Source organism: Corythoichthys intestinalis, chromosome 4, assembly GCF_030265065.1.
Source record: "Corythoichthys intestinalis isolate RoL2023-P3 chromosome 4, ASM3026506v1, whole genome shotgun sequence".
In the NCBI taxonomy this organism is placed as follows: Eukaryota; Metazoa; Chordata; class Actinopteri; order Syngnathiformes; family Syngnathidae; genus Corythoichthys; species Corythoichthys intestinalis.
The window spans coordinates 51,008,010-51,080,098 of record NC_080398.1 but is presented as its reverse complement, the minus strand read 5'-3'; the positions used below and the strand labels follow the sequence as shown (position 1 = coordinate 51,080,098).

General features: G+C 40.4%; 1 protein-coding gene across 3 annotated transcripts; it reads left to right on the top strand.

The window, feature by feature from the left end:
* Nucleotides 1-21,645: 21,645 nt before the first annotated feature.
* macf1b (microtubule actin crosslinking factor 1b) lies at nt 21,646-71,854 on the top strand. Of its 3 annotated transcripts, XM_057834660.1 has the most exons (40): nt 21,646-22,464; nt 26,799-27,490; nt 27,657-27,713; nt 27,848-28,018; nt 28,194-28,360; nt 28,436-28,595; nt 28,684-28,768; nt 30,042-30,286; nt 34,281-34,400; nt 34,516-34,623; nt 34,729-34,947; nt 47,488-47,691; nt 48,211-48,442; nt 48,592-48,818; nt 48,901-49,023; nt 49,125-49,226; nt 49,324-49,425; nt 49,565-49,729; nt 49,848-50,003; nt 51,237-51,434; nt 54,286-54,414; nt 54,497-54,667; nt 54,747-54,902; nt 56,567-56,773; nt 57,003-57,122; nt 57,204-57,373; nt 57,463-57,622; nt 57,946-58,140; nt 59,242-59,367; nt 60,532-60,675; nt 60,765-60,953; nt 61,063-61,177; nt 61,262-61,428; nt 61,575-61,737; nt 63,977-64,131; nt 64,233-64,307; nt 64,417-64,534; nt 65,225-65,370; nt 65,481-65,595; nt 70,237-71,854. In XM_057834660.1, exons 2-40 carry the CDS (start codon nt 26,879-26,881, stop codon nt 70,263-70,265), a joined length of 6,303 nt encoding a protein of 2,100 aa, XP_057690643.1. In that variant the 5' UTR covers nt 21,646-22,464; nt 26,799-26,878; the 3' UTR covers nt 70,266-71,854. The 3 variants fall into 3 exon arrangements, with proteins under 3 accessions (XP_057690643.1, XP_057690645.1, XP_057690644.1); XM_057834662.1 differs by lacking the exon at nt 26,799-27,490; XM_057834661.1 differs by lacking the exon at nt 21,646-22,464 and having other exon boundaries at nt 26,711-27,490.
* The last annotated feature ends 235 nt before the right edge of the window (nt 71,855-72,089 follow it).

Sequence of the window (72,089 nt, the reverse complement as noted above, 5' to 3'; positions counted from 1 at the left end):
TTTTTTTAAAGGATTATTATTTTTTTTATTTTATTTTTTTTGTTTGTTTTTTATCTTGAAAATAGTTAGTTCGAGGTGAAACAGTGGTGTTTATTAATACCCAAATGGGTTGAACGTATTTATTCAGCAGTATATTGACAAACAGTAAGTTTATAGCTTATGCATACCAGGCAGAATGTGCAGAAAATGCCACTTTTTTCGGCCTTTTTTTTTTTTTTTTTTTTCTTTCATTTTCAAGAAGTGTGGGGAGGTATTTACAAGATCCACAGTTACTTTTGGTTTCAAAGTTCTTGTATTGATAGCGTTAATCAAGTCCCAAATGAGTGCGTTGAAATTTTACACTGAAGCCTATTTGACACACATTTCCTGGGATTTTTGGACCCTGCTCTGACCATGCCGATAATTGGAGTTCCCCTCCCCCCATTGAGTGGAGACACTGAGGCCTATATGACACACCTTTCCTGAGCTTTTTGGACCCCGCCCTGACCATGAATATAACTGGACTTTCCCTCCCCCACTCACAAGCATTGCCAATTAATGAGAGGAGGTAACTCATAACAGAGAGGAGCAAAGAAAAGGATGGAAAAGACTGAAAACTCGGTAAGCATATCAATTTTAGCGCTGTATACTGTAGTTAGGTTGGACATGAAACAGAATTACTTCTATAGAGTGACATGTCTCTTGTAATATGCTTTATGCACCACATAGTCAGGTGTCACCAAGCTAGGTTGCTACTGTGAATTTAACAAAGTTGCAGTCCTGCAGACCCTACTTACATTCAGTGCATTGTTTTTTGGTATTACTACTTTTGTTGCATGGCTTTACACATATATATTTATACACTCAAGCAGCTGTGAAGATATATGTTTAGACATTGAGTGAAATGAAACACACTTTCCCTGATATTTTTTGTCCCCATCCAGACTATCCAAAACACCTTTTGACTTCCCCTCCCCCACTCACAATGAGAGGAAGACGGACAAAAAAAGTTTTAAAAGGATTGAAAACTCGGTAAGTATACAATATTGCAGGTAATACTCCAAAAACTACAATATCCTAGAAAGTTAGTTGTAGTTCTGCAATTCAAATATACAGGTGAATTTGACATATTAAATGAATGAATAAAATGCAAATGAATATATTTATACTACATATGCATATATATATGTTTTGGTATTTTTCTGATCAGGTCTTATCGCTTAAAAAAATAACTTGATTTCAAATTTTTTGGGTGGTACCTGTAGTTAGGTTGGACAGAGACTTTCTTGATACTCATACTGTTGTTGTTGTTGTTGCATAAATTAGGCTTTACCTTTACTAGCTCCAATGAAGAAACATTTTAGTTTAGTGGAATGAAAATCACAAGTGAATGATTACACATTAGAATGTTCTATCATTTAATTGGTTTTATTTCATCAACACCTTAGTATGTACAATAAAAGATCAAGGGGGGTCTATGCTTAAAGCATTCCTGATTTAAAAAAATTAAATTAAATTAAAAATAATAATAAAATACCAGTCAGGAATTTGATTTGGCACACACACAAAGTTGGTCTGCAGTGAAATGCTGTGCATAGAAATAGGACAGGTTTAACCATCAGTAGTGGTGTATCATGGTGAGAATAATGCAAATAATATGTATCATCCATATGCATATACTCCACGTGGAATTTAATTTTAAACAAAAAAATCAATGACTGTAAAATAAAAATGTATTTAATAGTAATATATTTATTTTTATGTTGCAGACGGAACTCACAAAATGCTAGCTGCATTGAGGGTCACAAAAGGCAGGTGGATGTTTTGAAGGACCAAACACAGGTATGGTTGGACCACAGTAATTTCTTGCTTTAGTAAGTTGTAACATTCTGATACAATTTGCTACTTAAAAAGGGTAAAAATAAAACACAAAATTTGCTTCTATGCACTAGGGACATCTTTCCTCAATCTTCGACACAATCCCTTCACCGCTCACATATTCAGACACAAACAAGTTGTCAGAGATAGGAACATAATGAGAAAGTACAGTGCCTTGCAAAAGTATTCGGCCCCCTTGAACCTTCCAACCTTTCGCCACATTTCAGGCTTCAAACATAAAGATATAAAATTTTAATTTTTTGTCAAGAATCAACAACAAGTGGGACACAATCGTGAAGTGGAACAAAATTTATTGGATAATTTAAACTTTTTTAACAAATAAAAAACTGAAAAGTGGGGCGTGCAATATTATTCGGCCCCCTTGCGTTAATACTTTGTAGCGCCACCTTTTGTTCCAATTACAGCTGCAAGTCGCTTGGGGTATGTTTCTATCAGTTTTGCACATCGAGAGACTGACATTCTTGCCCATTCTTCCTTGCAAAACAGCTCGAGCTCAGTGAGGTTGGATGGAGAGTGTTTGTGAACAGTAGTCTTCAGCTCTTTCCACAAATTCTCGATTGGATTCAGGTCTGGACTTTGACTTGGCCATTCTAACACCTGGATACGTTTATTTTTGAACCATTCCATTGTAGATTTGGCTTTATGTTTTGGATCATTGTCCTGTTGGAAGATAAATCTCCGTCCCAGTCTCAGGTCTTGTGCAGATACCAACAGGTTTTCTTCCAGAATGTTCCTGTATTTGGCTGCATCCATCTTCCCGTCAGTTTGAACCATCTTCCCTGTCCCTGCTGAAGAAAAGCAGGCCCAAACAATGATGCTGCCACCACCATGTTTGACAGTGGGGATGGTGTGTTCAGGGTGATGAGCTGTGTTGCTTTTAGGCCAAACATATCGTTTTGCATTGTGGCCAAAAAGTTCGATTTTGGTTTCATCTGACCAGAGCACCTTCTTCCACATGTTTGGTGTGTCTCCCAGGTGGCTTGTGGCAAACTTTAAACGAGACTTTTTATGGATATCTTTGAGAAATGGCTTTCTTCTTGCCACTCTTCCATAAAGGCCAGATTTGTGCAGTGTACGACTGATTGTTGTCCTATGGACAGACTCTCCCACCTCAGCTGTAGATCTCTGCAGTTCATCCAGAGTGATCATGGGCCTCTTGGCTGCATCTCTGATCAGTTTTCTCCTTGTTTGAGAAGAAAGTTTGGAAGGACGGCCGGGTCTTGGTAGATTTGCAGTGGTCTGATGTTCCTTCCATTTCAATATGATGGCTTGCACAGTGCTCCTTGAGATGTTTAAAGCTTGGGAAATCTTTTGGTATCCAAATCCAGCTTTAAACTTCTCCACAACAGTATCTTGGACCTGCCTGGTGTGTTCCTTGGTTTTCATAATGCTCTCTGCACTTTAAACAGAACCCTGAGACTATCACAGAGCAGGTGCATTTATACGGAGACTTGATTACACACAGGTGGATTCTATTTATCATCATCGGTCATTTAGGACAACATTGGATCATTCAGAGATCCTCACTGAACTTCTGGAGTGAGTTTGCTGCACTGAAAGTAAAGGGGCCGAATAATATTGCAAGCCCCACTTTTCAGTTTTTTATTTGTTAAAAAAGTTTAAATTATCCAATAAATGTTGTTCCACTTCACGATTGTGTCCCACTTGTTGTTGATTCTTGACAAAAAAATTAAATTTCATATCTTTATGTTTGAAGCCTGAAATGTGGCGAAAGGTTGCAAGATTCAAGGGGGCCGAATACTTTTGCAAGGCACTGTATATCTGGCAAACCAGTTTTGTTTAACTTTTAATTTATATGATCAACGAATTGGAGCTCATTGTAATTTTTTTTGCTTAGAACAGATAGTCTGGGAGGAGGGTCCGTTGGGAAGTCGAATCTCGGATTCAGGAGGAGCAGTGTGGTTTTCGTCCCGGCCGTGGAACAGTGGACCAGCTCTACACCCTCGGCAGGGTCCTCGAGGGTGCATGGGAGTTCGCCCAACCAGTCCACATGTGTTTTGTGGATTTGGAGAAGGCGTTCGACCGTGTGTCTAGGGGAGTCCTGTGGAGGGTGCTCCGGGAGTACGGGGTACCGAGCACCTTGGTAAGGGCTGTTCGGTCCCTGTATGACCGGTGTCAGAGTCTGGTCCGCATTGCCGGCAGTAAGTCGAATTCGTTCCCAGTGAAGATTGGACTCCGCCAAGGATGCCCTTTGTCACCGATTCTGTTCATAATTTTTATGGACAGAATTTCTCGGCGCAGCCGAAGCGTTGAGGGTGTACGGTTTGGTTGCCTCAGCATTGCATCTCTGCTTTTTGCAGATGATGTGGTGCTGTTGGCGTCATCAAGCTGTGACCTCCAACTCTCACTGGGGCGGTTCGCAGCCGAGTGTGAAGCGGTTGGGATGAAGATCAGCACCTCCAAATCCAAGACCATGGTCCTCAGCTGGAAAAGGGTGGCATGCCCTCTCCGGGTCGGTGATGAGATCCTGCCCCAAGTGGAGGAGTTCAAGTATCTTGGGGTCTTGTTCACGAGTGAGGGTAGGAGGGAGCGGGAGATTGACAGGTGGATCGGTGCAGTGTCTGCAGTGATGCGGACTCTGCACCGGTTCGTTGTGGTGAAGAAGGAGCTGAGCCAAAAGGCGAAGCTCTCGATTTACCGGTCGATCTACGTTCCTACCTTCACCTATGGTCACGAGCTGTGGGTCGTGACCGAAAGAACAAGATCCCAGATACAAGCGGCCAAAATGTTTCCTCCGCAGGGTGTCCGGGCTCTCCCTTAGAGATAGGGTGAGAAGCTCGGTCATCCGGGAGGGGCTTGGTGTCGAGCCGCTACTCCTCCGCGTTGAGAGGAGCCAGTTGAGGTGGCTCGGGCATCTGGTTCGGATGCCTCCTGGACGCCTCCCTGGAGAGTTATTCCGGGCATGTCCCACCGGCCGAAGGCCCCGGGGTCGACCCAGGACACGCTGGAGAGACTATGTCGCTCGGCTGGCCTGGGAACGCCTTGGAATCCTGCCAGAGGAGCTGGCTGAAGTGGCTGGGGAGAGGGAAGTCTGGGCTTCCCTGCTAAAGCTGCTGCCCCCGCGACCCGACCCCGGACTAAGCGGAAGATAATGGATGGATGGATGGAGATAGTCTGCATTAAAAATGAACTGTGCAACAACTTAAATCAGACGTAGGGGTTTTTGGATCAACAGGTTTGGTAAATGGACTTACACTTCTATCGCGCTTTTCTAGCTTCAAGGTACTCAAAGCGCTTTTAACATTATACCCTGATTTACTGACATTCATTCCAGTCTCGGTGGTGGTAAGCTACGTTTATAGCCATAGCTACCCTGGGGTTTGCTGACGGAAGCGAGGCTGCCAATCTGCGCCATTGGCCTCTCCGACCACCACCACCAACCACTCGCTTTCAAACTTCTCGCCAGGATTCATGGTGATCCCCTATTCAAATACTGACCAGGTCCAAAACTAATTAGCTTCTGGGGTCTTACGGGAGCAGGCCACATATAAGTGGGAGGTTTCAGGTAGAGATATGTTTTTGGGAGGGACACAGTGATAGCAAATGAATAGAAATTAAGTTAGTTTTTCCCCAATACTTAACATATAGTAAATCAAGATTTATGTAGGTATCTTTTGTTTTTTTTCCCACACAGAACATCATGGAGTCTGTGGGAATTACTGAAGGAGGCACTGGAAACATCACTCTAGCAACCCAGCCTGATGTTGCTGTGACACCTTTCGATATTCCCGACAGTGTTTATGTAAGTTGGCATAATTCTACCAAGTCGCATAACACTACACTCATTCACTAAATCGCAAGGCAATCTTTTTGTAAACATGGCTAAAAGAACTAGGGCTGTCTGAAATGATTATTTGTCTCCCGATTAATCTATCGACTATTGTAATGATTAGACCAGGGGTCTGCAACCTTAGATACTGAAAGAGCCTTGGATTGTCGGCGAGCAGAATAGTCCCCGGTTTGAGTTAATGCTGGCTTGAGTGAGTGCCGCTGCTTCCCTGATATCTAATGGAATTTCTAACTCAAATATAGACTTTCGTGACGATCATTCTGCCCAATTGTTGCTGCTCTCTGGGTATTTTACACTGGCAGCACATCATCGCGTTTTCCACATTTGTCTGGCTTTTTATTTTTTTTATTTTTATTTTATTTTATTTTTTTTGCCGACCTGTGATGCTGCCGCTTTCGTGCCACGACCTGGCTGACTGTTCTTTGGAACCCATTTCCTAGCCGGTATGTGAATCAAGTGGTTGGCTGTGTGGTCACTATTCTTCTGGGTTGTCCTGCTCTTTCAAACCAACTTCTCAACATCCCTGCTCCAATAATTGGCTGCTGAACTCTTGAAACTTTGCCTCAACTCGGCAGCCCCATTAATTGTTTGGCAGCTCTGCCCTGATGGACAATACTAATAACGGCTTCATACCTTGCCTGTAGAGTTTTGGATTACAGAAGTTTATCAACTTTCCCACCCACTAAAATGGGGATATCCTGGATTACATCTGTTGTTCTGTTCATCATTTTCAAATTTATAATTACATTTGAAAAACTTTACAGTCTAAATTCAAATAAAATACAAGTTAACTCATTTGTTGCCATTGATGGCGATAGACGTCCACTCGATTTGAAGTGGGAGGTGTAACAGCAAATGAACATGCCGCCCTCCCACTTCACATCGATTGGACATTTACTTGTGATAAACTAATTTCAATTCACTGCAGAAGGATGATTGGACGATACACGATTGGACCTATTGCATCATCAATGGCACTGAAAGAGTCTACTTCCAAAGTCACAAAGAGCCACAGCAGAAGGATGAAAGAGCCTCATGCGGCTCTGGAGCCGCAGGTTGCAGACCCCTGGATTAGACAATTTGTCTAATGAGGATTTTTGTTACAAATATAGCCATTATGTTTTTGGTTAATGGTTATTAATTCACAAAAACATTTCTGAACACTCAATTTTTTGTTCATTAAAGTAAATTAAAAACAAATTTGAAATTCAATTAACAGTCAAATCTTTTTTAGGCAAGCACAATGACATGTAAACATGATTAGGTATTTTTCTGTCTCTATACATTAAAGTAAAACAATGTGTGATCATTCAATCGCTTCCAGCCCATCCCAGCTCAAATAGATTGGATGTTTATCATTGTCAATAGCAGCCAATGAGTTAGGAGTTGCAAAAAATGAGTAGACAATTTTTTTTGGTCAACATCGTCTCGATTAATCGAATAACAAAACAGTAGATTAATTTGGTAGTTAATTAGTCGTCAATCAATCGCAGCAGCTTTAAATAAAATGGTATATCATTGAGTTACTACACAGTACCTAGATAATTAACCGAATGGTTACATTTTTTTCCCAGCCTACTGAAGAAAACTTTGAAGAAAGCTACTCTGAACCTAGTGGCGATGAGTACATACCATCGAAGCTCTCAGCGCAAGAAAGCAGTTCGGAGGAATGGGACTCTGATACTACAAAAGTACCAATAAAGAGAAAAAGGAAGAAATCAAAAAACTGTGGTAGGAAAAACACATGCTCCAACACCTCAATGGCGTACCGCACGCATGCTATTTTTAGACCATGACGTCGCATCGTTAGCGGAAGTAAAGCCGAAGTGGGACTTTATAGACCCGCCCTCGCATAGAAACAGCGTAATTTGTGCTACTTTTCGACGGTAATCTTTCAAAAACGAACATGCCGATCACGCATTGCTTTTTTGGAACTTGTAGAAACTACTCTAGACATTACGACACATGAAGGATGTTTTCTTCATACGTTTCCGGAAACCAAAAACTCGGGAGGAAAAAATGTGAAGACCGAATCAACTTGCGCGGACTTTAACACAGCTTGGTGAATCCATTCACATTTCATATGCAGTAAACAGTATATTGGGTTGGCATGGTCTTTCAGAGGACAAAGAGGTAAGCCATTTTTATATTTTTAACTTATTTTTTTAGCGTAACGTTGTGCCGTACTGCTTCTGTCTGACAATGAATGACCTGAAAAGAAATACAATGGTATCTGACTGCCACTGTTATTGTTTCTGTTATATATATATATATATAAACAACTTTAGTAAGGGGGAAGTGTAAATAAATTATAGAATTAAGATTTGTTATTAATGAAAAACAGAAAAGTGTTCGTTGGCTGTCACTGAGTAGCATTTGCGATTGCTACACAAAGCTAACTAAATTACCCCCAAGAATGGTCAGAGACGTAGGACAACCAGAGGATATATAAGAAAGACAGGGCTGATGGTAAAGGATAGCTTGTTGAAACAGGAGAATGTCCTTTGTCAGTCGCGTTGATAAAAAAGCTAAGGCTATGCTTAGGTCGGCTTGTTTTTTTTACGTCTTTTTCAGCCTTTGACACTCAAGCCATCTCTTTAACTGATCATTTTTATGTTCTTCCACATCTTTGCCAGTCAATTTGGATCCAGGCACATCATTTTCGGAGAGAATTGGTAGGTTTAGCTCTGTAAACATCTTCGTACAAGATTTCCATTCATTTCCTATTAGGGACAAACGGTAGCTTGTCCCAACTTAGCAAAAGTAGCTAATGTCATGAATATCAATGAGCGGAAGTGACGTGTTGCCGTACGCCATTAGGTATATTGGTTTTGTGAACTAATATTTTCCTGAAATATTTAATAATTATTTTTAAAGGATTTTTGCGTGTTTGTTTTATTAAAAAAATCTTGCGTACACCTTGGAGTTCCTTCAGGTACCCTCAGGGGTATGTGTACCCCCATTTAAAAACCACTGTCAGCTGCCAAATTCATTTAAAAAAAAATTTTTTCCCCAGAATCATCCATTAAAAGAAGGAAAGTGCAGACTCAACAGTCACGGAAAAGAGGTATTTCAATTGATTCAACTGTCAAAATATACTGTGACTGAGATTGAGCATTATCTGGACTGTGGGAACATCTACAATTTCATTAAACTTTTTTTTTTCTTCTTTCTTCAGAAACCACAAAAAAAAGGCCGTGGACTGTCACTGAAGTTCGTGCAGTGGAAAAAACGTTAACGGACTTCATAGAAACAGGGAGAGTACCTGGTAAGACTGCCTGTGAAGCCTGCATTTCTGCGTCACCGGAGGCCCTGAAGACTCGGGGTTGGACCGCAGTTAAGTTTTATGTTAAAAATCGAATAACTGCCATTCAGCGGGAGAGTAGGAAGAGATAAGTTAAGAGTTAAGATTCCTTAGTGTTTGTTCTTATTAATGCCAGTATGCATTATTTTTTTTTGTTGGTGTACAATCTTAAAAGTTCTAATAGTTTATAATTGGCACTCATAGTACTTTTTTTTTTTTTTTTTTTTTTTTAATCATCTTTGTCACAATATTTTCAGCCAAAGTACCTAATATTGGGCTGTATAGAAAATGTTTAAAATAAATGTTTCATGGAAAATAATAATTAAGTCTACAGACTTTTATTTTTTCCTCACTAACAGCAGTATTGTATAAATATACCTAATCTGGTTTTTGAAATCTCTGTTGCCTTGTGGTTTAGATCATTACATCTGGTAAAAGGTCAAGGTAAAAACATTATTTATATATTTATACAAGTTATATATATAAAACTGTGTTTTCGAAGCGATTTGAGCTGTTGAGTCCATAGTTGGTCAGCACACTTAAAGACTCGACTGGTATTTTTAATAGTGAGCCTGTCCCGCTGCTCAATTCACTGCCATTTGCGCTGGGATAACTATCACAACATCAACTGTATCAATACGGTGGTACCTCACTCGTGTAAATGTTTGCAAATACAAGTACTATATTGACTCGTAGACGCAATCGTCTTCCTCGTCTGCTCTTTTTATTTTTTACAGTGAAACATTTTTTCTTATACAGTATTCCTGGTTTTGACGTGATTAAGGTGTGCTGTGAATATTCCACAAAGATCAACTATTCCTGTTTGCATTGTTCTCTTTATTATAATATACAAGTTAAATTGTTTTTGTGTTGCTGAAACCAATGAAATCAAAACTCAAGAAAAGAAACCTGCCACCAAACTACCACTGAACAGGTGTCTGCAGAAGGTGTATGACAACCATCCTGCTGAACAAAGTATACTGTAATGTGGTGGGCTGACATCTCTTATTCAGGTAGACCCAGATTTTCTAATATATACTGTATATGTTAAATGAGTTTACTGTATATACAAATATACTGAATATGAAGTTGCTGTCTGTTGAACACCAATTTGCCCTGTGAATGATTTAATGCTTATGTAAGTAGATGTTACTATCTCATGCATGGAAAAACGGTTGTAAAAGTGTTGTTACATAGTGTAATAGACTTTCTGTAGCCGGTCCCCATGGTGATCAAAATTTCAGGAAAAAGTGTTTATGTCGAAAGTGTTATTACAAAGTGTAATAGACTTTCTGTGGCCGGTCCCCACGGTGACGGTCCCCATTGTGATCCAAATTTCAGGAAAAAATAATTATGTTGAGTGTATTCATATTTTGAAGTGATTTTTACCTGGAGAAAACAATCTTATGAATTTAGCAATTAAAACCAGATTTTTAAACCACTCAGAAAGGGTGGGTCCCACCAGGACTCTTCATGTCAGGAAAAAATAATGGACCCCACCAAGTAATAAAAACCCGTATGCGTGTGTGTGTGTGTGTGTGTGTGTATACATATATATATATATATACTGTATGTTTTTTTTCCGTTTCTTGATCTGTGTTCTTTTCCCCTTTTAAAGGGAAACAACTATATTAATAATACATTGCTTTTCGAGGATATGTGCCGTAGGTATTAGGTGGGTGAGGGGTTTTTATTTATTTATTTTTTCATTATGAAAAAAAAAAAAAAAGAATACTCAAATGTTGTTACCTCATTTGCTTGTACTATATTGGTTCAATAAACAAAGTTTACAACAACAACAACAAAAAAGTAGGTCAAATCAGGTGAGGGAAAAATAGACATTTTTGAGACCGTTGAATTTTTCTTTCTGCTACATAATAAATAACGAACACTTCAAGATGATCCCCTTTTTCTACTCAAGTCTTTGATCATCAATATGCATTCACTAAGAAATGTAGGTGGATGTATAATTATAAAGGAAATTGGTGTGTGAGTAAATGTAGATTTAATTTAGTCCTGTTTTATTTTGTAAATAAACATGGCTAAATGGGGAGTTAGCTGTATAGTTAATGATAACTTTACTGCATACAGTTTTTGATTTGGCTTGGTTTTAATCGGTGCAAAGAAAAAGCATTTCCAGGGGAATTTTAGGTGTTAAATTCCAATACCATAATATTTAAATTTTTGCAGTGGCCCTTTAAAATATTTTTTCAATAATGATTAAAGAATATGAATGCGAGATACTGAGAATAAAAGGCTCCATGTGCATAAAGGGAACATATAAATGTGAATACATAACAGTATTTATTGTGTTTAGCCTTAAAGTCTAGGACATACTAGGCTTTATGATTTAAGCATCTGATGTATCTAATACATTGATATCATCCTATAATAAGCAATCCAAATGGCAACAAGGGTCGAAAAGATAATTGACAGCACGCTAATTAGTTAGCCTGCTGTGTCCATAATTCTCGCGCTAGCGTTCGACTGCAATGTATGTCTTTTTGTGGCTTTTTCGGTAACTCGAGGTGAGAGCATGAGAGAGCATAATTAAAGCCACCATGATTTTGATGAGATATTATCGCGTACTTACTTTGTTTCGATCAAAATACTCCATGTAGCATGTATCACTGAGTGTCAAGACACTTTGTGGGGATTTTATGGGTGAAACACGGTAATATAACATAAAATATAATCTAAGTGTCGCAATGCAGAAGTCACAGACAACAAGGTGTGGTCCAGATTTTCTTCTTCAAATATTTACCCTTTTAAACTTTTTTTTTTGTTTGTTTTTGTTTTTTTTTCTTTGTTTGGCTAGAGTATGTATCATCTAAAATATAGGGGAAAATGCGACAGTAACAAAAAAAAAAAAGCGATAGGCATGTGATGACCTATTTACAGACACTATATTTTTCATTGACATAATTTGTTGAAAAGTTTAAAATATGCGAGTGAATAATTTTACAAAGTTTTTTTTTTTTTTTTTTTTTTTTTTTTAACTAAATATTAGACATCAATGATTACAAGTTAAAAATGAAAGACATTTCGAATAATTACTATAGTTACTTACCTTCTTTGAATGGCTAGATTGAAAATAAAGCGTCAGAGGTGTCAAGGGTAAAACGGACAAATTTGAAATAGTCTGGGGCATAATGCACCATGAAACTGCTATGGCAGCATATAGAAATATTGTTCTATCAAACACAACAGTTCTTTTGGCTTAAAATACAGCAGCTTGTTTTAAAGAGGGGTGCAAGAGCAGAAACTGCTTTTTCAGTCTTGTCTGTGTTTTCCACCATATATGTATACATTTACACCATGCACATACAAATAACGAACAACATATATATCGTAAAGCGCCTCTGAAAATATACAGACAGCTGAAAATTCAAAAGAGGTTTTTTAATCAACTTACCTCCAAATATATTTTACATTCAAATGAATGGGATCCGCCTCGTCGAAGCAATGTTTGGAACTATTCGAGGCTCCGTTATCCGTAAGTAAAACTGTCCCTATGGGAATGTCACAACTCTCTTTCTGCATTGCTCTAGTTGTCAGGCTATTGCAGAGCTTGCTGATGAGCTGATCATTTGATACAGGTGTGTTAAAGGAGGGAGACATGGAAAACAAGATATATAGACATACTGCACACTCAGAAAAAGGAGAAGCTATAGTTCCAATTTATTTGTATTTGGTTCTAGAGCCTTATGTCTTGTCAGCGTGACACAATAACTGCATATGAAATGGTCTATGAAGTTGATCTGTATCGTAATCACTCTTGCCACAACACACTCTACAAATAATGTGTATTGTTCTTGTGTTCACTGAAGTACTTTTTAATTCATCTTTATTTTTATTTTTTTTTTCTATTCTATTTTATATTGGAACCATTTGTATACAAAATAGACTTAGTGCACTCTGCTTGCTTAGGTTTTTCACAACTAAAACTTGTTGGTTACTTTAGGTTAATTAAATTATCCACATTTCAATGATGTAAATGTAAGTGTGGATGACTGCCTCTCTCACTGACTTTAGCCCAAAATCCGTGAACATGGTAAGAAAATGGATGACTAGCCCCCACCTACTCAGACATACTGAGATGGAAACCTTCACTTCAACTCCTGCAGGGAAACTTCTTTAGACCACAGTGGGGCAGATGTGTGGGGGAATCAGGCTTTTTGTTGCTTGTCTGGGCAGCCAGGCTACACAAGTGTTTGGTACTGGAGGCCCTCTGCACACATGAATGAACCCACTGAAAAGACATTAAATTCTGTGGGGATGACAAGGAAAGGGCATGGCAAAAAAAGGAGGATCCTTGCAGTAAATGCACTCATAGCCAACAGTTTTATGGATCAAAACTGTCACGTGAATGTTTCTATCAAGTACATTACATACCATATAATGTCTACATGAAAAGACGGGCACAATAGAAGAAAAGGAAGTGTCAAGAGACATTCAGAGATTGAAGCCATTCTTTCTCCATTTTCTAGAAGCTGTGTATTATCAAGCGAGAATCAAATAATAATCAGAAACCTTTGGGGTGATTACATCATATCCTGTTATATCACATTTGCATGTTAGAATACAGCCACCAAAACATTACGGCTAGAGAAATAAATAGTAAATAAACAAATCTCTAATCCGAGTGTGAGAAATATGCAACAGGCTCATTTATTCCTTTATCATACTACATCCGGTTACAGACCTTTGTCATAGTAATCATGTTAGTCTGCTGTTCTGCAGATTTTTTCCTCCTTACTTGAGACCTTCGGAACTTGTCATGAGCATGAATGAGGACATCCCTGAGACCTAGATTCAGACCTTTCTCCAGTACATAAGAGAGGGTCTCACATCTGCTCCTGTACACAAGACTTTTTAATGACGTATCCTAATCATTATACTTATGAACAATGCCATCATTATCCATTTGAAAGAGAATACAAGCTTGTTCTTAAATAATGTCATGTTAGTTGTTCTTAGATGTTAATTGTTATACAGTGCGTACTGTAAACATACAGTATGATAATATTGAATAATAAATTTATTCATCCGTTTGGGATCCCTGATACACAGACTGTTCTCTCAGCAGACAACAGCAACATAAATTGTGCTTACTACTGCATATTTTGAGAAGATCTTTAACATCATACTGTATACTATATATGGGAACATTGCCATGTGCTGGCATGAGCGAACCTTGCTGAAAACACGGAAGTGATAGACTGTGCATAAACACGTAGGAAATTCCATTATTTACCTCGTTTTCTTTTTTTTTTTTTTTGTTACAAAGAAGTGGTTCTAAGAATATACTAGATGTTTAAAAATGGAAAAGACTAAACATGACTGATAATCTACTTCAAACAGGGGATCCATGTAAAATCTTTCCTCGTTGGGCATCACTCATGATAAGAAAAGTGAAGGCTCAGCCTAGAACTACATGGGAGGAGCTGGTCAATGATCCGAAGAGAGCTGGATGCGCAGTTTCAAAGGCTACTGTCAGTAGAACACTATGGCGCATTGCTCAGAAGGTTCCCCTGTTGAAGCCTGTACACGTGAAGGCCAGTCTGAAGATTGCCAGGGCCCATCTGAATGATGCAGAGGGGTCATGGGTGAAAGTCATGTGGTCAGATGAGACCAAAGTAAAACTTTTTGGTGCAAACTCATCGTGTGTGGAGGAAAAAAAGGATGAGTACAATCCCAAGAACACCATCTCCACTGTGAAGTATGGGGGTGGAAACCTCATGCTTGGGGCTGCTTTCCACCAAAGGGGACAGAACGACTGTATTGTATAAAGCAGAGGATGAATGGTGAAATGCATCGTCAGATTTTCAGCCATAACCTCCTTCCCTCAGTCAGAGACTTGAAGATGAGTCGTGGCTGGAGCTTCCATCATGACAATGATCCGAAGCACACAGCCAAGCTGACCAAAGATTGGATCAAGGATCTGGTGTGGCCTAGCCAGTCTCCAGACCTCAAGCCAATAAAAAATATTTGAATGGAGCTGAAACTTTGTGTTTTCCAAATACAGCCCCGGCACCTGACAGGTCTAGAGAAGATTTGTGTGGAGGAATGGGCCAAAATCCCTTTTTCCATATGTGAAAACCTAGTGAACAACTACAGAAAGCGTCTGGCCTCTGTAATTACAACCAAAGACTTCTGCACTAAATATTAGCACTGATTTTCTCAGGGGTTCAAATACTTCTGAACCGCAGTAAATTACAAATAAATTATTGAAAAATCATGTGAGTTTGGGATTGTTTTATATAAATTATGTCTCTATAAGTGGAAATGCATCTATGATTTAAATTTCAGACCTCAACCTATTTTCTAAGTGGGTGAACTTGCAAAATCAGAATGGGTGCAAATACTTCTGCTCCTCACTGTAAACATATCATTTATATCATAATCATTACATTTGCCGGGCTAAAAAAAACATTTATAAAATAATACACAAACATATGTTTTTTTTTTTTTTTTTGGTTATATTTTGTTTTTGTTTTTTTAATTAATATTTTTGGGGAAAAACATGTCTTATATGCATCTCTTTCCAATGCGGTTAAATCTGAATAAATACATTGAATATATATTTTTTTTCATGTAAATAAGCTCCACCTCTACTTCCAGATTTTCAATTTTCACAGGGGGGTTGGTCCGCGAACCACGAAAAACAAGGGATCACTGTACTTATCATAGAATAACGATCTTGGTATTTTTGGAATCATGCTTTCATGCAGATTCTAATTATACCTGGTTTACATTCTGTACATTTTTTGTTGTTGTTTTTTTGTTACATACCTACGTACTGCATCCTAGACTGTAAAAAAAGAACTTGACAAACCCTCGGTGATGTCATTCATTATATTAACCGGCCTCTATTTGCTCCCTACTACTCACTGTTCAGGGCATCGCCATAACAACTGGGCTATGGTCATGAGTGTTTCCAAAGTCATTTGTGCTACCTTCGGCAATTTTTGGGGTGTTGTCCATTAGCTAATCGACAGTACCTGAAACTTAGTTCTAAATAGTGGTATACCAATACAAATACTAGTATTGGAAGGGGCACTTAAATGTGAGCATCAGTATCAGCGGTTACTAACAAACACCATGCCCTTCCCATTTACTGACACTTAGAATTGTGAATGTAGCATTTCCTCTCACCCTGCAGTTTGTGTGAGTCATTGTCGTGCCAAGCAGCTATCGCTATTTGACTGTTCCGGGCCAATGGGTGCACGTCCTGACACAAAACTCAGCATTTATCTTCAAAAAATTTCAACAAAATGTTGTTTACTGTATAAATCAATCCTTCTACAACACAGACTTTAAATGGGTTGTCTAGTCTATTGAACTTTATAGACTTCAACTAAGTTGTTGCCATGCAGTTAATCACCATTTGAGTTGACTCTAAAGTCTACCATTACCATATTTTATTGGCAGACAGCTTGAATAGTCATTGCAATCAGACACGGTTAGTGACCCTTGGGTGACTCTTGGTTAGAAAATACACACCAATAGTAGTGCCAGCATGAATGGAGCAAAGTTTGAGGTATCAACGCTTGCTACAACCCCTGCCAAAAAATAAGCATTCACCATTCTCAGGAGATGTTCACTTGTTTTATTGCATAGACAAAAAAAAGCAAACCACAACTAGGACATAAAACTTTAGTAATTTCAAATGGCAACTTTCTGAATTTAAGAAACCCCAAAAGAAAGAGAGAGAGAGACAGTTTGTGGTAGTCAGTGTTATGATGCGTTGGTAAAACAGACAAGGGAGAATGACAGTAATTATATGCATGGTTTTATTGATCGGAGCACGAGGGTTGCAGCGGGCGTATAAGCAGGCAGGGTCGTGGCTGGCACGAGCGAGTGGACTGAGTTCAATCAGGCGATGGTACAGATGAGGATCTGGGAATCCTGGGACAAAACAGATTAGCCGGGTAAAATACAGTACACATGGCGGAATACCTGAATGCTGGACGTGACTGATGGGGATGCCGAAAGAGTTGGTCTGGACTTTCTCAATCGCTGTTACCAGATCATTTTTGTAGGTTGGAGCCTTTTCATGAGCCATTTCCTTCACATGGCTCCGTAGGGTTTAATTTGTATTGAGACCCAGATTATTACCAGGCCATGACATTGACCTTACGTGTGTTTTCACAGATTTTGCTCAATTTTGAAGTGAATTATTATCCTGAAGAATAATATCAATCATCCATCCACCAAATGTGATAAGAAATGTGTCCTAAGTGTCAACATAAACGTGTGCATTTAGTGAACATGCAGCTCCATATCATCAATGAGTTGGAAATTTACATGTGTAGTTCAGGCAGTTGTCTTAATAATAAATAAATCCCATTGAAACGTCATATTGCCAAAAGCAAATTTGTGATTAATCACCAAATTATTGTGATTTTCATCCAGTCATCCGCTGCCCACGACAGTATTTTTCTTAGACCGTTGTAATCTTGCTCTTTTCTGTTTATTTTTCATGATAGTTTTCGCTAGTTTTTCTGTATGTAAGTATGGCCAGTTTCCAATAGGCTGATTGTTACAGTTTGGTCTCATATTTGACTCTTGACAATTTGATGTCTGTCCAGTACAGCTTACTTTCCATAAACTCCTCATGTAGTTTGTACTTGGTCTAGATTTTAGTCACAGCTAACTGTGAACAACCAACATACAGTATTTTGCAACACTGTGTGATGATTTGCCTTCTTTAAAGAATTTAATAATCCCCTCCTTTGTTTCAATTAACAGCTTAACAAGATCTATGTTTTTTGTCAACACACAAAACGAAAAAAAAAAAAAAAAAAAAAACTGAGTGAACATCCCACAAGACAGATGGTGGATTCCATAATATATGCCAGGGGTTGTATAAATTTACAGTAGCAGTATTCCTGGGATGGGAATAGCTCAAACCAGTGCAGTCACACTCTGTGTTGTGGGACTTGAACTAGCTTCCCTATTGCCACCCTACCCTATTGTTTAAGAAATTTAAGAAATTAGGACAAATTCTCAAATTTCTTTCAGTGATGAATAGAGTAATAAAGAGTCAGATTATTTCAGATTGATTTTCATACGGCTTTTTTCCCCCTTTGTTTTCCTTTCTCCGCAAATGAAGCATATATATGCTTGAGTAGATACCTACAGTACTTCCAGTAATTATGCTAATGGTAAAATTTGGACCTCACTTTATTAGTTAAAAAAGGCTAACACAATTGTGTTTGGATCCTAGGTTTAATTATATACCATCACTCCAAGCCTTGAGAAACTCATGTATAACTATTCTCTCAAAATGCACAAGTTGCCCCAAAGCCATACAGGATTTACAAACCAACAGAGGCATGGAGATCATGGCTCAAAGCACATTACGCTCTCAGTTTAATGCTAAATTATGCTGTTAGTGTTTGTGTTCCAGGAAAAAAGCAGGTTCCATGAAGATGATAACCATTGTCCCATTTTTCCCTCTCTCACATTCCATTTGGTATAATTTCTATGTCACAAACAAGCGTGGAAGAGAGAAGGGGGGGGGGGGGGGGGGGTGTCACTACATTATAGCATGATTCTGAGAAGGGGCTGAAGTAAACTTGTCCAACATGTCCACTTCATTTCATTTGATATAACTTTGAGTCTTTCTGATATATGGCATCATATCCTCTGCCTCTGGGGCTATAAAACACTTGAATACAGCCCATTATATGATTGATCCTCAACTGACAACCCCTTATCCAAGTCATGACTGTAATTTCCAGAATCCGGGGAGACCAGCATGGCCCTGGCAACCCAGTAGGGAAGTGCCAAAACCTTTCATTCAGTTTTCTTTGAATCAGCCTCTTTGGGTGATAAATGAATGTGCATGAATAGTGCTTCTGGTTTGACCCAAAGAATGAACCCGCTTTTTTTTTTTTCTCACAAACAAGGTTAATTAGCATGTTCTGGGATGGACTCATTGAGATCTTATTTGCTTTAATTTAAATAAAAGAGCATCATCTGAGTTTGAAGAGGAGTTGCAAAACAATCCTGTTACTATCGTTTGTTTCTGGAATTCAGCTCTTTAGTCCAATAACAACCTATTCATTTTTTCCCCCCTTTTCATTCATGCTTTTATTACTATTATTATTATTTTTTTTTTTATTATGGTCAGGTTTAAAGTGTTATTGTAATATGTAATCACAAACTGACCCACTTATCATTTCCAATGGAATATGCATACCAGTGCAGTGATTTTGTATTTTCTTCAAATCCATTCTCAGCTTTACCAAAGGGTTGATTGAATATGATGACCCAACTTGCTTCCCATGCCGTTTCTCTCTCTCACTGACCCAAGTACCAAATATACCGCCTCGCTCCCAAACCCCGCATTTTCAGTAGTCTGTGTTTGCATACAATTACAATTGAACTGGATGAGGAAATAATTGGCAGAGGCAGGATAGAAAACCTGCAAAACACGAAAATGGTTTGACACAGTTGTACTACCGTGCTGCCGTGGACATTCAGCAGTGGTGGAATGTAACGAAGTAAAAGTACTTAGTTACTGTACTTAAGTACATTTTATGTATCTGTACTTAAGTACAAATATTATGTGGTACTTTTCACTTCACTACATTTTACAGCAGGTATCTGTACTTTTTACTCCACTTTTCAAATTGCCGCCTGCATTACATGTGACCTTTGTTTGCTTTCATTTTTTCCATATTGTGAATTGATAGTTTCGCCTGGTGCAACTCTATCGTAACTGAGCACTGGAGGCAGCAACACAAATACAAGCAAGATTAGGCAGGTGACGAAGATATTAACCAATAAAAACCACCACGCGCTTGTATAGTAGGTGCTGGTATGCACCTGATAGTTTCTTGCAATCTGCCATTAAGCTAGGTTTTAAAGTTTTTGAGCTTGTTAAGCTTCTGTTTACAGTGCAGTCAATTTTATGGCTTGTTTTTTCCTTTCTGCACAGTTTTGAATAAAACTGCAATCAATGAATTTTCTGTTTTTTTTCTTTGAATATTGATTCAGATCTCTTTATGTATGTATTTGTGTGTATAAATAATATATTCATATAGGATCTGCATTGAAAATAAACTCAACCGGATGTCCTCGCACCGCCAAAACTCCAGAAAATCTGGCAGCGGTAATAACATTAATAATAATAACACAATAATAACGGATCCAATTTGACTGATTTAATTGTCAAAACCTAATGAAACAATGGCATTATATGTACTTTTCGGAAATAAAAACACTTTTTTTGTTTCTATACTTTATTTTGCTTTTATTAAACTTACAAATGTGTCTGATCATTTTGCCTGGCACGGTATATACGTATATTACATTTTTGGATCGGGAGAGAATACTTTTATATTTTACTTGAAAAGTCAATTTTACAGCAAGTACTTTTACTTTTACTTGAGTACATTTTTTCTCAGATACTTCTACTTTTAAGTATTTTTTGCACGTGTATCTGTACTTTTACTTCAGTAAAAAAAAAAAAAAAAAAGAGTACTTCATCCACCACTTGTATTAGTTGTTGTTAATTATTCAACCATTTACCTATGCAGTTGAGAAGGATTTCTAATTTGCAGTGCCAACTAGGCAGCAGACAGCTGAGTAAAACTACACACACAAAAAAAAAAAAAAAAAAAAAAAAAAAAAACAGCATAATGCAAATGGGCACTGACGACTACACAACAGAATATTGGATAGCACATTTTTGTATTACACTTATCCTGTTTGGTATCATAGCAGAGGCTGAAACCGATCCCAGTTTACTTGCCAAATAAGGTGAAATATAACCTACAGTGTTTGTCCGTCATCTTGGTGACATACAGGACTAGCAATTGGAAAAAAGTAGAATCGAGGGGGGGGAGAGGAGAATTTGCATACATACATATGTACATTGCTCTAAACTGAAAGTTAACTTGGCTTTAGCCAATATTCAACTCACTGACCTTGTGAGGTAGGTGGGAGGAAGGTAACTTCATGCATGTCTGTTAATTGGAATTGCTGAATAGGATAGAGTGTCGTTTTATGCACGGTACAACCATGCATGTGTTAGTTGGATCAGTTGGATCTGGTTCATTATTTGGCTGGCTGGAGAAACACAGTGGCAACAAAATAAAGAGGGCACAATTGAGAGTGACCAAACTTCTGGGAAATGACCAGTGTATACGCTTCTTGTTTGTCCATTGATACACTTGCACAAAATTCAGTTTCATATTTTTACGGTAAGAAGGTTAAGTCTTGTCAAGTCAAGGTGTCCCATGACTTGCTTACGACATCCAATATGCTCAAGTGAACTGTTGCAGTCAACTTGGAATTTTAGTTCCCAGACAAATAGAACATCTTTTAACAAGATGTGATATGTTGTCACAACAGGGGTCTCTCCTTTGCTTTTCCACACTCAAAAGAGAGAAAACTCTCTCTCGCTGATCTTTGTTTTGTTATTTGTTTTTGACTCGGGATTACAATGAAAAGAAGTAAACTAAAAAAGTAATCTGAGGTGTTTTACAGTAATTCGCCATTCTTACTGCTGAGGAGACTGCTGCGCTGACTCTGAATGGAGAATGGCAAATGCAAAGGGGGTTGGGATGATTGTATGAGTGGGTGGGTATCAGAGTGGGTGTTGGTCTCTTCTTTTGTAGCCTGCACTTCTCTCCCTCACCACCATTAGGGGGGAATGGGCTCAGGCAGCTGTCACTTAACATGTGAATGTTTTGAGGGTGGCCCGGGGGCTTTAGAAACTCTCCTCTTTTTTGCCCCCCACCCACTCAAGACACAGCAGTTTTTAAGCTGCATTCAGATACAGAGGCGGGACTTTGTGATATGAAAAGAGGGTGGGTGTGAGGGAGAAAACCACGGAAAAGGTAGAAAGGGGCACTCTGCCATCCAGCTGCCTGGTATAGGAACAACCTGAGCAGTAGCAGTTAGTTAGAATGACATTGTCTTGTTGATAAATGGATCTACCAGAGTCCAACCTGCATGGCTAAGCTGCTCTTGGCAGGGAATGGTTGGAGTTAAACCGAGTCGTTGGAATTGTCTCCAGCTACGCGCACTATCCCATCAGCGGCGTTAACAAGGAAGGAATTCCTCTATCACAGCTCCCACAACAAAGAAGAAAGAGAGAGGAGCAGAACCGGTGGGAGGAGAAGTGAGCGGAGGGGAGGGGTGCACTGTGACGGGAAAGGAGGAGGACATTGTTTCCCTGTGACTGTGGGCAACGAAAAAGCATGAGTTATCAGGACATGTGCGTGGTTGTGTTTAGAAAGTGTGTTTGTAGGTGAGCATGTGTAAATAAGTGAGAGGGATTGGGTGTGTATTCAAGAGAGCATGGGTGTGTTTGTGTGCACAGCCTATAGTTTGGGATGTTGGAACTGGGAGGCCACTCAAAGGATGCTCAGACAAAGCATTTTTTTCTTTCCTGTTTGAATGCTGAATGGGGACTGGCTGGATTCCTTTAGTCGTTGGTGCCGGTTTTAGGGTAAGTGTAGTTCACGTAATCTCAAACTGCCAAAACTTCCAAGATTACACTACACTAAAATGTGTGTTTGGACCATGCTGGCTATTGCTTGAACTGGGAACGCACATTGTAAATGTAGAAATTGGGAATTTATTTTTTTCTAGATTTTAATGAAATTTCAGTCCTTGGACAGACATTACACAATACCCACAACAAAATGTTTTTACTTGATCGGTCTAGTTAACATACATAAGTGCTGGTTACACATTTAGTAGCCATACTATGTATAACTTCTGACTTGTGACCTTGGACAATTTTCACCCTAGTTTATTGTGAGTCTCATCAGTAAATGCATAGCTTCTATGCATGTTCAGGGACCACTATACTGATTACTATTTTAATACCTCACTTTAAACGATAGTGTCAAAACCAAACCACTTTACTTTGGTGATTGATGATTATTACTCTGCAACTAATTACAGATCTCCTCAATTATGTGATTGTTGACCAGACAAAACATGAAAAAAATATTTGTTCACGTTCATTATTTTAATTATTATTGTTATCATTAAATGATTTTCAGTTACTTATTTAATCCAAAAGATTATATTTTTTTATTAAATTAAATTGAGTGTGTTCATTTCCCATAAATATCCATTGTGAGGCTTTTTTCGCAGTTCAAGTAATAGGGTCGTTCGGTCATTTTAAAATGACTTAAATGGATTATTGGTATGAGCCTACCAGGTAGAGACAGCGAGTTGTACCCCTGGCAAAAATTATGGAATCACCCGTGTCAGAGGATCTTCACTCAGTTGTTTAATTGTGTAGGGAAAAAGGTAGGGTGTTGATATGACCCCCAAACTAAAATCATTTCAAATGGCAACTTTCTGATTTAATGAACACTAAACGAAATCTAGGGAGAAAAATAAAAAGGTAATCACTCATAGTCACTTTTTCAGACCAAGCAGAAGTAACAAAAAATTGATTCGGTAAATTCTGAGAAAAAGAAAATGTGATCACTCTGTAAAATTAATTAATTAATATGCATAAGAAGGCAAGCATACTGGGTTAACATCAAAGTTTCAAGACAGGAAACTTCAAACAATATATCTTTAACCCAGACTGACCAACAACAACAACATGAGGAACCAATTGAACAGAATTGCAAGAAACCGCCTACAGAAAATATAATTTCTATATAGAAGAACATGAACACCGAGACCGAGAAAAATAAAAATAATAATTACAATGGTCTAAGAAAAAAGCTGTTGTGGACTGTGGATGGCTAGATGTAAGTAATAATGATGATGATGGAAATTTTATTTGGTGCCGCTCAATCAGATTTATGAAAACAATTTCCTGTAGAAGATATGCATATTTCCACATTCCACTCATTGATGATAAGGGGATTCATGTACAGTAAAGGCACTGGGGGAGGTTGCTGTTGTTACATCTTCAATAAATGCACAGGTTGACGAGGCCATTTTGGACAGGTTTCTTATCCCACTAGTTGAAAGGATGCTAAGGGTTGATGAAATCTCTCTATAAGAACTCCCCTTGCCATCGAGCAAAAATTGTGAAAATGCTCATGTAAAATCAATATCATGGCCTGTGAATAATCTGGGTTTCAATCCAATTCAAAATCAGCGGGGAATTTGAAGAAAGTGATCCACGACAAGGCTACATCATGTAAAGATGATCTGGCAATACCAACCAAAGAAAGTTGAAGCCAGATTGATAAAAAGCATAATTTTTCACTCATTAAAGTCCATATTTCAAAAGATGCAAGCTGTTCTAAAAGCCACCGGTGATGCCACAAAGTATATATTCCATGTTTGCTTGATCATTCCACATTTTTGCCACCATTTTCCCCCTCTTAACTTCTTTTCATGTTTTTAAAGTCAGAAAGTTGCCATTTAAAATGACTAAAGTTTTGTGCTCTGTCCATGGTGTGCTTTATTTTACTCTCCATAATATAAAAACTGAGTGATAATCCACTGAGACTGGTAATTCCAAAATATTTGCATATCACTTATCATATACGGTGTCAAGGGATTTTTAGGACACCCTGTTAATAAATAATGTACTGTTGGTCAGGACAAAGACAGGCAAAATTATTCTATTTATATGAACTTCAGTCATTCAGACCTAGAAATTAAAAAAAATAAAATAAAAAAATCACAAAATGAACAAAGAGTGAACTTTACATTCACCACTATGAATAATGACTCTGCTCACTTGGCTCATGAACAGTTATGTTACATCACTGTGGAGCCAAACCAGTAATTTACCAAATGGCTACATGTGGCAATACAGTAAAAGATTGTACACCCTTGCGCTTGACTTGTTAGCCCATGCGAACATGGCCAAATGGTATTCTGTGCCCCACCACCAAGACTCGCTGGTGGGCGGTGATGTGAGGTAACTGGGTAATCATTGATCGAGAGGCTGGGTCTTTGTCTGGGACCACTCTCTGATCTGACTCAGTACTCCCCTGTGGATTTGATGACAGCATCAGCTGCCCGGTGAGACATACATTACATGATAGGTAATTAGTAATGCACATTACGGCATCATGTTGTACTCTCATTTAGTTAAAAGCCATGTCCTATAAAATGAAGTGCTTTCATATTAGTAGGAAAAGGAAATTCTTAATTTGGTGCCCTAGTTAATGATTCCTTATTTTTCATGCCTGCAGTGTATCACAAAAGTGAGTACACCCCTCACATTTCTGCAGATAATTAAGTATATCTTTTCATGGGACAACACTGACAAAATGACACTTTGACACAATGAAAAGTAGTCTGTGTGCAGCTTACAATATAGAGTTAATTTATTTTCCCCTCAAAATAACTCAAAATATAGCCATTAATATCTAAACCCCTTACAACAAAAGTGAGTACACCCCTTTGAAAAGACATACATCCCTAAATGTCCAAATTGAGTACTGCTTGCTTGGCATTTCTCTCCAAAATGTCATGTGACTCATTACAGGAGTGCTGTCAGCATCGCTGCAGAGATTGAAGAGGTGGGGGGGTCAGTCTGTTAGTGCTCAGTCCATACGCCGCACTCTACATCAAATTGGTGTGTATGGCTGTCGCCCTAGCAGGAAGCCTCTTCTGAAGACAGTATACAAGAAAGCCCACAAACAGTTTGCTGAAGACATGTCAACAAACCACATGGATTACTGGAACCATGTCCTATGGTCTGATGAGACGGGCGGGCTTTCTTGTGTACCGTCTTCAGAAGAGGCTTCCTCCTGGGGTGACAGCCATGCACACCAACTTGATGTAGAGTGCGGCGTATGGTGTGAGCACTAACAGGCTGACCCCCCACCTCTTCAATCTCTGCAGCAATGCTGACAGCACTCCTGTAACGTGGCACATGACATTTTGGAGGGAAATGACAAGCAAGCAGTACTCAATTTGGACATTTAGGGATGTACGTTTTTTCAAAGGGGTGTACTCACTTTGGTTGCAAGGGGTTTAGATATTAATGGCTATATTTTGAGGGGAAAATAAATTAACTCTATTATATAAGCTGCACACAGACTACTTTTTATTGTGTCAAAGTGTCATTTTGTCAGTGTTGTCCCATGAAAAGATAAATATTTGCAGAAATGCGAGATGTGTACTCACTTTTTTCATACACTGTATATAGTTTTTGAGTCCTTAAAAGACTCTTAAAAGAGTAGATAAACCACATACATTCAAAGGTCAATTCCTATATCTGTTAATTAATTTAGCCAACTATCTTTTTTGTCTATTTGTCGAGTACAACACCACATTGCTCACCCATTTTGGTTTATTAGGTTGATATCAAGAGCTCTGAACAGCCTCAGTTGCACCAGGAACCTTTGCTGTGACTGCCTGGTTAGCTCACCTCAGCTCTTATAGTCTAGATAAACAAATTGTATTCAGCTTTAACCAGTAAACAATGAAGACTGGGAAGAAAACCAAAAAGATGTGTTTATTTACAGCCTTATAATTACATACAAATTTGGGTCAAGCATATGTTGACACCATTTATAATGGCGAGATAAATTTAACAGAAGTGGTTCCCTTGGACTTGGCTGAGTGAATCGATTTGGGTCATTGCCATTGGTCGTTCATGCTGACAGTGGGATCCTTGACAAGGCTGTCACATAGATTTGTTAGGCCAGAATATTTTAGCTGGCAATGTGAGATAAAACGTGTGTGTGTGGTACAGCAAATATCTGTGCCAAGTGTCTCAGCCAGGATTCCCTATGGGCAAGAAAACAATCATGGATAAAACTGGTTTCATTTTAGCTGTGGTGTGTAGTAGAGCTGAAAAAGGAATGCACTTTGCTTGATGATTTATTTGTCTTATTTTAGGTAGCTAAAGGACATTCCACATGCATGGCTGAGGGTTCTTGCCTCAATTATTACCTCACTAGCCTCTGGGCCGAAGGATTATGGGAAACCTCATAAGTCGGCCCAGCTGCCTGGGCCAGAAATCCAAGCATGTGCGGTCAAATGAGGACTTCCTGAAGGAGTGCTACCAACGGCCAAAAGAGTGGCAGCCTTCTCAAGATGGGCAGGATAAAAGCAAGGAGAGTGTGGCGGAAACAGAAAAGGAGACGCAAGAACTTCACAGGCTGGACGATGGAGCTAATACGCCAGTTTCTGACAAACCTCTCCGCAGTTCCCCTGCATCCACAATTAGGAGTACCAGTACTTTGGATAATGCCTGGCAGCGCACCCCCTCTCCTATGAAAACATCACACAATGGGACACTAACCAGAAGAACCGTGCCCCCAGATTATTCAAGATCTCCCTTGGCTTACCCTGATAAGACTGTTGCAGAGAGAAGGTCTAGCTTTCAGAGGAGAGACTCTAGAGAAGGGAGTCCCTGGTCCTGGAAGACAGTGGCATCACGGGAAGTGACCGAAGTGACAGAGGTTACGGAAACTATCGTCACCGAGATTGTGGAAGTAACAGAGTATCCAACGGGAGATAAGGGAGGGGACCCCATAATCACAAGAACTGCTCGAGTCCTAAATGGAGTTGCACAGGAACTTGCAGAGGTTGATACAAAAAACTCTTTTAACCACATCAGACAACATAATTCCATCCATTCCATCCCTGTGTTTTCTAACCTAAACCAATATGCTGTCTTTTACTGCAATGCTTTGTTTCAATAACTGTCAAAGAGTGCATTAAATTACATTTGCAACATTTTTCACCTCACAGCTCCAAAGTGATGGACATTCAAGCTCAGACCAAGATTCATATGTGGATAAATGGAGGGTATGTTTTATTTTAAAACTCTGCCTCGCAATAACAAAATTGCTTAATTTTTCCTTTCTTCCACTCATTTATTTTAGTTTATGTGGCCAATATTTTGTGGTGGTCTTCCTATTTTGTTTTTCTTCTTCCTAAAGGAAACTAAGTCTGCATTGGCTCTGGGAAACATATTTACCGATTCTGAGACCTTCCTTCAGAGCCTGGAAGCCTTGGTGACATGGGTGTGTGAAATTGAGGAACTCACAGCTAATCAGAAACCTCCATCTTCAGAAGTCAAAGTGGTGAAAGCGCAGCTTCAAGAACAAAGGGTTTGTTTATCACCCCATTTCACACTCTATGATATTACATTATCTTCTGTAGGGAAATGCATTAATATACGTAGGTATGTTACAGACAGCACTCCAGCGATCCTTGTGCGGATAAGCAGTAGGGAAAATGAATGTGCATAATCATAAATCCTCACCAGAGACTAATATGTTTTAGCTGTTGCAGCGCCTCCTAAAAGACCGAAAGAAATGTATGCAGACTATGATGTTAGAGGGTCCTCGACTTGCGGAGGCCCACCCAGGAGAGGAGGGGGAGCAAGCTCGTGTCAAACTCTCTACTCTTAAACAGAAGTGGGAGTCCATACAGCGGGCGGCAGATCAAAGGTTAAACACTTTTTTAGGCAATGTCACACTTCAATACACTTACTCGAACATATTATCAATAACTATTTTTTGTAGGAGGGAAACTCTGGAGGGCATTCTACCTATTGCTCAACTCTTCCAGGAAGGAGTAGACAATCTACAGCAGTGGCTCATATCTGTTGAGCAGGCCCTTGCTGAACTACGGAACGCTGAAAGGGTGATGCTGCATCTTTCAGAAGCCACAGAGAAGGCTAAGGTTCGAAATCTACTAGTAGAGATCTCTCCTATGTACTGTGTTTTTTATTTGGGGAAACAGAACTTAACATACAGTCATTTGATTTCAGGCAGTCACTGAAGAGATTCAGGTTAAAACTACAGATCTCACTAAAGTTCAAGAAACAGGTCATGAACTCATGGAAGTGATCTCAGGTAATAGTAAACTTCAATTCAATGCATCAGGATGTGGTGATGACTGAACAGAAGGTGACATTGTGCAGTCTTCCCTGTCTTTTGCCAAGGTTACATTCAAAAAGTGAAACATTTGTAAACAATAACATCCTAATAAGTAACATGCTTTTCAGATATGAAACTTGAAGACGATGAACAAACTGTGTCCCACAATACACTAGGTTCCATTTCATTAGCATGTCCACATTAAATGTCTTTACTGGAAATCAATGGACTGTACATATTTCACATATGCCACGCCATCAAAAGGTGACCCAATAAGTATCTACTAGTAGTGTATGAGCCACTCAGTAATTCCATTAACATTAAAAAACCAGGGAGCAATCATCCGTTGATCATAAACAAACAGAGGCGCGCGTAGCTCTGTAACTACGTAAAGACCTTGCTGCAACCCTAGTAAAAATCCAGCATATGATGCTGGATGTGTTGTGTTTTTGCACTGGTCTTGCATCTGCACTAGAGATACACCAGCATAACCAGCAGCAAAGCACGACAAATTTAGCAGTTGTTTATATACCTATACATATACTGTAAGTATATGGAGGCAAATCCTAATACAGTGATCCCTCGTTTTTTGATGTTAATAGGGACCACCCCCATCCCCTGCGAAAATCTAAAATTCATAGAGGCGGAGCTTATTTACATGTAAACCCCCCCCCCCCCCCCCCACACACACACACACACATTTATTTTTTCCAGATTTAACAGCATTGGAGAGGGATAAATATAAGACATGTTTTTCCCATTTTGTTCCCCCAAAAGTATAATTAAAAAATAAATAAATAAATAAATAAATAAACAAAAAAATAACCTTATATGTATATTTTTGTTTTTTAAGCGCTGCAAATTTAATAATTATGATGTAAATGATACATATATATATATATATAAAAGAATACAATGATTTGTACATGTATACAAGCATATATTTTAACATTCTTAAATATAATACTGTATTTATTTATTTATTGTTTAGTTGAAAAAAAATCCGCAATGGACTGAGAGCACTAAGTTTGAAGCACAAAGCAGCTGGGGATCACTGTACTTACCCGTGAAGTTTAAAGAATAAGCAGTCCTAGTCACTATCAGATATACTACAGCAATTCATATCAAATATTTTTTAGCTGCTAAAATCTGAATAAGTCACTGGTACACTAATGAACTCCTTCGCATTAAAATTGCAAAGTTGTGTATTATTCTTACTCAATGATTGTTGGTGTCGCTGTGATTTCAGAGGAGGAGGAACATCAGGTGCAGGAAAAATTAGATGCACTTCGTATCCGATGCTCTGTGCTCAATCTAAGTAGTCTGGATGTACTCAAAAGACTGGAGCAGGCATTGGAGGCCTCTAGTCGCTGTACATCCAGCCAGGAGGACCTCCACCTGTGGCTGGGTCGAATTGAGAGGGAACTCTTGGGAACAGCAGGTGCACACACACGTGATGGAGACACAGTACTATGTGCAACTGAAAGACAAAGGGTGAGTTCAATGCTTAAAACATATTAATGCTCAGCTTGCTCTGTTTTATTTTGATTCACTAAGCTCAAACAAGTGGTATCTTATACAGTGGATTCTACTGTATATATTTACAGTATTTTCAAATTAAGCACATTAATCAAGATTTATTCATATTGATTGCTCTACTTCACATTTAAACATTTTACCGTAATGTGCATTCTAAGATCACTCTTCATAGGTAGTTAGAAATATTTTAATAATTGGTGTAAATACAATTTAAGTGATTTCATTCGTTAGAGCCGAATTTTCCGAACAAAATGGTACCACCCTTGTAAAAATGTATTGTTTCAAAATGTTAGTGTTACTATGTTTGATTTTATTTTTTGGACTACAATCAATTTGACAGATTTTTACCATCTAGATTTTTTTTATGAACATATCAGGAGATGTTGAGCGCTGAGTAACCTGTGATATGTCATCCCCAAAACCTTGATTCATCCTCAGCAGATAAGTGACAAAACACTGAGAGATACGAATCAAATCTAATGGTACTTAAAGTGGCTGGCAGACTCAATCTGTTCCGCAAACAATATGTTCGAATCACGTGTACAGACTTTTAATCAGGTTGGGTCCAATGCAATGTTACTTGGATATTTAAAATTTAATTTCTCAGACGGCCATGATAGAGTGCTTGCGAATGGACATCTACCAGTTCCGGAAGTTCAAATGACAAGTTCACGCTCCAGAATGCAATAAGAAAACCATTCAATATTTAGATAGAATTCGATCATAGCTTTTGAGGAAAAAACACACACACAAAAAAAAAAAGATGTTACACCTTAACATTTCCCTAACATCATACATGGAGAATCCCAATAACCCACGACGACCCAATAAAAACATGCTGATTTTCAACCAACCAACCAACCAACCAACCAACCAACCAACCAACCAACCAACTAAACAAACAAAGAATTTTGATCTTAAAACTGCTTGTTTGCAGAGCGGTTTGACTTACAAACATTTTTGCAATCACATTACAAACCACATATTATACAGTAGATGACGCGGCCACACATTGATTTTTCCCTGTTTTATGTATGTAACAGTGGGCAAAACAATTGGAATTTGATGCAGGTTCACCTTTAAAATTGTATTGCTTCAGGGTAGCCTGGTATTTTTGCAAATATTCATAAAATATATTTGATATGTTTTGATCATATTATTTGCATACTCCATTCTCACAATGTAATTTTGCATTGCATGAGAATCACAATGCATTAGGAAAATGAGAGAGAACAAAGGGCAGAAAAGGTGACTGTTGTGGACCAGGAAGTAGCAAAGATTAGTAAGGATGAAGTGAGAAGGGCATTGAAGAGTAGGAAGAGTGGAAAGGCTCTAGGTCCAGATGAAATACCTGTAGAAGTATTGAAGTGTCTAGGACAGGAAGCAGTAGCATTTCTGACTGGGTTGTTCAACAGGATCTTTGATAGTGAGAAGATGCCTGAGGAATGGAGAAGTGTGCTGGTGCTCATTTTTAAGAACAAGGGAGACATGCAGAGTTGTGGCAATTCCAGAGGAATCGAGTTGATGAGCAACACAATGAACCTATGGGAAAGAGTAGTTGAAACTAGACTGAGGGCAGAGGTTAACATTTGTCAGCAGCAGTAGGGTTTCATGCCAAAAAAAGAGTACAACAGATGCAGTATTTGCTTTCAGGGTGATGATAGAGAAGTACAGAGAAGGTCAATAGGCGCTGCGTTGTGTCTTTGTAGATCTGGAGAAGGCTTATGACAGGGTGCCCTGAAAGGAACTGTGGTTTTGTACAAGGAAGTCAGGAGTGGCAGAGAAGTATGTTGAAGTGGTTGAGGACATGAATGAGGACTTTAAGACAGTGGTGAGGTGGGCTGTTGGTGTGACGGAGGACTACATCAGGGATCAGCTCTGAGCCCAGTCTTGTTCGCTATGGTAATTGACAGGATGACAGATGAGGTTTGACAGGAATCTCCATGGACTATGATGTTTGCAGATTACATTGTGATCTGTAGTGAGAGCAGGGAACAGGTGGAGGAGAAACTAAAGGTGTGGATGTTTGCCCTGGAAAGGAGGGAAATGAAGGTTAGCCTTGGCAATACGGAGTGTCTGAGTGTAAATGAGAGAGACCCAAGTGGAAGAGTGAGGCTACAGGGAGAAAGGACCAAGAAGGTGGAGTAGTATGAGTATTTAGGCTCAACAGTCCAGCGCAATGGAGAGTGTGGAAAAGAAGTAAAGAAGCGTGTGCAGGCAGACTGGAACGGGTGGAAAAAAGTGTCAGATGTCATGTGTGATAGAAGGGTTTCAGCTAAAATGAAAGGAAAGATTTATAAAACTGGTGAGACCAGCAATGTTTTTTGGTCTGGAGACAGTGCCACTGAGAAAAAAAAAACAGGAGGCAGAGCTGGAGGTGAGAGAGATGAAAATGGTGATGTTCTCTCTGAGAGTGACCAGAATGGATAGGATCAGGAATGAGCATATCAGCAATAAGCAAATTCCCATCACTAACGGGTACGTTAGACCCACCAATTTTCGAAAAATAAAATAATTAACATCCATCCTAAAAAAAAACAAAAAAACAAAAAAACAAAAAAACAAAACAAAAAAAAAAAAAAAACTTTCAAAAGTATATAAAGCCTTCTCATGTAACAACTCACTTGTCTACCAATCGAAAAATGAAGTAATGACCTTTCGGTAACATTAGATAATAACTATTGGTCCCACATTTGTAAAAATACATTTAAAATGACAAAGAATAACAACCTTTAACTTATACAGTTCAATATACTGCACAGATGGCATAGTACTCAATTTAAAATGCACAAAATGAGGTTGTCCCGATCCGATAAATGTACAAGCTGCAACGAAGATACTTCAGATACATACTTTCATGCTCTTTGGCATTGTAAACCAGTGCAACAGTCCTGGACACAGGTAATGAAGAAACTCTCTTTCCTTTTGAACTGCAGGATTCCATTGTCTCCAAATCTTTGTCTGCTTGGCGATCTGAATACAGTGAATATCTCAAACCATCAAGCCCGTCCACTACTGGCAAGTTTAACGATAGCCAAAAAAACAATATTGTTGAATTGGAAAAGCAAACAAAATATTAACACGAACCAATGGCTAAATCTAATGATTGAATATATACCATTAGAGAAAATATCTGCCGAACAGACAAATAAAATGGACAAATACGAACAACAGTGGGAAACGGTTGCTAGAATGATTAACATAGAATAAGGATTCTCCCTCGCCTGCGAAGGAATGCCACAAAAAAAATATTAAAAATGTATACCGGCACGGGGGTTGATCGGGGGCCCTGGCGCATCTGCCGCCCTGCGCCGGTGGCTCTGGCAGACGGGGTCACGCCTGCGGGGGCCTGACTCTTAATTCACGCACTCCTCACTTTGCACTCTAAATATCTTTCACCCTGGCACCTACATACTCATTCATTCCTCCGGGTAGAGCTGGGACGAGGCCAGACAGTCCCGGCTCGGCTCCCCCCTGATTTAAATGCATCACACACCAAGGTTGTGGGATGGATGGGACCTGTTGGAGGGGGTGCTCACAGTTACCTCCCCACGACAGGCCCAGACATTCCTGCACCTTTTTAACGCACCACACACATCATACTCCATGGAGGAGCTCCGACTAACTGGCTCAGACTGAGTTGGTTTGGGCATGTCCAGGGGAGTGATAGTAAGTAAATTGGCAAAAGTATGCTGAATTTCCATCTGCTAGGCAGGAGGTCAAGAGGATGACCAACGAGGAGGTTTATGGATGTAGTTCACGAGGACATAAAGGTAGTTGGTGTTAGGGCAGAGGATGCATAGGACAGGGTCGGATGGAGTCAACTGATTCATTGTTGCGACCCTTGAAGAGAAAAGCCGAAAGGAAAAGAAGAAGAAGATTCTCACAATGCAATGCTTACATTAATTATGGTTTTGAGAATGTTTTTTTTTTCTACATCTTTTAATAGCTGGAACAGGCAGTGGTGAAAGAAGTGGCTTGGTTTAAGGATGCGGCACTCAGGCTTGAAAAGCTGAAAACTGTGCACCTGGATCCAGAGCTCATATCAGAACAACTAAATGAGCAGAAGGTTGTGAACAATTAACCCTTAGTAACAATTACATATTTAATGTGTGTGATCTGTTTAAATTGTTCAATTTAAATTGTTGTCAGCAAACAAATCAGCTGTTTTGTTTCCTGAATAGGTTTTGGCTGTGGAGATTCTACAACACAGATTTAACATTGAGAAGATGGTTAAAATTGCTGAAATCTTGCAAACATACAGTGATGAAAGTGAAGCAAGGAATCTTAAGGTAAATGTGATACTTTCATACAGCCCCCCCCCCCCCCCAAAAAAAATGGATACTGTCAATGTAAAGTGTTTAAGTTTTCAAATCCTCTTTCATCTCTCTATGAAGACCCCATTGGATACCTTACAGGAACAATGCACCACCACATCAACCACTAATTCCCATGGAGTTCTGCAGCTTGAGCATGCTCAGTCACTTCTAGTTCAGTTCACAGAGGGCTATGCTGAGGTTTCCCCATGGCTGGAAGAAACACAAAATCTCGTTGAGCATCTCTCCATCAGCGCAATTAACTACGAAACATTTCGTGAACAACAAGACCTTTTACAGGTAAAAGAAGCCTTTTTTCCCCAAATTGCATTTCATTACTCTTTTAGTTTTCTTCAATAAAGAACCCATTTTAACCTTTGGAACGTATATCAGTTCCAAAGTGCCATTTGGGGGCCCTAAGTAAAACAATGCCAAGGGGCCATGTTTTTGTAAAAATGTATTGAAATTCTAACTTTATGTGCATCTTTCTTGATTCTTGATCACATAACTATGTACACGACATTCCCAAGCATTAGCTTGAATTGTACATTTGGGGAAATCATCATCTTGTGAAGAGGACGGCACTCCACCTCCAATTCCAATATACTTCTCAATAGCTCCTTTGAATCATCCAAAGTACAAAATATAATTACATGGAACAAAATTCAGCCCAGGAAAATATTCGGCAACATAAGCGTGTACTTTGGGGAGTGCTCAACTAACTAAGTAGATTCACCGTAGGTTGATACATGGCATACTACTTGATAATATTGTCCGATATAAAGGAAATGACTATGGTTACGTCTACACTAGGACAGATAATTTTCTCCGTGATCAGTTTTTTTTCGTGATTGCTATTAAACACATCACACAGGAGCGAGAGTGGAAAGGGAGAACACGCTCTGCTTTTACGTGCAGGCACTGTGTCGTGATTGAAATAAATCTTTATAAAACAATGGAAGCCTGACATCATTACTTGTGATGTTACAATCGATGCTCAGTTGAGCTCTTACCACTTGGAAAAAAACAAATAGAAGCATATGTGTGGCGGTGAGTATATTTCCTGGAAGCAGCAACCAGCGACCTGCTTTTGCATAAAAGTGGCGATCCTGGAAGTGACAACAGTTTTGAAAGGCAGAAATATCATGGGGAAAAAAATGACCGCGCGCCTCTTTCACTGGGGGTACCTCGCAGGTCACTTTTCGGGGTTTAATTTTCCTCTACGCATTTTTATATACAATACTCATGTTCGGTTGGCATTGAGTTGGGAGGGGCCAGCCCCGCAGCTGGCTGATCAGAGACAACTCGGGAGACGAGCTCTGTAAAAAACGTTCATCTCCAGTGGCGAAGGGAGGACCCCAAATGGGCACTGAATTGAAGCGTATTATTGAGACGTAGTTTAAAGGTTCAAGAAAAATGTGTGGAAAAGACAAAAGGAGAAGGAACGCCACGTTGTGATCGTCCGCCTCCATTGTTTATGATGCTGTCATGCTGCACTAAAAACAGCGACGGCATGACGTCCCTTGCTGAGTATCCGAATGTTTTACGGTGACAGCAGTCCATATTAGGCGCCGCGTAGGCGGCGGGTAACACTACCTGCCTATATTAGCCGTCTAACAACTAATCCAGATAATAGGCGTACTAGTTTAGCCAACATGTGGTATAGTCCAAGTAATTACTGTCATGTTTGTGTGTGTTCTCAGCTCTTTTTTCTTTACTCAGCACCTGATTGAGCCAGACTGACGGGGTAACGCAACACACCTGTGCTTGATTAGGAAAGCTCAATATTTAAGGAAGCCTGTCACCATCTGCTAGTGTTGGACTATTGCTTGCTACCTGCCTTGCTTACCGCTGTGTTCTCATCGTCGTCCTTGGTGCTTCCCGATACGGTCGTGGTCTGGTTTGATCATTTTTACGTTTGTGCTCTTTTGGACTTTATAGTTAGAATTTTGTACTCTGTTATATTCGCGCCTTCTAGCGTGCTCTCTTAGTTACACTTTGTTATACTCGCGTTTTCTTGCGTGCTCGCTTAGTTGTACTTTGTTCTTCTCGCATTTTCTAGCGTGCTCTCTTAGTTGTACTTTGTTATACTCGCATTTTCTAGCGTGCTCCCTTTGTTGTACTTATTAAAAACAAACATTCACTCTACCTGATCTTCTGGTCTGTGTTTGGGATCCACATCAACGGCTTGCTGTTCATAACAGAATAGTCCGACCACATGGATCCCACGGACTCAGAAGGTCTTTGCCATGCTCTAGCTGATCACGACCGTGTGATTAGTCAACACGAGCAATCGTTACGCAAATTAGTGGATGTGATAGGCTCGCTCACCACAAGAGTTGCGAATATGCCTTTACCTGTAAAGCCCGGTGGTACAACTGACCCTGCCGCGGCGCCCGATCTACCCGCCCCTCCTCCCATGAGTCCACTGGCGTCTTTTGGGGAGCCGATGTTGCCACACTCTCATCGTTATGAGGGAGAGTCAGGTGCCTGCCGACAGTTTTTACACCGGTGCTCCCTTATTTTTGACCAGCAGCCTTTTACGTTTGCGAGTGATAGATCCCGTGTAGCTTATGTAATGAGTCTCCTCACCGGTAAAGCGGCTACATGGGCCATGGTGGTAAGCAACACAAGGCCTGCGGTCCGTAATTGTTTTGAAACTTTCGAGACGGAGTTCGTGAAAGTTTTTGATCATCCGGTTAGAGGCAAGGAGGCAGCCAGCCGCCTGTTGGATTTTTTTTCAGGGCGATCTGACTGTAGCAGACTACTCTATTCATTTTCGCATTTTGGCCGCGGAGTGCGGTTTTGGAGAAGCGGCGCTGTGTGGGATTTTTCGGCGTGAGCTGTCTTCTGTGGTGAAGGACGAATTGGCGGCCCGGGATGATTCGTCGAATCTGGAGGAGCTGATTTCATTGTCCGTGCTTTTGGACAATCGTCTGAGGGAGCGTGAGAGGGAACATGCCATGGAGCCTCGGGGACGTCGTTGGTCATCGCCGCGGATCGGACCGACTGCGGTCCGTGCAGACGGCTTCGTCGAGCCGCCGTTTGTCTCTACGCCGGTGCAGAGTCCAGTCCCGTCGGGAGGGGAGCCTACACAACTCGGTGGCGGGCGCCTCTCTGCTGCGGAGCGACGGAGGCGGTTGGAGGCAGGCTTGTGTCTCTATTGTGGCTCGCCGGGACACCATATCGCCGCCTGTGACGCTGTTCCTTCGCGTCGACCTGGATCTTCGGTTCCTGGTGTTCCCCTCGCCCGAGGGGGGCCGACGTTTGTACATGACAGCAATCCGTCAAGTGAGATAAAGGAACGCAGAGACTCCCAAGGTGTTACAAGACTGCAACTGCCGGGTGAATTGTCATACGGTGGGGTTAATTTTAAGTTTACTGCTTTGATCAATTCGGCGGGCAGATGATTGTTTTGTAGATCAGAGTGTTGTGGACGCTCTTGACTGTACATTAATAAGACTTGCTAGGCCAAAACGGGTCTTAGATCTCGATGGGCGACCCCTGGCGGATGTTAGGTTTATTACGCCTCCGCTCAAAACAAAACTGTCGGGCAATTATTTTGAGGTCCGAAGCTTTTTGGTTATGCCGTGTAAATCTGCTCCAGTCGTGCTGGGGCTCCCCTGGTTGAAAGTACATAACCCCAATATTGACTGGGCTAAGACGCAAGTTGTAACCTGGAGTACTTTCTGTTATGCACACTGTTTATGGTCGGCGCGTCTACTTCCCGCTCAAGCACACGCGGCTACCGAGCCAGTTAATTTGGTCAATGTTCCTTCTGATTATCACGATATCAAACACGTTTTTAGTAAAGAGCATGCTATGACCCTGCCACCGCAACGTCCCTACGACTGTGCCATTAACTTGCTGCCCAATGCCCCACTGCCCAATTCAAGGTTATATCAGGTCTCTAAACCGGAGCAGGAGGCAATGAGGGAATACATCTCCTCTTCCTTAGCTGCTGGCCTTATTCGCCCTTCGTCTTCTCCTTTGGGGGCGGGGTTTTTCTTTGTCGGCAAAAAAGATGGGGGTCTTAGGCCGTGCGTTGACTACCAGGGTCTCAATGAGATTACTATTGAAAACAAATACCCCCTACCATTGTTGGATTCGGCTTTCGCCCCATTAAAATCAGCCACCATTTTCACAAAATTAGATTTGCGCAGTGCTTACCACCTTGTCAGAATTCGTGAAGGAGACGAGTGGAAAACCGCTTTCAAAACACCGCTCGGGCATTTTGAATACCTTGTCATGCCTTTCGGTCTGACTAACGCACCTGCGGTATTCCAGAGCTTCATAAACGATGTGTTACGCGACATGTTGAACGTATTCTGTTTTGTGTATCTGGATGATATTTTAATCTTTTCAAGAAGCCTGCAGGAACATCAGCAACATGTCCGCCTGGTTCTGCAAAGACTTCTGGAAAACAAACTGTTTGTCAAAGCAGAGAAGTGCGAGTTTTACCGGGATTCAATACAGTTTCTGGGGTTTATTGTGGAAAAGGGACAGCTCCGGCCTGATCCCGCTAAAATACAGGCAGTTGCCGAGTGGCCGACTCCAACATCGCTTAAGCAACTACAAAAGTGTCTTGGGTTCGCCAACTTTTACAGACGTTTCATTCGTGATTATAGTATGAGGGCCGAGGCCCTTACTAGACTGACCTCCAACAAAAGGCCATTTACGTGGTCTTCGGTGGCAGAGGCCGCATTTGTAGGCCTTAAACGAGCATTTATGAGTTCACCTGTCCTGGTCCATGCTGATTCTGATCTTCGTTTTGTGGTCGAGGTTGACACATCGAGTTCCGGAGTGGGGGCCATCCTGTCCCAGAGGTCTACAGTCGACCAGAGACTGCACCCCTGCGCATTCTACTCCCGCCGCCTCAGCCCAGCGGAAGCAAACTATGATGTTGGCAACCGGGAGCTACTCGCCATTATACAGGCTTTGCAGGAATGGAGGCACTGGTTGGAGGGGACGGAAAAGCCGTTCCAGATACTCACGGACCACAAAAACTTGAGAGTACCTTCGGGCTGCCAGACGCCTCAACTCTCGCCAGGCCCGTTGGTTGTTGTTCCTGACCCGCTTTAACTTTGTAATTACTTACCGTCCAGGGTCAAAGAATGGAAAGGCTGACGCACTATCAAGGATCCATTAACCGGTGGAGGAGGGTGCTTCAGAGGAGCCAGTCGTACCTGACAACCTGATTGTTGGGGCGCTACAGTGGGAGGTCGAGCGTCTGGTGGAGGAGGCCTTGCGGGGTGTAACGGTGCCTGGAGGCTGCCCCGCTGGCAAGTTATTCGTTCCAGATGCTCAACGTGCAGGAGTGCTGAAGTGGGGTCACACTTCCAAGTTCGCCTGCCACCCAGGTGTGTCCCGCACGTTCTTCCTCATTTCCCAGAGGTTTTGGTGGCCGGGTATGCGCAAGGACGTCATGGACTACGTCGTTGCTTGTACCATCTGCGCTCGAGGCAAGGCGGTTCATCGTCCTCCAGCTGGATTGCTGCATCCACTCCCTGTTCCATCTCGCCCTTGGTCCCATGTGGCGCTGGACTTCATCACTGGACTCCCGCGCTCCAAAGGTCATTCTGTCATCTTGACTGTGGTGGACCGGTTCTCAAAGATGGCACACTTTGTCGCACTCCCCAAGTTGCCCTCAGCTCAGGAGACTGCTGACCTGTTGGTGGCGCACATATTCCGGGCTCACGGCATTCCTACTGACCTCGTCTCTGATAGGGGGCCACAATTCGTCTCAAAAGTTTGGGGAGCGTTCTGCAAGGCATTGGGGGCCACGTCGAGCCGGTCTTCCGGTTACCACCCGCAATCGAATGGACAGACAGAACGGGTCAACCAGGAGCTAGAGGCCGCCCTCCGCTGTGTTTGTCAACTGCATCCAGCCTCCTGGTCATCACACCTCCCGTGGGTGGAGTATGCTCACAACACCCTCGTTTGCTCAGCATTCATGACCGCATACGGATTCCAACCTCCATTGTTCCCGTCGCAGGAAGCAGAGGTAGTTGTACCGTCTGTCCAGGTCCACCTGAGGAGGGCCCATAGAGTCTGGAGGAACACAAGGGCTGCACTGGTCCGCACGGCAGCCCGCAACCGCCAGATAGCTGACCGCCACAGAAGGCCTGCTCCGATCTATCGTCCAGGCCAGATGGTCTGGCTGTCGTCGAAGGATTTGCACCTTGCTGGGACTTCTAGGAAGCTAAGCCCTAGATACGTTGGTCCGTTTGCTGTGGATGCTGTGGTGAACCCGGTCTCTGTCAGGCTGAAGCTTCCTAGCTCCATGAGGGTCCACCCTGTTTTCCATGTGTCCCTGCTCAAACCAGTCTCCACCTGCCCCTTGAACCCCCCGCCAGTGCCTCCTCCTGCTCCTCGCGTGGTCGACGGTGGGCCGGTGTATACGGTGCGTGCCATTCTTGATTGTAGGAGGCGGGGTAGAGGGGTGCAGTACCTGGTCGAGTGGGAAGGTTATGGCCCTGAGGAACGCCAGTGGGTCCCCCGCTCCTGGACCCTCGATCCGTCGCTTCTGCGGGATTTCCACTCCGTTCATCCCACGAAACCAGGTGGTCCGCCAGGGGGCGTCCGTTGAGGGGGGGGGGGGGTCTGTCATGTTTGTGTGTGTTCTCAGCTCTTTTTTCTTTACTCAGCACCTGATTGAGCCAGACTGACGGGGTAACGCAACACACCTGTGCTTGATTAGGAAAGCTCAATATTTAAGGAAGCCTGACACCATCTGCTAGTGTCGGACTATTGCTTGCTACCTGCCTTGCTTACCGCTGTGTTCTCATCGTCTCCTTGGTGCTTCCCGACATTCTACGGCCGTGGTCTGGTTTGATCATTTTTACGTTTGTGCTCTTTTGGACTTTATAGTTAGAATTTTGTACTCTGTTATATTCGCGCCTTCTAGCGTGCTCTCTTAGTTACACTTTGTTATATTCGCGTTTTCTAGCGTGCTCTCTTAGTTGTACTTTGTTATACTCGCATTTTCCACTGCTCCCTTTGTTGTACTTATTAAAAACAAACATTCACTCTACCTGATCTTCTGGTCTGTGTTTGGGATCCACATCAACGGCTTGCCGTTCATAACAATTACACGTTTAAGGCCATTATCAGTCCTAGTGTAGACGTAGCCATACGCTCTCCAGTCCAAATGCATATTATACCAATTTTACTACAATCATCAGAAGCCCTACATTTGCCGTTGCCGACAGGTGACAACTTGCTCGGCTTTACTTGATTCACTCCGGGCCTTCGCCCTGCGGCTAATGGCAATTACCAGTACAACATATTGACAAACTCAACTGACAACAACGTTCAAGTCGGAGTGTCTTGCACAACAAAAACAACAACATCAACAAAATGCTCTATTACCTTGATACTGTTGTTTCTTTTCTTTTCTGATTTTCTTCTTCTTTCGTTTCTTTGCTCCAAAAGGATAAATTCTCTTTGACATATTCGTGCATTTATTTTCCAAGCAAGTTTGAGCACCAATCATCGCAAAGAAGGTTCAACGTCACTGCCCAGGTTGCCAGATTGTAATGACAAGAAAATGGATGTTTGCATAGATAAACGGCAATGCGCGCCACAATTATTCACGATGTTCTATTAACAACGTATAAAATGAGGTTGCCAGATTGGGGGCCCCCTAGTGGTGGCCCTAAGCAGCTGCATAGTTTGCGTATAGGCTGGGCTGGCCTTGACGTATATGTTACGTTTGTTTCAATTATTCCTTTTACTTTCATCTCTAAATATCAAGTGCCTGATATTCTAAGATCCTAAATTGTGGGTGTTAAAAAGCATGTTGACTAACAGATTGTGTTCACAGACAGGATGCTTGTGATCTACCAAGATTGTGATTTTTTTTTTTTTTTTTTTTTTTTTTACTAAAATCCCAAATAGTGGGGGTTAAATTGACTGCATGGTTTTCCTGATGGCTTTGTAGTCTGGTTGATACTTCATGCATGTTTCATGCAGGCGTTGAGAAACTTATGAGGCACGTCGCTACCACAGACTGCTGTCCTCTCATTTGACACCGCCTGTCGGCTTTTCTCCTTTTCAAAGATTGTTGCTGATATTGCCTATTGGAACTTTTATCCTAGCCTCCGCTTTTCTCTCTACCTGTGATAAAAAAAAGAACGTGGACTCAAACACCACAGCAACTGCCAAACCGCTAGAGCTAGCTAGCCAGGAGCTGGGCTAACTAGCTCTTAAACAACGTAAAAATGGCTCCACTGACCTCGCCTGGCTGTGATAGTTGCCATCGACTCAGCCAAAAGATTACAGAGTTGGAGGGAAGAATCTCCTTGCTCCACCTTCTGAGGGAAGACGAGCAACTTCTTGATTCGATGGTCGTCGCTCTAGGCCCCGCAAAAAATTCATCGCCTACTGCAGAACTCGACTCAACTGTTCCAATCACCTCACCGAAAAGTCCGTCCACTGCAGCAGCTGCTCACTGGTCCCACCTTGGCGCAAAGACCAAAACACTGGCCAGCTTCACTCCTGCTTCCGGATACAGGCGAAACGAATCGGAACATACTCACCATAAAAATACACCTCCACCTCGTCATAAAAGTACTCCGCTACCCACCGCAATCACACTATATAATAGATTCTCGATTCTCGACGAGGATAACAGCGCTGCGTTTCAAAATGGCTGCCCGCCCCCTACGTCAAAGCCGAAGCTACCCACTCATCCTCCCTCCCAGAAACACCTGAGAACACCTCCGCTTCGCCTCTCTACAACACCCCCCTGCCTACAGTTGACGGCAGGGAAGCCTATCCACGTCACGGAACCCCCCCCCCCACCACCATCACGTCTCCTCCTCACAACGCCAACTCAGCCGCCTCCAAAATGACCCACGTGCAATCTCCCTCTCGTCCCCTTTTCCACCCGAACACCTTAATAGTGGGAGATTCAATAATCCGATATGTACGGTTTTACAATTCAATCACAAAATGTTATCCTGGCGCCACAGTCCCTGAACTACTAAATAAACTCCCGCCACTGTTATGCTCTCTCCCATCCACTGTCAACAGGATTGTTGTTCACATTGGCTCAAATGATACTTCCCACAAAAATTCAGAAGTGACAAAACAACACTTTTTAGCCCTTTTTGACTTTTTAACTAACTGTGGGAAACTCGTTTTTATCTCTGGCCCGATTCCTACCATGTCACGTGGTGTAGAGCGCTTTAGCAGAATTCTCAGTCTTCACACCTGGCTCCAGTCAACCTGTATCAGCCGCAATATTAACTTCATAGATAACTTCAATCTCTTCTGGAACCGCACTTCCCTCTTCAATCGGGATCGTATCCACCCAAATAGGATGGGATCGGAAATGCTCACAGGAAATCTCCATTACGCTATCCAAACATCCACACGTGCTCTCACAGCATGACTGTTAAACTCCTGCGACCCCTCTCATCACATAAATCCGATGACATCACAGTACCGGTTTCCGTCCATCAGCGCCCCTGTTTGGCCCCCTCTGTCGCTACAATCTCTACCAGTAAATCAAATTAAAACCGTCATCACCCACAGGCGGCGCCATGTAGTCAAATCAAGACAGATCAATTCAGCCAACCTCTGTCCAATTCCCATATCACCACTACCCCTTATAAAACAAAACATTCTGAAATTGGCGTTATTGAACTCCCGATCATTCAATAACAAAACAATGATTCTCAATGAATTCATAACAGATAGGAACCTAGACTTCCTCTGCCTTACTGAAACATGGCAAAAACCGTTAGAATATCTTTCTCTGAATCAAATCACTCCCACTGGATTCACATACTTGGACAAACCCCGCTCTGTTGGCCGAGGTGGAGGCATTGCTGTCATATACTGGAAGACTATCAAGACAACTGCCATCTCTATTCCATCCGTCCCCTCATTTGAACACCTGATCTTCAAACTCTCCGGCCCTAGTCCCCTGGTTGCTGCTACTATTTACCGTCCCCCCAAACCACACCCCTCCTTTATCTCTGACCTTACTGATCTACTAACCCAGTTGTTTGCCATCTCTCCCTCAATTCTTCTCCTCGGTGATTTTAATCTGCACATTGGCAGCACTAACAATAAACTGGCCACTGAATTTCTTGATCTGCTACAATGCCTGAATTTCACTCATCATATTAATTTCCCAACACACAGTCATGGTCACATACTCGATTTAGTCTGCTCCACTAATCTTAATATCCAGCAGTTAAACAGCTATAACCTTCACATCTCTGATCACTTAGCTATCACTATGGACATAGACACTCCTATTCCCATTACCAAACAAAACCGCACGATAATTTTCAGGAATCTTAAATCCATCTCTCCCACAGCTTTAACAGCCTCACTCACCAACTATCTATCCACCTCGCCCCCCCCGTCAACTAATGACCCCACTATCCTGGTAAAATACTATGACACCATACTCTCTTCCTGCTTAAATCAGCTCGCCCCCCTTAAAACAAAAACAGTCTCCTTTACTCCCTCTGCCCCTTGGTATACACCCACTCTCCGCCTGATGAAGACCAGGAAAAGACAACTCGAAAGACTCCATAAGAAAACCGGCTTAACAGTTCATCTACTAGCATACAAAGACCACTTACTGCAATACAAAGAAGCGATCAACACTGCCCGAACCACCCACTATGCCAACATTATTCGTTCTGCCTCCAACAATTCTAAGGCTCTCTTTTCCACCATCAACTCATTGTTCAAACCGCATGACAACACCTCTACTTCATTCACTCCTGAAAAGTGTTTATTATTTCTCTCATCTTTCCAAACAAAAATAGACAACATTTACAGTAACCTAAACACCTCCAGGATCCAGTCTACTGCTCCACCTTCCCCTCCATCTTTTTTACCATCTGCCTCTACGCCCACAACTATCCAGGAACTCACTGAGCTTTCTCCAATAACATCCACTCAACTTGCAACCATTATGTCTGGAATGAAAACTGCCACCTGCACCCTAGATCCCATTCCCTCTGTTCTAATAAAAGACTGTCTTCCCGTCATCTCCTCACTTATTACTGATATCATTAACACCTAACTACGCTCTGGCTCTGTCCCCAAACTTCTCAAACTGGCTGCCATCACGCCGATCATAAAGAAAACTGGTTTAGACCCCGACATCCCGACCAACTACCGGCCCATTTCAAATCTGCCTTTTCTATCAAAAATACTGGAAAGGGCAGTTGCGTCACAACTCCGAACCCACCTTACCGACAATAAGCTATTTGAACTTTTCCAATCTGGCTTCCGCTCACAACATAGCACCGAAACAGCACTTCTCAAAGTAACCAACGACATCCTCCTCTCCTCGGACTCCGGACAACTCACCATCCTCATCCTCCTGGACCTCACTGCTGCTTTTGACACAATCAACCACACCATCCTGCTCTCCCGACTAGAATCACTACATATCACTGGCACTGCACTTTCCTGGTTCCACTCCTACCTCACTGGCCGACAACAATTCATCAGCATTAACAACTGCACGTCCCCTGCTGTTTCCCTACCACAAGGTGTCCCCCAAGGTTCCGTTCTTGGCCCCCTCCTCTTCATTCTTTACATCCTCCCCCTTGGTCAGATCATCCGTAAATTTGGACTGCAATTTCACTGCTACGCCGATGACATCCAAATATACATCTCCACTAAAACCATCTCACACAGCACCAAAACTACACTTCACAACTGCCTCAGCGAAATCAAATCCTGGATGCAACTTAACTACCTTCAACTCAACAGCAACAAATCTGACATAATCATCATAGACCCTACAGCTCACATCAAAAACAGTCAATTCTCCCTTACCATCGACAACTGCACCCTCCCTCTCTCAACACACTCCCGCAACTTAGGTATCATTTTCGACAATAAACTAAGATTCGATCAGCACATCAACCACATCACCAGAACCGCCTTCTTCCACCTTAAGAACATAGCCCGCCTCCGCCCCTCCCTCACCTACTCTGCTGCAGAAACCCTCATACATGCATTCGTCACCTCCAGACTCGATTATTGTAACAGCATTCTTTTCGGATCTCCAGCCAAACTCCTCAATAAACTACAATATATCCAGAACTCCGCTGCACGCCTTCTCACCCGTACCCCCTACAGGAATCACATTACCCTCGTTCTTCACAAACTGCACTGGCTTCCCATCTCACACAGGATAAATTTCAAAATCATCCTTCTCACATACAAAGCACTCAATAACTTGGCTCCTCCTTACCTCACGGACCTTCTCTGTCCCCACACCCACTCCCGTCACCTCCGCTCATCTAATGGAAACATTCTCGCACTGCCCCCACAAATAACACACCGTACTTGGGGGGACAGAGCCTTCTCCATTGCTGCCCCCTCACTTTGGAACGCACTCCCTAAAACCATCCGCACCTGTTCTGATCTTCCCACATTCAAAAAATTGTTAAAAACTCACCTTTTTAAACTAGCTTTTAATGTGTAATTCGTTCCTCTATTGTTCTGTACTGCTCACGTTGTGTGAGCTTTATTTATTTTTTCCCTCAACTGTAAAGCGCCTTTGAGCACCGGTAAAAGCGCTCTATAAATAAAATGTATTAATATTATTATTAAATTGTATCTGCAGTCACCAAGGCTAGGCTAAATGAATGCATTTGCTTAGAATTCTCCCAGAATGTACAAACTCCAGTGTGCAGCATTTTGCAAATCTGGCAGATGCATTCCTGTGTGTGCCAGGTTACCAGATCAGTTTCTATTGTGTGCCTGTCTTTGCAAGGACGAACTTTTATTCGGGTTCCATGGGTTTCAAACCAGTCTTGTTAACCTATTTAATTTTCTTCCTCCAATGCTAAGGGTCTGAGAGAGTCAATAGCTGAACATCGGCCATTGATCTCACGCTTGTGCTCCTTGGCAAAACGCCTGTCAGAGCTGAACCCAATTCAGGGAGAGACATTTTGTCGTAAAGCGACTGAAGCTGAGAAACGGCACCAAGCCATCAGAGACCGTGTCAGGGAGACTGCCATTCTACTTGAAGAGTCCTTACCCAAATTCACTCAAGTAAGGTTCCACCCGTTTCAAAGAAAGAACATGTAAATATAAATACATTCTAATAACGCATTTGGTGACATTTTATGTAAAAAAAATACCATCAACAGGTAGACTACAAACATGAAAAGACACTCACAAAGTTATTTGAATGACAAAACAGGTGTTGTTAACACTGTGCTCCTGTGTAGCTGTCTGGTAGGAAGTCAGGAAGTCAGCCAGACAAATTAATTCAACAACACAGCACTGTAAAGAACAGAATTACAATATTCATTTTGCAATTGAATCAATACTCTGTAATGAAAGAGAAACAGGACCATGCAATGCATTCAGTGAATGAGTTACTGCATACTGCTCAAAATGCACAGCAGAACTCAATGTTTAATCAGTTCTACTAGATACTGATGAATGAGGTTTTCAGCTAATCGATTTAATTAAAATGGAGAATATTTTAGTTTATATAACTGGAAATGAGAGGAAAAAAAACAGTCAATTTGTTGAGGTAATGATATAACTTTTCTTGTACTGTAGCTGAATGAGAGGATGATTCTTATCAAAGGAAGTATTGACCGCCTGCGCAGTCGCATCCAGAGTCCAGCTTCCCTACAATGCCTGACAGTGAGGATTCAAGAGCAGCTGCATGAAAATAAGCACACGCTGTCAGAACTGTCCAAGTTGGAGATCACTCTAAGAAGTGTCAAGACACAGGCAGAAAACTTGCTGACCAACACACAGAGGGCAGGGGATCCACCTATTAGTTCAGGTGATCAACATTGTCTGAATGCAACTGTGTCATAGATATTTTTATATCCTACTCAATTATTACATCCATCTACTAATTTTAATATTCTACACTACCAAATGAGTACTTCTTACTGACAAAGTATTTACTGCATCTTTTCATTACTATAGCTGTGGAGGAGCAAGTCTCCACTCTTTCCCAGCTCTTGGATCAGACACATAGTCAGGTTAAAGAAAGGGAAAGCTGGTTGCTGAAACTGCTGGATCTCGCTATGAAGTTTTGGAGTGATGTTGCTGATGTCACAGTGGTTCTCAATAATACCCAGCAGGCAGTTTTGGACCTTAATACAAGCCAAACAGACTCTGAAACAATCCAACAGAGTTTAGAGACCATGCAGGTTAGCCAAGTAATCTTAAACCTCATGTTGTTATAAAACACCAAGGTTGACAGAATTATCCCTTTTCATTCTGAAAACTAAGACTCTCAGGGAGGACATTGACACTTTACAAGGGGATCTAGACACACTTGGCGTTCTCGGAATGGACCTGATGTCAGAATGTGGGGACACTGACAAACCAGATGTCACAAAGAGCCTGGACGAAGTAAGCTATACGTTGAAGTGAATCATTTACATAATTATGAGATGTAATCACAGCAAGCATGTGTTTGACTATTTTTTTATTTATTTTTTATTTTTTTTTAGCTTTATTGCTTGTGGAACAATTTGAGTAAATTATGGAATGAATGCCATAAGAAACTGGAGGAGTCCTTGCAAATGGCCTTAACTTATCAAGACACTATGCAGGTGTGTATATAAATAGAAATCTTTTTTATGGGAGCGCTTAACATTTTTTTGTTCATAATGAATTCATATTTAGGCGACCTAACATTTTACATTTTAGGGACTTTTCGAGTGGTTAAAATCCGCAGAGCTGAGGTCAACTGAAGAGTTCATGGTTGGAACTGACCTGGAATCAGTCAAAGAGCAGCTACGTGAACTCAAGGTAAGGATTCTCTCTGAGATGGCCACTAAAGGTACCGTATGAGTTTCTAAATGTGTTGTGTTGGCAAAATAATTTTGGTCATGGTATTTTTGCATTCGTTTACAGTATATCATAATACTTCTGCATTTGTTTTCCTCAGGAATTTAAGCGAGAACTTTACCAGAAGAAAATTGAAATAGAAAGCCAAAACCATCGCTTTGTGTGTCGGCTGTCCCCAGGTTCAGAGCGTCCATGCTCTGTCTCCCCGTTATGCGACTTTCGACTGCGTTGGGACAGTCTGGAGTCAGAGACTGTCAGCAGACAGGTGATCTTATGACAATGTAGTATTTTTGAAAGCTATTCATCTTCTACTACTATATTTAGTTTTTCAATATTCTGTTCATTAGCATGCTGTTTACGTCTTACTTTTCTGTTTTCTGAAGCATCAACTGGAGTGTGCTCTGCTAGGTCTGGGGCAGTTCCAAAACACACTGGATGAGTTGTACACATGGCTTACTCATACTGCTGAACAGTTGGAGGGCAGAAAAACAATCAGCATTGACCTTCAGGCGTGTGAAATAGAGCTGGCCAAACACAAGGTTGGTGGTGAGATAATAATGATAAATAACTGATGGAAAAACAATTTCAAATTGAAATAATCAAATTCAATCCTTTTAAAACAGCATACATAGCATCAAAAGCAAACAAGAACCAATTTAGCACTGTACTCAGAAGCTCTTCGAAATCAGAGAGAGTTACAATCACTCGAGTGCAAATGTCTAATAAAAATGAATAAAATGAAATAAAGTTCAAGCACATACCACATATAACAAATATGTGTCTCTGGCAGAAATGTCCATTTGTGTAACAATTATGAAAAGGATTTGAAGTATGTGAACAACACCCTATGTTTGGAAAATGATATTTAAAAAGAAAGTTCTGAAAGATTATGTACTGTATATAGACCAGGTATAAAACAATGAAATTAAAAAAGTGACTGGCATTTTTCAATGTATTAGTTTGACTGCTGGAAAGGGGTAAAATGCTTCATAAAACGTGTATGGGTGAATGCATACAGTACCTGTACAGTTTGCACAGAGATGAAAAGGGATGTGTTTTACTCTTTTATATAAATGTATATTTAACTGCTTTCTACTGCATGTGAACATGTATTTAAAAATTGCCTGTCAATGACACTTGGAAGTGTTTTCTTTCGTTTTTGTTTCACGTGATTATACCCAGATAGCAGACCGACGTTGAAAATATTTTGGATCAACATTCCGCTGTCGATCATGTATCATTGAATCAACGTCACTTTTGCACCCTCAATTAATGTTGTTTCAACGTTGAAATCCTTACAAAACATAAACGTCATTTCGATTATTAATAATTGTGGAACAACGCTGAATCAATGCTACGTTTTCAACCCAAAAAAATTACTTTTTAATCATATTTCCCGGTCAATCATAAATCAACTATTTGTCAACATTAGTTCATCAAGTTAAAACAACGTTAACACAACCATCGCCTGAAATACCTTAGAACAACGTTTCAACGTCACTTGACGTTGAAAATTTCAATGTCAACCATACTGATGACTTTGATGGAAAATCAACATTTATTCAATGTCGGTCTGCTATCTGGATATATACATTCAATAAGAAAGTAATTCAATCAGTGATTGTAAATAATGCCAGGAAAATTATCATGAGTAAATGTACGAAATATTTCTCAAACTAGAAAACAGTACGAAATCTCTCGGTAAAAAATGTCCATCATAAAACACATGAAGCAAAACTGAACTTGCCTTAGGAATTTCTCTTCTCTTACAGGTCTTGCATAATGATGTCATGTCTCATGTTCGCACAATGGAGTCCCTCCACCAGGCAGGCAAGGAATTGCTGGAGGTGGGGACTGGGGACTGTACACATGGTCTTCAGTCTCGTTTAGACCAACTTGGTGAAAGCTGGGAGTTTGTTCGTTGCGAAACCGAACGTTATCAGCTGGAATTAGAGAACAGACTCAGTCAGGTAATCCTGTTCACTTGAAGGGTACCAATGTGTGTTGGGGAGGGGGGGGATCTCTTTGTAAAATGTCTTCCATTGAAAATAACAACATAAAGTGTATCACAAAAGTGAGTACACCCCTTAGATTTCTGCAGATATTTAAGTATATCTTTAAATGGGACAACACGAACAAAATGACACTTTGACACAATGAAAAGTAGTCTGTGTGCAGATTATGTAATAGAGTTAATTTATTTTTCCCTCAAAATATAGCCATTAATATCTACACCCCTGGCAACAAAAGTGAGTACACCGCATGGGAACTACGTACATCCCTAAATGTCCAAATTGAGTACTGCTTGTCATTTTCCCTCCAAAATGTCATGTGACTCGTTACAGGAGTGCTGTCAGCATTGCTGCAGAGTTTGAAGAGGTGGGGGGTCAGCCTGTTAGTGCTCAGACCATACGTCGCACTCCACATCAAATTGGTATGCATGGCTGTCACCCGAGGAGGAAGCCTCTTCTGAAGACGGCACACAAGAAAGCCCGCAAACAGTTTGCTGAAGACATGTCAACAAAGCACATGGATTACTGGAACCATGTCTTATGGTCTGATGAGATGGGCGGGCGGACCCCCCACCTCTTCAATCTCTGCAGCAATGCTGACAGCACTCCTGTAACGAGTCACATGACATTTTGGAGGGAAAATGACAAGCAGTACTCAATTTGGACATTTAGGGGTGTACGTTTTTCAAAGGGGTGTACTCACTTTTGTTGCCAGGGGTTTAGATATTAATGGCTATATTTTGAGTTATTTTGAGGGGAAAATAAATTAACTCCATTATATAATCTGCACACACACTACTTTTCATTGTGTCAAACTGTCATTTTGTCAGTGTTGTCCCATTTAAAGATATAGGGGGCTTACTTAAATATCTGCAGAAATGTGAGGGGTGTTCTCACTTTTGTGATACACTGTAGATTTTTCTCATATTGCCTCAAACAATGCATGTGTTTAGAGAGTCAAAGAAAAAAACTTTCCAATCTTTGGGAATGCTCTCTTGGACTGGAGTATAGACCCTACCCACGTGACGTCACAACTCCTTCCTCCTGACTGGTGCCGCCCACTTGTCCGTCAACATATCATGTTTACCTGTTACGGCTACGTACATTCCTCCTATTTACGACGTGTTTTTCTGCTCGTTAACATTAATAATCAAAATGGTGAAGGGGTGTGTGGCGGTCGGTTGCAATAACAGAGAAGATAGACGGAGAAGACGGAGAGACTTGAAGTTTTACCGGATTCCGAGAGACCCGGAGAGAAGAGAGCGAGATGGGCTGCTGCAATTCGACGAGAAAACTGGGCTCCAAACGATTACCACAGATTATGTAGTAGTCATTTTATATCTGGTAAGATGCATTTAATATATATTTAGAGGGTTTTGGGCTGACAACCACAATTGAGATCATTGCTAGGCTAATCGCCGACAACATACACGTACGTATGTAGTGAGAGTGCTATCGCTAAACCATATAAACATTAAAAGCCCTAACTCCATTGACAAACGACATGAAATACATTAGACTTGACAGTGGATGTTAGCAATAACAAAAGATTTTGAATTGAAAATTTCGTAACTCACCTTTCCAAGCACAAGATAGATTCCTGCCGAATTTTCGTGGACGAGGACCTGTTTCACCCAACCAGCAACGAAGTATTTATAAGCCTCCAAGCTCTTAAAGTTTTTCAAACTTTCGTGAGAATAGGCTGATTTTGTGTGGACAAGATAGTTGTACATATCAGGGTTGCTAGCAGATGTCAGGCAAATACGGCGGAGACAGCGGGTCGAAAAACATCGATTTAGGCATCAAATATGGATCTGGCGAATGGATAAACTGAAGCTTTTCCACATAACGCCTTTTATGCAACGCATCAAGTGAGTTTACGGCATCCGAAAGCACCGAGTCTTCCATGAAATGCTTTATAAATTGCTCGATCAATTGAGACCATTGATAATACAGACACAAAATGACGGACAAGGGGGCGGAACCATACAGCGAGCACGTGATTTTGTGACGTCGGTGGGTAGGGTCTATATACCTGAAATAACAAGTACGTGCAGACGGCTGGCAGCTATGTTCACTTTCACTTTGAAGGAAAGCATTTATTTTAATTGGGCAGGAAATGAAGTCAATCAAGTTATTCAGAATTACGCGCTTCAGACACTGCATGTTTGCAGGTCAATCTGAATATAATTTAAACAACAACACTTGTTATTTCAGGTAATTATTAACATCATCAGCATCCATTTCCCCACGTAAGCGCATTCATAATTTGACACTATGCCTCAACCTTTAATTTGGTTATTCCCTGTCATCAGTAATTTTAATATACAGTTTTGATAATATTAGTTTCACTTAAAACATTCAGATTTAAAATGAAGATTTGTCCTCATATTTAGTAATCAGATTTACATTTGACATTTAGATTTACGTATAGTTAAGTCAGATGTAATACTTGTTAGATTTAACACGTGAGTGTAACTTTCGATATTTAGGTTAAACTGTTAATTCGTTTTCCCTACCACATATACTCAATAGATCTTTAAGTTAACAAATCTTCTTGTAAAAAAAAAAAAAAAAAAAAAATCAAGAAAATAAGCCAAAAATGTACTCCTGTTGAGGAGATGTTTAAAATAAATGTGGCAATGCCTTTATTTTCAGCATTAACCACTTTACAGTGGAAAAATGGCACATTCTTGTGGTGAATATACTTCTAAGTCTGCTTTATGTTGAGCCTTTGAGGCATCCCATTTCTAAGCTGTTTAGGTTCTGGGCTTTTGCTGGAGTAAAATGCATTTTATGTCACCTACAGGTGCAAGATATTACAATGGAGATTCAGGACCTCCTACAATGGCTAGACAACACAGACATCAGATTGCCTTCTTCCATACGCTTGTGGGGTATGCCAGAATCAACCACAGAGAGGCTTAATGCTCATTTGGTGAGACACTTAAAGTCTTATAAGTTTTAGATTCCCTTCCATGTTTAACCTCTATTTCCTTGGCTCTGCACATCTACAACAGGAATTGTGCAATGAAATGCAGTCAAAGCTTCATACCTACACCGATGTGAAAAATTCCATTGAAAGAATGCTAGAAAGCAGCAATGTTGTTCGGGGATCAAGTACAGAACACAGCATGTCGATTTTAGAACAAAAATGGTCTTCTGTTTACAACAAAGTTCAAGAACGAAAGGTTTCTCAACTCATTTGTTAGATTTTTGTTTCAGATGCTTTATCAGTTAATTAACACTATATTGCAACTTTATTGGCAGGCAAAGCTCACTAAAGGGTTGATTCTGGCTAAGGAATTCCACAGTGATATTCAGGACCTTCTCACCAAGATGACCAAGTGTGAGGAATCAATTAGACTCCTTACAGCTCCCAGCTTTGTCTTAGACACAGTTTATAACCAACTACAGGATCATAGAGTAGGTTTGATTTATTTATTTAAAATAAACAGTCATGTGAAAAAAATAGGACACCCCATTAAATAATCAGTTTTTTTATCAAGAAATGTTCTCATATCAATGTCTGATCTTTTTTTTCTTTATCTCTGGAAAAGAAAGTGATTTAACAGCAGGTAAACAACAAAAATTAACATTGTTTTACTCATTAAACCAAATTTATCAACAAAAGCAAATGTTCTAACTGAGAAAAAAGTTAAGAGACCCTACCACCTAATAGCTAGTGTTACTCCCTTTGGCTGAAGTAACCTCAGTCAGACGCTTTTTGTAGCCATCTACCAGTCTTTGACATCGGTCTGAAGAAAATTTGCCCCACTCTTCAACGCAGAATACTTTCGGCTATGAGATGCTTGAAGGGTTTCTTGCATGTACAGCCTGTTTCATGTCACCCCACAGCATGTCAATGGGATTAAGATCTGGGCTTTGACTCGGCCATTCCAGGACTCATTTCTTCCTTTTCAGCCAGTCCTTGGTGGATTTATTGGTATGTTTTGGGTCATTGTGATGTTGCAGGGTCCAGTTTCGCTTCAGCTTTATTTTTTTCACAGATGATCCCACATGTTCCTCAAGCAGCCTCTGATACACGATACAATTCATGGTGGATACTATGATGGTGAGCTGGCCAGGTCCTGGTGTAGCCAAACCATGACACTTCCACCTCCATGCTTCACAGTTGGACGAGGTTCTTTTGCTAGAATGCTGTATTGGATTTACGCCAAACATGTCCTCTGTTCTTGTGTCCAAACAATTCGATTTTTCATTCATCTGTCCTGGGCTTTGTCTACATTCACTCTGCCAAACTTCAGTGTGGCCTACATGTCCTTTTTGGAGAGCAAAGGTTTCCTCCTTGCACACCTCCCACAAAGGTTGTACTTGTGAAGTCTCTATTGTAGAGGCATGCACTTTCCCATCCACAGTAGCAAGAGCCTGCTGTAGGTCCCGTGATGACATTTTAGGGGTTTTGGAGACTTCTTTTAGCATCTTGCGGTCTGCTGTCATGGTGAACTTGCTTGGATTGGCAGACCTGGGCATGTTGGCAGTTGTTTTGAATGTCCTCCACTTGTAGACTATTTTCCGGACAGTGGAATGGCTGATTTTAAATTCTTTTGAGATCTTTTGAAATCCTTCACCAGACTCATAAGCGCCTACAATCTTCTTTCTGAAGGCCTCAGACAGATCCTTTGATCTCACCACGGTGTTCTCTATCACTTCAACAGTCAGTCACTGTTGAACGTATTCGGCGTTGATGAGTGGGGCAAACTTTCTTCACAACAATGTCAAAGACTGGTAGATGGCTACAAAAAGCGTCACACTGAAGTTATTTCAGCCAAAGAGGGTAACACTAGCTATTAGGAAGTAGGGAGTTCTGACTTTTTCCTCAGTTAGAATATGCATTTTCGTTCATAAATCTGGTTGAATGATTAAAACATTGTTAATTCTTGTTGTATACCTGCAATTATATCACTTTCCTTTCCAGAGATAAAAACAGGATCAGACACATTTCATGATATTTAATGGGGTGTCCTAATTTTTTCACATGACTCTATGTTGTTTTCTTTTATTTATTTTATCCATTTGAGTATGATGTAATTTAATACTTGTTTCCCCGTGATTATTTATCTGTAAAGAAATTGGTGGATGAGGTGAATGGTTATGGGGAGAAGAAGACCACAGTGGAGAGTGCAGGCAGTAGACTTGCGGAGCTAAGCAGGAAAGAGGATTGTGATGTCATTCATAACCTCATCATGACTATCCAGGATCGCTACAAAAAACTACAACAGTGTATTTCAGAGAGAGGCAAGATGCTGGATGAGGTCAAAAAGAATGCAAAACAGGTAGACATCCTACGCACTTGCTATTACTATTCATTGGCTGCCATTGACGGTATAAGAAGAACCAGATTTGCTTTAAGAATTATTTGTTTTTACATTGACCTCACAGTAACTGTCAAATTGCCCCATTCCAACACTATTTATATGTCTGTTGCTGTCAGTGGCAGTGAATGAATTAACTGGTAAACATAAAATGAACATGAAATGACATTTTTAATTCCTCTATTTCAAGTTTAATGAATCTTGGCGCCTCCTTGTGGACTGGATGTTTGAGGTAGAAGAAACCTTGGACAGCCATAAAGAGATTTCCCCGTCACATGAGGAAATTAAACAACAACTAAATGAGCAGAAGGTGCTGTTAGCTTTTAACAACAGACTTACTTGATATTTTCACATGTTCACTGATCCAAATATTTAAAAACATTTTTTGTAGGAGTTCCAGAAGGTGCTTAGATCTAAGAGGCCCATGTATGAGGCGACGTTGAAGAATGGTCGCAAATTGCATGAGAGAGCACAAAACACCCAGGACAAAGAGCACCTAGTAAACCTCCTGGCTGAACTGAAAGATACGTGGGACACCATCAGTGGAAAGTCTATGGAGAGGTACTGGGTTCAGTCGATTGGTAGATTATTTATTTCTACTGTAGGCCTATGTAAAATTTAATCAACAGATGTATGCTTTTGTCTTGCAGGCAACACAAACTGGAAGAAGCTCTACTGTTCTCCGGGAGGTTCACAGATGCTCTTCAAGCATTGAATGAATGGCTATATAGAACTGAGCCCCTTTTAGCTGAGGATGTTCCAGTCAGTGGAGACAAGGACATAGTTAACAATCTGATAGACAAACACAAGGTGTGGCTTAGACATATAGTATCACTTTCACATCATTATGTTACTTTGTCATGGCCCGTGTTCTGCAAAATATACTGTCTTTTTGCTCATTCACAAAAGGTTGTAATTTCATCGTTTTACTGGTGATCATCATATTTTTATTTATACATTAGGTATTTACTCTAATGCTGTGAAAATTGAATTGGAACTATCATGTGCCATCAGCTACTTCATTTTATTCAAACTATTAGATCTACCAGTATTGGCCAATTCATTCTCTCTGGAATTTTATTTCATGACGTTTTTCGCAGTCTTCTCATGAACAATTTGTTATTCTTGTTTAGGCATTCCAAAAGGAGCTAGGAAAGAGAGCTGGGTGCATCAAGACTCTGAAGCGCTCTGTAAAAGACCTGACCAGGAGCAGTACTACTGATTCACACTGGCTGCAGGAGCAAATGGATGAACTGGAGGGCCGCTGGGAAGTGGTGTGCAAACTCTCAGTCAGCAAACAGGACAGACTTAAGTCTGCACTTCAACAGGTAGTTCAGACATAGAATTAATGATGTGATATGTAAACGACTAATTTGCTACCGTTTCACAAAATGCTTTGAGCTGTTAGTTGCTGTATTTTTAATATTTTCCTAGTAAAACCATAGTTCATGACAAACTCTGAGTACCCACATTTACTTATTTTCAATGCATGAAAATATTTAATTTTATGCTGTTATCATCAAATTATATCCATTTAATTCCATTAAAGCTGGAACAATGTGTAAAATGTAAAAAAAAAGAAAAAAAAAAGTGATTTTCATATCCTTTTCAGCCTATCCAGTATTACATTTAATTTATAAACTAATGAACTGTATTTATTTCTTTTTTTGCAAATATTTGCCTATTTAGAAAGTGTCTGCAAACCATTTTAATGATGACCACACAGAACACATTGAATCCAGTTTTAAATGAAGTACACTCTAATACCATGCTGCTTACATGTTGGAATTCCTGTAGATTCTCATTTTTTTAAAGATAATGTGGACTGTGATAGATAAAATTACATTAAAAATATAAAAATAAAATATTATTATTTCCTTGCAATTGCATGCTGAGAAAAGTTTTTATTTTTATTTTATTATTATGTTTTTTTTTTTTTTTTTTTAACTTTTTTCCACACAATTTTTCACCTAGTGGTGCACCTGACCTCAACCTTGCTGGTGAACACCTGAGCCTTTTGGGGATGCTTTGTTCATAACCAATCTTGGCACTCATTTTAAATTAACCTGTTAAATTAGGCAATGTTCCAAAAAGTTGTTTTTAATTCATTTCTGTTCCAGCTATTTTTAGAATGTGTTGCAGGCACCAAAATAAAAATGACTTGATATTTGCAAGCAAGCAACCAAAACAAAACCCCAGTGTTTAACAGATTGAATATTAAAATATATTGTTTTCATAGTGTATTCAATGTAATATAGGTTAAAAAGGATTTGGAAATCCCTATTATTATTGTATTTACATTAACATCACATTATATAACATCCCCACATCGTTAGGTTTAGGGTTTTTAGATGGATGTTTTAGGTTGATTGTCAGTTTTCTGTTAATAGTGTAGCTAACTATCATCTCATAAACTTTGCTCTCATAAGGCTGAAAAATTTGATGGCCTTGTCCACTCTTTCATGGAGCATCTCACTGAAGTGGAGAGAATTTTTAAATACGGTGTTATACCAGATGAAGAGGAAAGCTTGCTGGCCTTCCAAAAACAGAATGAGGTAAGGCATTTTTCAACTTCTATGCACAAAACCAATCCAGGTCAAGTGGTAAGTGAGGGAAAGACTTTGCCACACAACAAGGCTGGTTAGGATTCGGGAACAGGTTCAAAGGCAGTTATCCTGAAAATGTGCCACGCCACGATCATATATAATCATATACCATCATCTTCAGCTTGTACCGAGGTCGGGTCGCGGGGGCAGCAACTTTAGCAGGGAAGCCCAGACTTCTCTTTCCCCAGCCACCTTAACCAGCTCCTCCGGCGGGATCGCAAGTCGTTCTCAGGCCAGAAGAGAGACATAGTCTCTCCAGCGTGTCCTGGGTCATCCCCGGGGCCTCCCACCGGTGAGACATGCCCGGAACACCTCTCCGGGGTGGCGCCCAGGAAGCATCCGAACCAGATGCCCGAGCCACCTCAGCTGGCTCCTCTCAATGCAGAGGAGTAGCGGCTCAACGCCGAGTCCCTCCCAGATGACCTAGCTTCTCACCTTATCTCTAAGGGAGAGCCCGGACACCCTGCGAAGAAAACTCGTTTCGGCCGCTTGTATCCGGGATCTTGTTCTCTCAGTAACGACCCACAGCTCGTGACCATAGGTTAGGGTAAGAACGTAGATCAACTAGTAAATCGAGAGCTTCGCCTTTTGGCTCAGCTCCTTCTTCACCACTACGGACTGGTGCAGAGTCCGCATTATTGCAGACCCTGCACCAATCCGCCTGCCGATCTCCCGCTTCCTCCTACCCTCGCTCATGAACAAGACCTCAAGATACTTGAACTCCTCCACTTGGGGCAGGATCTCTTCCCCGACCCATAGAGGGCACTCCACCCTTTTCTGACTGAGGACCATGGTCTTGGATTTGGAGGTGCCGGTCTTCATCCCAACCACTTCACACTTGACTGCGAAACGCTCCAGTGAGAGTTGGAGTTCACGGCCTGATGAAGCCAGCAGCACCACATCATCTGCAAAAAGCAGAGATGCAATGCTGAGGTCACCAAACTCCTTGGCAGAGTCCAACCCTCACTGGGAACAAATTCGATTTACTGCCGGCATATACAGTATACATATACATACATACATACATATATATATGTAATTGCAAAATTGGTGACATGAAATGTTGACTATCTACAGCTATGTTGACTATGTGCTTTTTCTATATTTTCACAGGAGACAATGGTTACCTTAGAAGCTCATACAACAGATTTAGAAAATATCCAGTGGCTGGGTGAAGACATCCTCTCCTCTTGCCACCCAGACTCAGTAATAACCCTCAAATCCTGGATGGGTGTCACCAAGGCCCGCTATGAGGAGGTGAGTACTTTTGCAACATCATAATGAAAAATGAGTATGACACAAGGTGTTAGTGTGTAGAGAATCATTTTGTGGTTTTTCAAAAATAGGTTCTTACATGGGCCCAACAACAGAACTCCAGGATCCAAACCACTTTAGCATTAATGGAGGAAGAGAGAGAGCAAATCCAGAGGTTATTGGAGTGGATCTCTTCTGCACAAGAAGCGCTTAGCATCAGAGATGAAGAGCCTATGCCTGACAACATAGAGGAGAACCAAGAACTTATTGAACAGCACTTTGTATGTTTTGTCTTTTTTCAGACAGGAAAAAAAAAACTTTGGAAGTGTGTGTAGTCTGATATTTTGTGGTTGAACTTTTACCATGTACATTGATAAGTTATTTTTTCAGGTTTTCATGGAGGAGTTAAATAAGAAGTTTCCTGAAGTTGAACATGCAACAAAGTCCTGCAAACACAAAAACACTTCCAGACAGCAAGTTTCACCTAGCAAACGACCAATTACTAGTAATTCTACCTACGCTCTTATTTACATATAATGAAAGAAATACAAACACCATCATATCGGACTTCCATTCATTCTTTTCTCAGAGAGGAGGAGCACTCTGAAATTGCAGCCTCCGGCACCACTCCCCTTGGAGCACCTCGACCCCCAGACCCCACAGCTCAGTCAGTTGGTCAATCAGTGGCAGAAACTGTGGCTCCTGGCACAAGCGAGACAAAAACATCTTGAACAAAGCAGGCAAAAACTCAAAGAGGTTATTGTTATTGTTGATTTCATAGATCAATATAGATGCACGTTAAAAAAATACATTCATGTTCATACTTTAAGTAGACTTTTTAAATCAATGATTATATATATCACCTCTGAAATTAAGCCTTACGTCTTTGCTTCCTCAAAAAGATGGAAGAATTTGCCAACTTTGACTTTAACGTTTGGCGAAAACGCTACATTCAGTGGATCAGCCATTTGAAGTCTCGCATTCTAGACGTGTTCCGCAACATTGATCGGGATCAGGATGGACGCATCAGCCAGAAAGAGTTCATCGACTACGTCCTAGCTTCTAGTAAGTGCCACTGTTTTTTTGCCTTTAAATGATTTGCGTAAACAATGCATTAGCTGAACTGAAATATACTTCAGTGGTAAACTTATTGAGGAATTTGGTGTACTGTATATGTGATGAATAATAGATGAGAATGTAAATGGTTCTTCAGAATATGAAGATTTTGACCCGAACCCTAACCCCTTCTTATCTCGTTACTATTTTGCATTTTCCTCCTCATTCTTGAACATTCCAACTTTCTCTGTGTATATATACAGTAGAAATACACATTGGAGTCCACACACTGATGCTCCTATTCTCAACAACAACAAAAATAATTGTCTCCCACTTTTCTTGAAATTGGCTGTGGTAGATAGATATAGTATGACTGGTTGACTGGATATACAGGTAATTCCTGGGGTTAAGAACGGGTGGCGGCGTAACCCGAATTTCCGCGTAAGTCAGAATTGAATTAAAGAATTAAAGTACCGTATTTTTCTGACTATAATTCACAGTTTTTTTTCATAGTTTGTCTGGGGGTGTGACTTATACTCTGGAGCGCCTTATGTATGAAATTATTAACACATTATAACACATTATATCATTTTATATGTTATATTGGTGTTTTGCAGTGACACTGATGGTTTGGTAAACTTTTCAGCATGTTCGTTATGCTATAGTTATCTGAATACTCGTAATAGCGATGTTACGTTAACATACCGGCCACGTTCGCATTTCGTTGTTCATGCATCATGTAACATTATCATACTGTACACTTATTCAGCGTGTTATTCTCTATTGTATTTTTATTTTAAATTGCCTTTCAAGATGACATATCTGTTTTATGTGTTGGATTTTATCAAGTAAATTTCCCCCAAAAATGCAACTTATACTCCGGTGTGACCTGTATGTTTTTTTTTCCTCTTCATTGCACATTTATGGGCTGGTGCGACTTATACTCAGGTGCGACTTACAGTCTGAAAATTAAGTACCTTTAAGTACCCCGAACTACCTCTAAATCTCAAAATGTTGTAAATTGTATGTACTGTATTATGGCCGAGAGGTGTCAGGCGAAATGCAAAGTCCAAACGCTTTGCAAATAGAAAAGAGCACGAACCCCAATTGCAAACGCTTTGTAAAAGAAAAAAAGCACAAATGCAATCTGGCACAACACAACTCCCATTTGCTAAAGCACGACTGCAAGTTGTCAAAAGCACCCCAATTGCCACAAAACAAATGCAAACTGCCACAACACGATCCCCAATTCCTAAAGCGCGAATGCAAATTGGCAAAAAGCACAAACCACAGTTGCCACAACACGAATGCAAATGGCTCACAAGACTGAGAAGACTGCATGATTGAGAGAGTTGCTATGCTCCTTCAGCCACGGGAGTTATGACATCCTCACTCGAAATTAATATCTCAATATCTATAAAACGATAGCATCGCAAACGAAAATTCTTTACAGCAGAAACGATTGACACAATTTTTAATAAAAATGGGAGGCTGATTGACCTCAGGTTAACCTATAAAAGAGTATGAATATCTCAAACTATAGCAGAACAAAAAAAACTTTTTATAGCACAAACGATTGACAACATTATTATATAAATTTGCGTCTGATGCGGGGGCCATCTTCACAGAGATCCATAGAGATGGTCACAAAGCACTTAAAGCAATATACAAAGTGTCATCTTTTTTTTTTTTTCTTTTGGGCCATCCTTTTTGCATTTGTCTTGCGAGCCATTTGCATTCATTTTGTGCCAATTGGGGTTCGTGCTTTTGCCAATCTGCAATCGCGCTTCAGGAATTGGGGATCGTGTTGTGGCAGTTTGCATTCGTGCGTTTTTCTTTTGCATTCGTGTTGTGGCAATTTGGGTTCGTGTTTTTGCCAACAGTCATGCTTTGGCAAGTAGGAGTCGTGTTGTGCTAGCTTGGATTCGTGCTTTTTTTATTTTGCAAAGTGTTTGCAATTGGAGTTCGTGCTTCTTTCTATTTGCAAAGTGTTTGTACTTTGCATTTCACCTGACACCGTAATTATACGTCATTGTACAGTCCTCGCCAAGACATTGGAACTAAGTATTAGCCACTCAGCTAGCTAAATTCCTAAATGACGATGTCACACGCCCATGTGGTTTTCTGACTTTTCAATTGTAGTTCTTCTACAGTTAAAACTGTATGAACTGACCAATGATTCCTCAAGATCTTAATTACTATGTTACACAAAATAATATGCAGGTATGTTCTAACAAATTCCCTGCAGAATTTCCTACCAACTCGCTGGAGATGAATGCAGTGGCAAACATCTTTGACATCAACAGTGATGGCTTCATTGATTACTATGAGTTTGTGAGTGCACTGCACCCCAGTAGAGATCCTTACAGGAAAACTCTGGATGCAGATCAAATCAATGAAGAGGTAAAAACATTGCCTCCTTACTAGTGCAATGTATTTACCGGATATGACTTACGAGTTACTCAAACGGTTTTCCACACTTTTCCACAATACTTATTTTTCAGGTGAGTCGTCAGGTCTCACAATGTAACTGTCCCAAAAGGTTTCAAGTAGAGCAAATCAGTGCGAACAGATACAGGGTGAGTTATTGTTTTTCCTTTGCGTTTTCTGTTTGGAATATCTGAGGTTTATTTTACCAGCAATATTTTCTACAGTCCATTGTTGTTGCAAATGTTCGATTGTTTGCAGTTTGGAGATTCCCAACAGTTACGGATGGTTCGTATGTTGCGGAGCACACTGATGGTTAGAGTGGGAGGAGGTTGGACTGCTCTAGATGAGTTCCTGGTGAAAAATGATCCCTGCAGAGGTTAGTTTTTTGTAAATTAGTCATATCAATAACATTTTAACTTCACGCGACTGACTGAATGATGACAGACTGTGTCAATGAATATAGCAAATGTATTTACAAATATTAAAAAAATCTAAATGGTTAAGAACGTCATTATTTCAAACGGCCGCAAAATGAAAATGCATTACATCTTAGGGTTTGAGTACTGTATTGTAAGGTTCTTCACACAACAAAGCATTCTTTGGTGTTCCCAACCAATTGCCTCTAAGCTTTTGGGGGAAATGATGGGATAAGAAACAAACCTTTAGTTTTTGATACAGATTATTGTATCTTCAATAAAGGTAGCTAATTTATATATACAAAATCTTTTAATTGGTGGTCCAAAGTAAAATCAAAAGCAATAGCGAAAAAAAAAAAATGCTTCACTTTATTCATATTTTTCAGAAAATATTCCAAATTACGCACTTGAACTTCATGTGATCCAGTAATGGTAAGCAAGACTGTATGTATTACCAGGAAGTTCAACAAATACTTTTATATTATGAAAACCACACAGTTAAAGGTCAATTACAACAACATACTTAAAACAGGCACTGGCAGAGTCCCACAATATATAGTGTTCCCTTCTTCTTATACACAGTTAAGAATAACAAAAAAATGACATCACCATTTTATTTGATAAATGCATTGCTGCTCTTTTGCCAACAGTAAAAGGTCGGACCAACCTGAAGATCAAGGAAAAGTACTTGTCGCCCACAGGAAGCATCTCGAAAGGTTTGACTGTCAGCAGGTCCAACTCAAGCCTCAGTCTCTACAGTAGTGCCTCTGCCCCAACTAGCCCAATGACACGAAAGGCAAGCTGTTATCTCCTCAAATTTTTGCCACCTTTCCTTTATATGAGATCACGCCACTGCATGTTAAATTATCAAATTGCATCTGACTTAGAACTCCTCTTGCATTTTAGGCTTTACTCCGTCGAAGTTTTTCAGGCGACCGTTGCATTCGTCCACGAAGTTCTATAGCAGCATTAGGATCTGAACTCCTGTTTGTCACAACAGAGGGGCACGACTCACCTTCAGGTCAGACGTTTATTGTGCTTATGGTCTATGCAAAGTAAAGTAGTTTTCTTGTTTTTGTTTTTTTTACGTATTTCACTTTATAATTCACATCATGGACTGCAAATACTCCTCTGTTATTGAAAGAATAACCCACACTGATATTACAAATAATCTGTTGTACAACCTTTTGATGCGATTACTGCAGTCAAATCATTTTTGTAACATTCAATGTGTACCTCTCAGTAGGTATTTTGGCGCAGTCTTCATTTGTAAACTGCTCCTATTTTATCAGGTTTTCAGGATTAGCCTGCTAGTATTTCTCTGTATAGCATGTTTAGCTCATTTCACAGATGGCCAGTTAGATTTACAGTAGATCTACTCCTATAGAATACCACTTGAACATAGTCCAGTGTTTTGCTCTTGGCAATTTTCGGGTGTAAGCAGTGTTATGGGTCATTATCTTGCAGGAAGATCCATGACCCGTGACTAAAACCAAACCTTTTGACAGTGGGCAGCACATTTCTCTCTGGAATACGGTGATAGTGTTAAGATTTGATTGCACCTTGCACAAATACAAGACACCTCATGACAGATGTAGCAAAAGAACGACAGAACAGTCTCCTACATGTTGTATCACACTATTTATTTATTTGCTAGGGACAGTGCACATTAATAAACATATATTTAGACAAATCTAAAAGACGTAAATACAGTGCCTTGCAAAAGTATTCAGCCCCCTTGAATCTTGCAACCTTTCGCCACATTTCAGGCTTCAAACATAAAGATATGAAATTTAATTTTTTTGTCAAGAATCAACAACAAGTGGGACACAATCATGAAGTGGAACAACATTTATTGGATAATTTAAACTTTTTTAACAAATAAAAAACTGAAAAGTGGGGCGTGCAATATTATTCGGCCCCTTTACTTTCAGTGCAGCAAACTCACTCCAGAAGTGAGGATCTCTGAATGATCCAATGTTGTCCTAAATGACCGATGATGATAAATAGAATCCACCTGTGTGTAATCAAGTCTCCGTATAAATGCACCTGCTCTGTGATAGTCTCAGGGTTCTGTTTAAAGTGCAGAGAGCATTATGAAAACCAAAGAACACACCAGGCAGGTCCGAGATACTGTTGTGGAGAAGTTTAAAGCCGGATTTGGATACAAAAAGATTTCCCAAGCTTTAAACATCTCAAGGAGCACTGTGCAAGCCATCATATTGAAATGGAAGGAGCATCAGACCACTGCAAATCTACCAAGACCCGGCCGTCCTTCCAAACTTTCTTCTCAAACAAGGAGAAAACTGATCAGAGATGCAGCCAAGAGGCCCATGATCACTCTGGATGAACTGCAGAGATCTACAACTGAGGTGGGAGAGTCTGTCCATAGGACAACAATCAGTCGTACACTGCACAAATCTGGCCTTTATGGAAGAGTGGCAAAAAGAAAGCCATTTCTCAAAGATATCCATAAAAAGTCTCGTTTAAAGTTTGCCACAAGCCACCTGGGAGACACACCAAACATGTGGAAGAAGGTGCTCTGGTCAGATGAAACCAAAATGGAACTTTTTGGCCACAATGCAAAATTATATGTTTGGCGTAAAAGCAACACAGCTCATCACCCTGAACACACCATCCCCACTGTCAAACATGGTGGTGGCAGCATCATGGTTTGGGCCTGCTTTTCTTCAGCAGGGACAGGGAAGATGGTTAAAATTGACGGGAAGATGGATGCAGCCAAATACAGGAACATTCTGGAAGAAAACCTGTTGGTATCTGCACAAGACCTGAGACTGGGACGGAGATTTATCTTCCAACAGGACAATGATCCAAAACATAAAGCCAAATCTTCAATGGAATGGTTCAAAAATAAACGTATCCAGGTGTTAGAATGGCCAAGTCAAAGTCCAGACCTGAATCCAATCGAGAATCTGTGGAAAGAGCTGAAGACTGCTGTTCACAAACACTCTCCATCCAACCTCACTGAGCTCGAGCTGTTTTGCAAGGAAGAATGGGCAAGAATGTCAGTCTCTCGATGTGCAAAACTGATAGAAACATACCCCAAGCGACTTGCAGCTGTAATTGGAGCAAAAGGTGGCGCTACAAAGTATTAACGCAAGGGGCCGAATAATATTGCACGCCCCACTTTTCAGTTTTTTATTTGTTAAAAAAGTTTAAATTATCCAATAAATTTTGTTCCACTTCACGATTGTGTCCCACTTGTTGTTGATTCTTGACAAAAAATTAAAATTTTATATCTTTATGTTTGAAGCCTGAAATGTGGCGAAAGGTTGCAAGGTTCAAGGGGGCCGAATACTTTTGCAAGGCACTGTATACCAGATTATAGCAAAGATGCTAATTTACATCCGCAGTCCCTAGGCAAATAAACAACAAGACATAGAAAGAACTAGAGATTAGAATAAAACAAAGCACAGTAAACTAAATTACTAAGAAGTTAAAAGTTAGTGGTTACAGGACTGGTTTACTTTCAACCACTGCTTGAGGTGAGTTTTGAAGGTTTGTAATGAAGGACACTCCTTGATGGTGAGTGGCAGACTGTTCCAGATCTTACCGTCCCCTCTGGATGAGGCCCTGGTCCTGAGACCACTGTGAGACCCATATTATTTATTTATTTATTTATTTTGAAGTCCGACATGGGAGGTGGGACGAGTCTATGTTGGGCATGTTCTTTTCATTCTCCGTTTCATTCTTTGAACGTAACGCTAATTTGTATAGACCCCAATCACCAACGTCATACAATGACGTATCGCTGTATTGTGCCGCCATATTGTCCGTCATTGTGTGTCCGTATTCTCAATGGTCTCAATTTATCGTGCATTTTATAGTGCAATTCATGGAAGCCCTGGTGCTTTCACACGCTGTAAACTCATTGGATGTGTTGCATAAAAGGCGTTATGTGGAAAAGCTTCGGTGGATCCATTCGCCAGATCCATATTTGATGCCTAAATCGATATTTTTCGACCCGCTGTCTTCGCCGTCTCTGCCTGACATCTGCTAACCTGATATCTACATCTATCTTGTCCACAGAAAATGAGCCTATTCTCACGAAACTTTGAAAAACTTTAAGAGCAACACTCTAAGCAACATTACCCCGTGTGACCCTTTACTTCCAATTTTCTAAAACGGCGAAAATCAATAAAAAAAAAGTGGACTGCGATGGCCGACGCTTCAAGGATAGGTGGATATTGGACTATTTCTTCAATAAAATACGCAACAACTGTGTCTGCCTCATTTGCAAAGAGACAGTCGCTGTTTTCTAAGAGTTCGATGTGACGCGATATTACCAAACAAGACACACTGACATGTACGACAACATTACAGGGAAGATACGCAGCAAGAAATTAAAGCAACTTGAGGCTAGTTTAATTTCACAGCAGCAGTATTTCGCAAGAGCCCGAGTGTCTAAAGAGAACGACGCAAAGGCGAGATTGTTGAAATTATGAATTAAAAAAAAAATAATAAAGTAAATGTGACACACAGAAGGGCTTGCTAATATTTGTTTAAATATATTGTTCTACGTAAATCAGTCAAGGTAATCCCCCACATTTTTACCACACCAAATCTGGCCCCCTCTGCAAAAAGTTTGGACACCCCTGTTTAACTGATGATCCGTAGACGAGGCCAGCTTCTTTCACTCAGTACCAGCTAAATATTATTCAAAAAATAATGATGGCGGAAGAAATAAACATCTTGAATTTGAAACTGTATGTTGTCGGCGATTAGCCTCGCAATGATCTTCATTGTGGTTGTCAGCCCAAACCCCTCTAAATATGTATTAAATGCATCTTACCAGGTATAAAATGACTACTACATAGTCTGTGGTGATCGTTTGGTGCCCAGTTTTCTCGTCGAATTGCGGCAGTCCATCTCACTCTCCTCTTCGGGTCTCTCGGAATATGGTAGAACTTCAAGTCCAACCGCCACACACGCCTTCACCATTTTGATTATTAATGTTAACGAGCAGAAAAACACGCCGCAATAGGAGGCATGTACGTAGCGGTAATGTGTAAACACGACGAGCTGACGGACAATATGGCGGCTCCAGTCAGGGGGGCGGAGTTGTGACGTCATGTGATTGGGGTCTATTGCCAAACAGTTCCACTTTTTTCCCTAGGGCATTTTCCTATAAGCTTTGTTACTTGTCAAAATGTCTTTTGGCATTTTTCCAGTCTTGGTTATTTTATTTTATTTTTTTAATTTTAGCAGTACCTTCCTCATCGGTCATCTCCAATGAAGTCAACGTTGGCTAAAAAAAAAAAAGATCGATGCTATGATGTGAAGCACAATAACTGATTACAAGTTTGAAGAAACCTATGATGCCTATTAGATCACTCACCTTGGTTGAACATATTCCTATGGTCAAATGATTTTCAACGTTTTCTAGGGATGCTATCATGTTTTTCCAAAGCTGTTTCATGAGGTTTTTATTTAAATAGTTATGTTGAAGCGCAATTGAAAATCAATGTTTAAATTTAATTGTTTTCAGTCAAGTTCATGAATTTATTTTTACTTTTGTCAGTTTGAAGAAATTTCTGTGACCCCTATATTGTTTTTTCTTTCATTAACACAGCTTGTATATACTCTGTATGTATTTTATGTACAATACATGACTTTGTTTTCGTTCTTGTTCAACCTCCAGAAGAAGCTGAGAGGCTGCTTCCCACATGACTGCCATGCCTACATGCCCCACGTGTGCACCAAGCCCAAACAGCCTTTTGGCCCTAAATGACAAACACCGTGATAAGTAAGAGTGTTGTGATCAGGGGGCTATAAAAGCAAAGACAAGAAGCTGACCCTGGAGTGAAAGTACAGTGAAGGTCAAGACACAGAAAGATTTGGACCTTTGGGGTATCTGTGGGAAAGTAAAGACATTCAAACTGTTTTCACGAGTGAAAAAGCAACCTTATTACACAAAAGAACATCCAGATAGTAATTGCATACGGAATAGTTTTATCAAGGTTCTGCATGGAAACTTAATGCATGGTTGCGTTTTGAGCAGCATTTTTATTAATTAAATACTATTAAAACCAGACAGTGTCAACTGCTACGTAGTAATTTTCAAAGTAATAGTGGACATCAACTACTCATTATTAATATTTTAATAGTATAGGACTGGCAGTGAGGGAAAAAAAAAACTATGTTCCATTTTTGTTCCCCACTAAATATCCAAAAACGCAAAAACCAAAACCGCTATAAGTATGAGAGATTACAATGTTTCTGCTCAATTTTAGGATGTCAGTCATTTTATGCTGCAAAGATGATCTTGTTGGCAGGGCCACAGTTTAGCTTCTTTTACGTTCATTGATGCCAAGATTGTAAGTAATTGTGTATTGTTTTAAAGCTCTACATTTTTAGAATAGTTTAAACATTAAAAAATTTGTATCCAATGTATCTGATAATGCAATGCCATTTTCACCATCAGAATCTCGTTTCAGGATTGGTTTTGATGAAATTTTTAAATGGAAAATTGCTGTGAAAGTATAGGTAGGAACTTTTTAACTGCAGTAAGATTTTTGTATTTTTCTTTCATTGTTGTCCACATATAAAGCACTTTCTGTCAGACTACGTAACTGTTCAATTATTACACAAGAAATGTGGTAGTTATGAGATACATGTGAAAATATGAAACTAATCATTTTGTACATATTGTTAATCCATTTCCTCTACTGATACAGAATTTACACTATTTCTGCTTGTCTCGTTAAAAACTTTTACTAAACGTATCTTGTTCGTACTTTTTCTTTCTTTAATGTGGCACAGCTTTTATCATCATCCCATAAGCAAACAGCAACATGTATCCACGGGTTTATTGCTCATTTTACTATGTAGAGATGAAGGATACTACGCAACTTTACCCTGGAGTGACCTGAAATTAAATTTACCTTTAACTGTCAGCCCCCTACAATTAAAAGAAGTGGTTAGTGTTAGCACTACATGTTCTGCACATAGAGCTTTTTGCCATCTTTGTTAATCCTAAATACAAATTCACCATTTTTTGTTTTGATTTCTTAGATCTGACGTTACAGAAACTGAATCATTGGAGTTACATTTGTTCTATGCAGTTGTAAGTTTTCATTCATGAAATATTTTTACAGCATTGAATACTTTCTCTACACGAATATCTGTGAAAAAAACAAATTAAAAAATCAACATTTCACCTAAATTACTATGCACCCTTAATTTCAACTACTGTTCATATTTTTGTATTGAGCACTCTTAAGAGGTCCTTTTTGGCAACCTCTTGATTTAAGTCAATGTGTACCAATAAATGCATTTGTTTTTAAATACAAATACTGTTTGTAATAATTGTCTCAAAAAACTTGCAAATAAGTTTGTTTGACAGATTTATCATGTGAATATGCAAAATTTTACTGTCACATGTAGTAGTAGTAGAAGTAGTAGTTGTAGTAGTAGGTGGTTGTAATGGTAGCGGTGGAAGTAATCGAGTTGTAGTGATTGGTCGTATGCAGGGGTGAAAGTGGGCCGTAACAG

Coding starts and splice junctions, on each gene's coding strand:
- macf1b (XM_057834660.1), top strand. CDS start 26,879: ATGGGAAACCTCATAAGTCGGCCCAGCTGCCTGGGCCAGAAATCCAAG. Junction 49,227..49,323: donor CTTATCAAGACACTATGCAG/GTGTGTATATAA, acceptor TTTACATTTTAG/GGACTTTTCGAGTGGTTAAA. Junction 60,954..61,062: donor AACTTATTGAACAGCACTTT/GTATGTTTTGTC, acceptor TTATTTTTTCAG/GTTTTCATGGAGGAGTTAAA.